Consider the following 72089-nt stretch of genomic DNA (forward strand, 5'->3'; position numbering starts at 1 on the left):
CGGACTCCGTTTTCTTGCATGATACGTATTTTGGTCGGTAAAAATTCATTATATAATCTCCCGAAGGTTTTGACCACCGTATCACACAAATATCCTCTGTTCTTGTTTCGAGCTGTGTCTGCCGCAGATTAGAGCAGGATGTCATCTCAGGACTCTGACGGAGAGAGCTATGTATCACACCTCATTGCTGATCCCAAGACCTATGGAGATCTATCTCCTTGTGGTCAAACTACGGATGAGGAGGAGGATGCTCATCTGATGAAGATCAAATATTCAAGTTCGGAGGAGGAAGATGTCCCTCTACCTCAACCCTGGGATTTGCACGTGAAGTTTAAAAAGTCTAGTCTCCCTAAGAGGGCTAAAAAGTCTAGTCTCCCTAAGAGGGCTAAACTGTCTAACAACCGATCTATTCCTTCTCGTTTTCGGCAGAAAAGCAAAGGAGTTTTATGCGACAAGATTTTGAAGCTGGAATCGGAGATCGATGATTTAAAGGAGGAAATTGCTCTTCTCAATTACAACATGAACCAGTTGAAAGCACAATTGTCATCATCACCATCATCTTCCTCACTTCCGAAGAAGGAGATATAATCATATGGGTATGGGCACTCCCCTTGGCAACTGCCAAGCTTGGGGGAGGTGCCCCGGTATCATATCACCATCACACTCCTATCTTTACCCTTTTTCTTAGTTCGATCCTTTTAGTAGTATCTTGATCTAGTAGAATAAAATTTTAGTATGATTTAGTTTTGAGTTTTGCTTTATGATTCCTCTTTGTAATCGAGTCCGTGAGCTATATAATAAAGATTAGTGTTGAGTCAAGGGCTTGATTATTTTGCTATGATCTTGGGGGAATAAAAGAAAAGAGAAAGAATAAAAATAAACAAAGAGATCATATTGATCTTATGGAGAGTAATGACTTCACATAGAAAGAGTATGATGATTAAAAGTTGTTGAGAGTTGACAAACATAGCTTTGGTCATCGTTGCAATTAATAGGAAGTAATAAAGAAAGAGAGGTTTCACATATAAATATACTATCTTGGACATCTTTTATGATTGTGAGCACTCATTAAAATATGACATGCTAAAGAGTTTATGTTGGACAAGGAAGACAACGTAATGGGTTATGTTCTCTTACATCTGAAATAAAATATATTGTCATGGATCATCCAACATGTTGAGCTTGCCTTTCTCCCTCATGCTAGCCAATTCCTTTCACCAAGTAGAGATACTACTTGTGCTTCCAAATATCCTTAAACCCAGTTTTGCCATAAGAGTCCACCATATCTGCCTATGGATTGAGTAAGATCCTTCAAGTAAGTTGTCATCGGTGCAAGCAATAAAAATTGCTCTCTAAATATGTATGACTTATTAGTGTGGGAGAAAATAATCTTTATACGATCTTGTGATGTGGAAAAAATAAAAGCGACGGACTGCATAATAAAGGTCCACATCACAAGTGGCAATATAAAGTGACGTTCTTTTGCATTAAGATTTCGTGCATCCAACCATGAAAGCGCATGACAGCCTCTGCTTCCCTCTGCGAAGGGCCTATCTTATACTTTTATCTCTCACCCTTATGCAAGAGTCATGGTGATCTTCACCTTTCCTCTTTTTCATTTTATCCTTTGGCAAGCACATTGTGTTGGAAAGATCCTGATATATATATATCCAATTGGATGTAAGCTAGCATGAACTATTATTGTTGACATTACCCTTGAGGTAAAAGGTTGGGAGGCGAAACTATAAGCCCCTATCTTTCTCTGTGTCCGATTAAAACTCCGTAACCATAAGTATCGCGTGAGTGTTAGCAACTGTGAAAGACTAAATGATAGTTGAGTACGTGAACTTGCTGAAAAGCTCTTACATAGACTCTTTCTGATGTTATGATAAATTGCAATTGCCTCAATGACTGAGACTATAGTTTGTTAGTTCTCAATAAAGTTTCTGATTCATACTTGACATTGTGAATAGATTATTACTTGAGCATAAGAAATCATATGACAATATCCATATATGTCGCTGTTATAAGAATGATCATGATGCCCTCATGTCCTTATTTTATTTTATCGACACCTCTATCTCTAAACATGTGGACATATTTATCGTTATCGGCTTCCGCTTGAGGACAAGCGAGGTCTAAGCTTGGGGGAGTTGATACGTCCATTTTGCATCATGCTTTTATATTGATATTTATCGCATTATGGGCTGTTATTACACATATGTCACAATACTTATGCCTATTCTCTCTTATTTTACTTGGTTTACATAAAGAGGGAGAATGCTGGTAGCTGGAATTCTGGGCTGGAAAAGGAGCAAATATTAGAGACCTATTCTGCACAACTCCAAAATTCCTGAAACTTCACGGAAGTTATTTTTGGAAATAATAAAAAATACCGAGCAAAGAAAATACCAGAGGGGACCCACACCCTGGGCACGAGGGTGGGGGCGCGCCCTACCCCCTGGGCGCGCCCCCTGCCTCATGGGCCCCCTGGTGGCCCACCAGTGCCCATCTTCTGCTATATGAAGTCTTTCGTCCGAAGAAAAATCATAAGCAAGCTTTCGGGATGAGACTCCGCCGCCACGAGGCGGAACCTTGGCGGAGCCAATCTAGGGCTCTGGCGGAGCTGTTCTGCCGGGGACACTTCCCTCCGGGAGGGGGAAATCACCGCCATCGTCATCTCCAACGCTCCTCTCATCGGGAGGGGGCCAATCTCCATCAACATCTTCACCAGCACCATCTCCTCTCAAACCCTAGTTCCTCTCTTGTATCCAATTCTTGTCTCTAAGTCTGAGATTGGTACCTGTAGGTTGCTAGTAGTGTTGATTACTCTTTGTAGTTGATGCTAGTTGGTTTATTTGGTGAAAGATCATATGTTCAGATCCATTATGCATATTAATACCCCTCTGATTATGAACATGAATATGCTTTGTGAGTAGTTACGTTTGTTCCTGAGGATATGGGAGAAGTCTTGCTATTAGTAGTCATGTGAATTTGGTATTCGTTCGATATTTTGATGAGATGTATGTTGTCTCTCCTCTAGTGGTGTCATGTGAACGTCGACTACATGACACTTCACCATTATTTGGGCCTAGAGGAAGGCATTAGGAAGTAATAAGTAGATGATGGGTTGCTAGAGTGTCAGAAGCTTAAACCCTAGTTTATGCGTTGCTTCGTAAGGGGCTGATTTGGATCCATATGTTTCATGCTATGGTTAGGTTTACCTTAATACTTCTTTTGTAGTTGCGGATGCTTGCAATAGGAGTTAATCATAAGTGGGATGCTTGTCCAAGTAAGGACATCACCCAAGCACCGGTTCACCCACATATCAAATTATCAAAGTACCGAATGCGAATCATATGAACGTGATGAAAAGTATCTTGACGATAATTCCCATGTGTCCTCGGGAGCGCTTTTCTCTATATAAGAGTTTGTCCAGGCTTGTCCTTTGCTACAAAAAGGATTGGGCCACCTTGCTGCACTTTATTTACTTTTGTTACTAGTTGCTCGTTACAAATTATCTTATCACAAAACTATCTGTTACCTAAAATTTTAGTGCTTGCAGATAATACCTTGCTGAAAACTGCTTATCATTTCCTTCTGCTCCTCGTTGGGTTCGACACTCTTACTTACCGAAAGGACTATGATGGATCCCCTATACTTGTGGGTCATCAGGGTCCGGGGGAGGATGGGGAAGTCCTCGAACCGGCGTAGGGGCGCGGCGGCGGGCGGATCAGGGGACCGGCGATGGCGGATCGGGCCCGCGGAGGACGACGGGGACACCTCGCCGGCCACCTCGCCGGCGTCGGGCAAAAAGGCCGCGATAAACCTCTTTTTGGCCATTGGCTCATCGAGCTCCCCGGCACAAAGGCAGAGGTTGAGGATGGAGGCGGCAGCGATGGCGGCGACCTACCAATGGTTTCGAGGGTTGTGTGTGTCTGTGTGAGCGGAGGTTGTGTTTGAGGAAATACTGCGGAAACTGAAAATTTTACTAGGCGGGAGTAACAAGGCGGGGCTACTGAAATTTTGGATGAAGGGCGAGCAGATATTTTTGAGATTGCGAGGGATGCAGAGGCGGGAGTAAAATGCCGGGGCTACTGAAAATTTGAATCAAGGGACTGAAGCAGAGAGGGATGCAGAGGCGGGAGTTTTGGGGGAGCGAGCTAGTGTGCTTGACACGCCGGCTGTGGACTGTAGCCGACGCACCTTCTCGCGTAAGCCATAGGCGTACTATACACCAACGGTGCTCAAAGATATTTTGTACTACATCTCACACGGTTGGTGAGAATGAACTGTGTGGGATCTACTTGATTTGAATTACAAAATGGGGTCACAACGGCAATGGACGGTGTTTGAATTGCTAGACCTTTTATCTGCAGTGAACATGCAACTGTATGTGTGTCGTAAAAGAATTAGAATTATTCAGGGTTCGTTTGGACATTTCATACATTAAACTGGTTTTCTAGCCATTTCACGTGCACAATTCAAAATTAAACTACATGCACAATCTCCGGTGCATACAAATTGGTTGAAAAATCAAATATGTGTCCTTCAGTGCATGCTTAGGTCCCATGGAAGAAATGAGAATGAATTTTTCGGGGTTCATCTGGCTTTTTTTATACATTAACTGGGTTTTCTAGGCATTTTATGTGCAGAATTCAAATTTGAACTACAAGCACATGCTCCAATGCACTAAAGTTGGTTGAAAAATCACATGTGTGTCCTTGGGTGAATTTCTAGGTCCCATGCAAGAGATGGGAATGAATTTCAAACGCCAGGGCACTATTGATTGCCAGCAACACATTGAGATACCTGGTTTTTAAATTCTAGTAAATCCAAAACTCGTCTGAAATTCATGAAACTTGGCATGCTATCATGGAGCGGCATCAACATGCCGTGGTGAAAATTTTGTCCCATTTGGGGCAGGTTTGGGTATAAGCTTCTCACAAACCATAGCTTCTCACAACAAGCATGATGGTTTCGATAGGGAACGTACCAGCTTTGGGGACGAGACGATATCCGTTGCCTCTTATTGCTTTCAAAAATTTTCTTGTGTCAACATAGAAAAACAGGAGTGTTGTGTTCAATCTTGGAATTTTTCGGGGTTCGTTTGGCCTTTTTATACATTAATTGGGTTTTCTAGGCATTTTATGTGCATAATTCAAATTTGAACTACAAGCAAATGCTCCAATGCACCAAAGTTGGTTGAAAAATCACATGTGTGTCCTTGGGTGAATTTCTAGGTCCCATGCAAGAGATGGGAATGAATTTCAAACACCAGGGCCCTATTGATTGCCGGCAAAACATTGAGATGCATGGTTTTTAAATTCTAGTAAATCCAAAACTCATCTGAAATTCATGAAACTTGGCATGCTATCATGGAGCGGCATCAACATGCCGTGGTGAAAATTTTGTCCCATTTGGGGCTGGTTTGGGTATAAGCTTCTCACAAACCAGAGCTTCTCACAACAAGCGTGATGGTTTCGATAGGGAACGTACCACCTTTGGGGACGAGACGATATCTATTGCCTCTTATTCTTTCAAAAAAATTCTAGTGTCAACATAGAACAACAGGAGTGTTGTGTTCAATCTTGGAATTTTTCGGGGTTCGTTTGGCCTTTTTTATATATTAACTGGGTTTTCTAGGCATTTTATGTGCATAATTCAAATTTGTACTACAAGCACATGCTCCAATGCACCAAAGTTGGTTGATAAATCACATGTGTTTCCTTGGGTGAATTTCTAGGTCCCATGCAAGAGATGGGAATGAAATTCAAACACCATGGCACTGTTGATTGCCGACAAAACTTTGAGATGCCTGGTTTTTAAATTCTAGTAAATCCAAAACTCGCCTGAAATTCATGAAACTTGACATGCTATCATGGAGCGACATCAACATGCTTTGGTGAAAATTTTGTCCCATTTGGGGCAGGTTCGGGTATAAGCTTCTCACAAACCAGAGCTTCTCACAACAAGCATGATGGTTTCGATAGGGAACGTGCCACCTTTGGTGAGGGGACGATATCTGTTGCCTCTTACTGCTTTCAAAAATTTTCTAGTGTCAACATAGAACAACAGGAGTGTTGTGTTCAATCTTGGAATTTTTCGGGGTTCGTTTGTCCTTTTTTATATATTAACTGGGTTTTCTAGGCATTTTATGTGCATAATTCGAATTTGAACTACAAGCACATGCTCCAATGCACCAAAGTTGGTTGATAAATCACATATGTGTCCTTGGGTGAATTTCTAGGTCCCATGCAAGAGATGGGAATGAAATTCAAACATCATGGCACTGTTAATTGCCGGCAAAACGTTGAGATGCCTGGTTTTTAAATTCTAGTAAATCCAAAACTCGTCTGAAATTCATGAAACTTGGCATGCTATCATGGAGCGGCATCAACATGCTTTGGTGAAAAATTTGTCCCATTTGGGGCAGGTTCGGGTATAAGCTTCTTACAAACCAGAGCTTCTCACAACAAGCATGATGGTTTCGATAGGGAACGTACCACCTTTGGTGATGGGACGATATCCGTTGCCTCTTATTGCTTTCAAAAAATTTCTAGTGTCAACATAGAACAACAGGAGTGTTGTGTTCAATCTTGGAATTTTTCGGGGTTCATTTGGCCTTTTTATACATGAACTGGGTTTTCTAGGCATTTTATGTGCATAATTCAAATTTGAACTAGAAGCACATGCTCCAATGCACTAAAGTTGGTTGAAAAATCACATGTGTGTCCTTGGGTGAATTTCTTGGTACCATGCAAGAGATGGGAATGAAATTCAAACACCAGGGCACTGTTGATTGCCGGCAAAATGTTGAGATGCCTGGTTTTTAAATTCTAGCAAATCCAAAACTCGTATGAAATTCATTAAACTTGGCATGCTATCATGGAGCGGCATCAACATGCTTTGGTGAAAATTTTGTCCCATTTGGGGCAGGTTCGGGTATAAGCTTCTCACAAACCAGATCTTCTCACAACAAGCATGATGGTCTCGATAGGGAACATCCCACCTTTGGGGACGAAACGATACGCATTGCCTCTTATTGCTTTCAAATATTTTCTAGTGTCAACATAGAACAACAGGAGTGTTGTGTCAATTTTTGTGATTTTTCGGGGTTCGTTTGGACATTTTTATGCATTAACTGGGTTTTCTAGGCATTTTATGTGCATAATTCAAATTTGAACTACAAGCACATGCTCCAATGCACCAAAGTTGGTTGATAAATCACATATGTGTCCTTGGGTGAATTTCTAGGTCCCATGCAAGAGATGGGAATGAAATTCAAACACCATGGCACTGTTAATTGCCGGCAAAACGTTGAGATGCCTGGTTTTTAAATTCTAGTAAATCCAAAACTCGTCTAAAATTCATGAAACTTGGCATGCTATCATGGAGCGGCATCAACATGCCGTGTTAAAAAAATTGTCCCATTTGGGGCAGGTTCGGGTATATGCTTCTCACAAACCAGAGCTTCTGACAACAAGCATCATCGTTTCGGTAGGGAACGTCCCACCTTTGGGGACGAAATGATATCCATTGCCTCTTATTGCTTTCAAAAAAATTCTCGTGTCAACATAGAACAACATGACTGTTGTGTCAAATTTTGGGATTTTTCGGGGTTCGTTTGGACATTTTTATGCATTAACTGAGTTTTCAATGCATTTATGTGCATAATTAAAATTTGAACTACATGCACATGCTCCAGTGCATATAAATTGGTTGAAAAATCAAATCTGTGTCCTTGGGCGCATGCTTAGGTCCCATGCAAGAAATGGAATGAATTTAAAACACCAGGGCACCGTTGATTGCCGGCAAAACACTGAGATGCCTCGTTTTTAAATTCTAGTAAATCCAAAACTCATCTGAAATTCATGAAACTTGGAATGCTTTCATGGAGCGGCATCAACATGTCGTGGTAAAATTGTTGTCCCGTTTGGGGCAGGTTTGGGTATATGCTTCTCACAAACCAGAGCTTCTCACAACAAGCATCATGGTTTCGGTAGGGAACGTCCCACCTTTGGGGACTAAACTATATCCACTGCCGCTTATTGCTTCCAAAAAAATTCTCGTGTCAACATAGAACAATAGGAGTGTTGTGTCAATTTTTGTGATTTTTCGGGGTTCTTTTGGACATTTTTATGCATTAACTGAGTTTTCAATGCATTTATGTGCATAATTAAAATTTGAACTACATGCATGCTCCAGTGCATATAAATTGGTTGAAAAATCAAATATGTGTCCTTGGGTGCATGCTTAGGTCCCATGCAATAAATGGGAATGAATTTCAAACACCAGGGCACCGTTGATTGCCGACAAAACATTGAGATGCCTGGTTTTTAAATTCTAGTAAATCCAAAACTCGTGTGAAATTCATGAAACTTGGCATGCTATCATGGAATGGCACCCGACATGATGTGGTATTTTTCTGTCCATTTTGAGAGAAGGCGCACTCGAATAATGACAGCCAACAAAGGCATTTTGAAAAAATAGCTGCCACTTTAATATCTCAAACGTTTGTATAATTCAAAACGTGTGTTTTCTTTTAACCATTCACGTGACGCCACGTGTCTTGGTTTTAATGGCTTTAGGAGGTGCCGTGCGGACAGCTGCTTGACCTTGACTAAATGGGAGGCATGCGAGCGCGGTCCGGTGCGCAGGCTGACCGAGAGGCGTGCAAGCTGTCCTCCAATGCGCAGGCTCACCAGGAAGCGTGCGAGCTTTACGTTGCGCAGGCCGGGAAGCGAGCCCTTTGACTTCCATGGCCGCCCGCCTTCCTCTCCATTAATGGCGCCCGAGCCGCTGTTTAATACGGGCGGCCTTACTGTTCGCCTCCCATTCCCCTCCCCCCCGCAGACCTCCACCGCCATGGCGCAAAATGATCATCTGCCACTGGTCTTCAAGTTTGGTGAAGTCGACTCCGAGCCGAAGGAGATAGAAAATAAGGAGAAATGGGGCCTCATGGACATGGCCCAAAACGAGCTGGCCGCGGCGGTTGCTGCCCCCGCTCCTGTCCTAGCTCCCATCCCCGCGCCCGCGCCAGCGACCATCCCCGTAGCATTGACGGGCTGGTCACCGAGCACTATCGCAGAGCTGGAAGCCGCGAGCGTCAGCGAGGTCTCCGCGGACCCGCGCGAGCTCGTGTACATGTCAGCGCCAGCGCCCGTGGCTGTGCCCATGCGCGCCCCTCCACCCACCGTGGCGCCGGCCCCCGTGCGTTTGGCTGCACCCGCCGCGCCCGTGCGCGCCCCTCCACCCACCGCGGCGCCGGTCCCCGTGCGTTTGGCTGCACCCGCCGCGCCCGTGCCCGTGCCCGTGCGCCCCCCCAGCGGCATGGGACGCTGCCGTCGACCGCTACCTCTCAGCGGCACCAGTTGTCGTCCTCCCGCGCCCTGCCCGTCGCCGCGCGACGACATGATGTTTGATTTACAAGTGAAGAACATTGTGTGCTGCCTTGAAGACTTCAACAACGGCATCCCGGAGGACGACAACGACAATGACGGCGCGACACACCGCCTCCGCCGCCGCCGGAAATAGTTTTTTGGGGTTTAATACTGTATCTCAAATTCTCGATCATATGAATATAAATTCGCAGTGTGACTGAATGAAAGATATGGTTTGAACGAACTTGCGTTTTTCTCTCTTAATGTACAGACTTATCAAACAATTTTCTTTTTAAAAAAACGTCAACGGTTTTTAAATATAAAACACTCATCGCAAACGTTTTAGTCAGAACACCCGTATGCAAACCGACAGCTTTCCCAGGAAGCCAAGGGAAAATGTGCCGAGCAGGATTTCTGCATCCCTTCAACGCAAACGGTTGTTTTGCATGACCCGTGTGAAACCACGTACAAACAATTGGGTAAGATTTCCATATCTGTCATTTTGGGTATGTTGCCATTTCTCAAACTGGAAAGATTGACATTTGTTTATCTAGTAACATTGCCATTTGTCAACCTTGTAACACTGCGATTTGTCAAAATATGCAGCTACAAATCACTAGCACTATCTAATTTTTGCAACTAAATTAAATCACTAGCACTGTTCATATGGACACCACTAGCAGGCGTGAGTTCATGGACGCATATGCAAATGTACCATTGATTACATACAACAAGTCATCAACCCATAACGACAACGAGGATACACGTTGGATTATAGATCATTTCCAACAAAACATTCTAGTTAAGTTTTTCTCACACAACAAATAACAAAGCGATGAAATGAACTTCAGCTCGACCACTCGTCGGCGTTGGAAACGCTTGCTTTGAACCATAAGTGATTCTCTGGGAAGGGCTAACTACTGTCAATCTCGAGACCAACGCAGGACTGATCATCCAGGCTGAAGCGGCCTATTTCAATACCCATATTGGGACGGTAGGGAAGCATAGTAATGTCCGAGGTATAGATACAATTGCTTCTCATAAATGGTAGTAACGTTGTGTCAACAGCAGCTGGATCGCCTTCCACCATCATTGGATAGTTTTGTCCAAGGAAGAGCGAGTTTCCTCCAAGACTTTCAATACTGAACCAGGGAGAAGGTGTTGGCGCTAGTACACCAGTATCCATCCCGAGTACCCTACAACGGATGTTGGAATAGGTCCGGAGAGTGCGACCATACGAGACAACACCTGCTTCCTTAGTAACATCAGCAGTGCTGCGTATACTGATACGTCTCCGTCGTATCTATAATTTTTTATTGTTCCATGCCAAGATTATTCAACTTTCATATATTTTTGGCAACTTTTTATACTATTTTTGGGACTAACATATTGATCCAGTGCCCAGTGCCAGTTCCTGTTTGTTGCATATTTTTGTTTCGCAGAAACCACATATCAAACGGAGTACAAACGGGATAAAAACGGACGGAGAATATTTTTGGAATATTTGTGAAATATGGGAAGAAGAATCAACGCGAGAAGGTGCCCGAGGGGGCCACGAGGCAGGGGCGCGCCTGCCCCCCTGGGCGCACCCCTGACCCTCCCACGCCATGGAGACCAATCTGGGCGAAGGTTTCAATCCAATCGGAGTTACGGATCTCCGGATATATAAGAAACGGTGAAAGGTCAGATTCCCAGAACGCAGAAACAGAGAAAGACAGAGAGACAGATACAATCTCGGAGGGACTCTCGCCCCTCCCACGCCATGGAGACCAAGGACCAGAGGGGAAACCCTTCTCCCATCTAGGGAGAAGGTCAAGGAAGAAGAAGAAGAAGGGGGCTCTCTCCCCTCGCTTCCGGTGGCGCCGGAGTGCCACCAGGGGCCATCATCATCACCGCAATCTACACCAACACCTCCGTCATCTTCACCAACATCTCCATCACCTTCCCCCATCTATCTACAGCGGTCCACTCTCCCGCAACCCGCTGTACCCTCTACTTGAACATGGTGCTTTATGCTTCATATTATTATCCAATGATGTCTGAGTAGATCTTCGTTGTCCTATCGGTAATTGGTGAATTGCTATGATTGGTTTAATTTGCTTGTGGTTATGTTGATGTCCTTTGGTGCCCATCATATGAGCGCGCGCGTGGATCACACCATAGGGTTAGTTGTATGTTGATAGGACTATGTATTGGAGGGCAAGAGTGACAAAAGCTTCAACCTAGCATAGAAATTGATGCATACGGGATTGAAGGGGGGCCAATATATCTTAATGCTATGGTTGGGTTTTACCTTAATGAACGTTAGTAGTTGCGGACGCTTGCTAATAGTTCCAATCATAAGTGCATAGAATTCCAAGTCGGGGATGACATGCTAGCAGTGGCCTCTCCCACATAAAACTTGCTATCGGTCTAGTAAAGTAGTCAATTGCTTAGGGACAATTTCGCAACTCCTACCACCACTTTTCCACACTCGCTATACTAACTTTATTGCTTCTTTATCTAAACAGCCCCTACTTTTTATTTATGTGCTCTTTACTATCTTGCAAACCTATCCAAAAACACCTACAAAGTACTTCTAGTTTCATACTTGTTCTAGGTAAAGCGAACGTCAAGCATGGGTAGAGTTGTATCGGCGGTCGATAGAACTTGAGGGAATATTTGTTCTACCTTTAGCTCCTCGTTGGGTTCGACACTCTTACTTATCAAAAGAGGCTACAATTGATCCCCTATACTTGTGGGTTATCAAGACCTTTTTCTGGGGGTGAATATTCTCATGTGTGTTTGTTTGCTTTATCACTAAGTAATTTTTATTTGCTGTTCTAAGTTGTTTTCTATCTTTAGTTATGGGTAGGAAACGCAAAATACCAAAAAAAAATAGTTGTACCTGCTACATCAATGGTTGAAGAACCACTCAAAATCTATCACACTCCTGAAGCTTTTTACCTGGATCATCTTCGATCCCTTTGTGCTCGTACTGAAACTCCAACTAGCTTAGTTGAGGGCAAATCTTTAGATGAGCATGCTTGTTATGTGCAACATCGCTTATCTAAAAAAGGGAAACTTTTACAGCATCAAATTAATACTATGCAATGCTATGTTTGGAATTTATGTGAAATATATGATTTTACTTGTTGTTTTGAAAGCCCTAAGAAACACCTTCCCTACCAATGTGAGTTTAGTGATAATGGAATCGTATCTTTGTATTCTAAGGGTGTTTATAATTACTATGATGTTCAACAAATTGAAGAATTTGTTGCTTTTAAGGGTGCTTATGAAATTGTTTCTTCGATTGAAAAGTATGATGCTACTCTTTACAAATATGAAAATTTTGCCATACTTGAATATTGTTATGATAATTATGCTTATAATGCCTATGTTAAACCTTATATTGAGGACTCCCCTTGTAAGGGCATATTTATCCCTAAGGTGTTTTGGTGATTGATGACAATGCTTTTGCGGACTAATCGTGTGCGTTGAGTGTTTTTCAGAGATTCATTTTTTTGGGCACGAGACGATATCCTCCCCTCGGAACTTAAAGCGAAGACGGTGTAGTCCTTTCGGATTAGTTTGGTGGACTAGTTTCATAGGGATCACCGTACTATCAAGAGGGGGTCCGCTTTGGAAAGGCTAGGGCGGAATCATCACGTACACTTCCTTTGCCCCTCCCTCCGAGCCTTTCCGTTTTGTTGATGGGCTTGGATTCTCCTTTCTTTGTGCCCTCTCTGGTCCCAGCGGTAGTACCGCGGGCCAGAGAGGTAGTACCGCTTGGGTGGTACAAGCGGTAGTACCGCTCCGGAGCGGTAGTACCGCCCAGAGCAGTAGTACCGCTAGTAGCTCCGTGTGTGTGCTATCTCTGGTCCCAGCGGTAGTACCGCGGGACGGAGCGGTAGTACCGCTTGGGTGCCACAAGCGGTAGTACCGCTCTGGGCGCGGTAGTACCGCTCCAGAGCATGAGTACCGCTGGTGGCCCCAAGCCGTAGTACCGCTCTGGTCTCGTGCTAGTACCGCCTCGATTCGAGGGCTCATTTTTCGTGTCGGGTTTTACGGTACTGGCCGCGGCTGTGGGGGGCCGTAGTACCGCTCCTGTGCGGTAGTACCGCCCTCCCTCCGCGGTAGTACCGCTGTGGACCAAGCGGTAGTACCGCGCTTTTGGGCGGTAGTACCGCTTAGTGTTGCAAGCGGTAGTACCGCTGGCACAGCGGTACTACCGCTCTCTTCGGGGCAGAGGGGGGGTAACGGTTGGTTTGTTCCCCCCACTATATAAAGGGGTCTTCTTCCCCAAAGTTGACTTACCTCTTCCCCCAAAAGCTCCATTGTTGCTCCAAGCTCCATTTTCGCCCGATCTCTCTCCCTAGCCAATCAAACTTGTTGATTTGCTCGGGATTGGTTGAGAAGGCCACGATCTACACTTCCACCAAGAGAAATTTGATTCCCCCACTTATCCCTAGCGGATCTTGTTACTCTTGGGTGTTTGAGCACCCTAGACGGTTGAGGTCACCGCGAAGCCATAGTCCATTGTGGTGAAGCTTTGTGGTGTCGTTGGGAGCCTCCAATTAAGTTGTGGAGATTGCCCCAACCTTGTTTGTAAAGGTTCGGTCGCCGCCTTCAAGGGCACCAATAGTGGAATCACGGCATCTCGCATTGTGTGAGGGCGTGAGGAGAATACGGTGGCCCTAGTGGCTTCTTGGGGAGCATTGTGCCTCCACACCGCTCCAACGGAGACGTACTTCCCTTCAAAAGGAAGGAACTTCGGTAACACATCCTCGTCTCCACCGGCTCCACTCTTGGTTATCTTGTTCCTTTACTTTCGCTAGTTTACTTGTGTTGTTTCTCTTACTTACTTGCGTGCTTGTTGTCGTTGCATCATATAGGTTGCTCACTTAGTTGCATATCTAGACAACCTATTTTGATGCAAAGTTTAATTTGGTAAAGAAAAGCTAAAAATTGTTAGTTGCCTATTCACCCCCCCTCTAGTCAACTATATCGATCCTTTCAATTGGTATCAGAGCCTCGTCTCTTTATTAAGGACTTTACCGTCCAAAGAGTATGGTTGACGTCGTAGACGGTGCGGAGGAGCACTCCGGTGAAAATCCTGTCTCGTCTACGGGAGATGGGGGAACCGCGGTCTCTCGTGAGGAATTCAATGTGGCGTTGGACACATTGAAAACCTCCATGACGACCAAGGTCGAAAGCATGTTGAATAAATTCTTAGAAGGGCTTAAACTTACAACCGCACCGTTGAAAGTGGGTGATCCCGCTAACAAGGTGACGGATGCTACCTCCGACAAGGGGGAAGCTTCGAGCGAGAAGGCTCCTTGTTCTAGTGATAAAAATGGCACCGGCATCTTTGCCCATGTGGAACCTCCACCCGTCTATGGTGGACCGCTTCCTTCCACTCATTTGAATCATGCCGGCCCGGCCCCTAAGATTGAGAAGAATGTAGATTTTGATTCTTGGGTCTATCGTTTTAAGCGTCATTTAAATCATGTGAACACTAACCTTTGGAGAATCATTGAAGAAGGCTTTTATCCGCATGACCGAAGCAACTTCACTCCTAGAGAAGTGGTGGATCATCAATTCAATGAGAATGCTCTCTTCATCATCCAAGAAGCAATCCCGCCCGAAGATCTTCCTCATCTCCGGCCTTACACCGTGGCCAAAGATGCTTGGCTCCAAGTTGTTTCCCTCTATCGGGGAAGCGCAAGCATTCAACGCTCCAACTATGAAGTGGTGCAAGATGAAGCCGACGAGTTTGCAATGAAAGAAGATGAAGAACCTCGTGAGCTTTTTCGGAGAGTGACCAAACTTGCGGTCTCTCTCCGAGATCATGGAAGTAAGGACACGGATGACAATTGGATCAAGCGCAAATTCCTCAAGGCAATGATGCCCTACCACAAAGCCATGTCCTCTGTAATTCGTCAAAGGCCGGACTTCCACACTTTGTCATCAAGTGAAGTGTTGGATGAGTTTGTTGCTATGAGCATCTTGGACAAGACCGCCGACAATGCGGTCCTTCGCTCTCAAAGAGTAAAGAAGCCCAACCTTGCTCTAAAGGCCAAGGCTAGTATGGAGGAAGAGGATGAAGAGGAAGAAGAGGAGGGCAACCTCGAAGATACGAAGTATGCCTATCATGAACACATGGCTCTTGCGTCAAGGCAATTTTGGAGCAAGAAGAACACGAGGCCAAACTTCAACAAAAGCAACTCAAGTGGCGCAAAGGGCAAGCAACGGATGAGGACTTGCTTCAATTGTGGCAATGTGAGCCACTTTGTTGCGGAATGCCCTTACGAGAAGAGGGAAGACAATGGTGGCAAGCTCATTAGAAAAGACAAGGCCAAGTCGTTCCCCAACAAGAGCAACTTCACCAAGAAGACTCCCTTCAAGGCGTTGGTGGTTCAAGAAGAGTACAATGAGGATGATGACGATGATGAAGATAGTGAGTCGGTTGCCATGGCCTCCGTTGCCGTTGCCAAGACTCCACGGGTGTCTCTCTTCGACTCACCCAATGAGAACATCACCGCCAAGTGCCTCATGGCTAAAGCCACCAATAAGGTAACCTCCAACATCAAAACTACCATCATTAATCATCCTTCTTCGACGGATAGTATTGATGAACATGAGGGAACAAATGTGGAGGAAAATGAGTTTGAGATCTTTATGAGTAAACTCAAGGGAAAATCCAAGAAGCACTTCGTTGCTCTCTTGGAACAACTTGGTGAAGCCAATGACATGATCGAGGCTCACGAAGATACCATCTCTAAGATGGAGGGGCATAGTCGTGACTATGCCGATGAGATTTCGGATCTTTCCAATGCTCTTGACGAAGAGCGTGGTCTTCGTTTGGCTCTTGAGGAGTCATACAACGATGATCATGCTAAGTTAAAGAAGGATCTTGATCATGCTCTTGTTGTGTCTCGTGTGCTAAACTCCGAGAAGGCTATACTTGGGGTTGATCTTGCTAGACTCAAAGAGGAGTTTGGCATCCTCGACAAGGCTCACAAAGTCTTGAAGGGCGTTCATGCTAGCCTCAAGGAGTCTCATGATCAACTCCAAGTGAAGCTAACAAAGGAGAAAGCCACCTTTCCTCATATGGTGTTAATTGATAATGCAAATGCTACTAACCCGTGTTGTGAGCATGTGCATCTTGTTGAGGAGAATGCTAAGCTAAAGGAGCAACTTGAGAAAGGCCTCATGTCATGCATACAAGGTGAGAAGAACCTCAACGACCTCTTGAGCAATCAAAAGGAAGTTGTGGCCAAGGAGGGGATTGGGTTCGCACCCAATCCCAAGAACAAGAAGAAGAATGACAAGACCAAGCGACCTCCTCCTCTCAAGCAAACTTTTGTGAAGGAGGGAGAGGGTACTTCCAAGGAGAAGAAGAACAATGCGAAGGGTGGAGGTGTCAAGAAGAGCAATGCCACTCCTTCCAACAAAGCCGGCGACTTTAATCCTTCTTATGTGTTATGCCGTGCTAGTGATGGGCATGTTTATGCCAAATTCGTTGGTTCTCCTCATGAGTACATTGAATGGTCTATTTGGGTTCCTAAGACCCTTGTTGCTAACATCAAAGGACCCATTACAAAATGGGTACCTAAAACCAAGCATTGATCTCTTGTAGGTGTTTGCTTCTGGTGGGGGATCATGGTTGCTCGATAGTGGAGCTACAAATCATATGACCGGAAGCAAGGACTTGGTGGTGGACGTGCACAAGAATCCATCTATGCCCACCAATGTCGAGTGGGGTGATGCCTCGTCTTCTAAGGTACTGGGACTCGGCAAAGTTGCCATTTCTCATGATCTCACGATCGAGAAGGTCATGCTAGTTGAGTCCCTTGCATACAATTTACTTTCCGTTCGTCAACTTGCTATCATGGGCTTTGCCACCTTCTTTGATATTGATACCGTGGCCCTCTTGTGGAGCAAGACTCTTAAAGTAGCCTTTGTTGGGCATGTCGAGAACGGTCTCTATGTGATTAACTTTTCGGAGCAACCCACTAAGACCGCGACATGCCTAATGGCTAAAGTTGACGTGGGGTGGCTGTGGCATCGCCGTTTAGCCCATGTCAATATGAGATCTTTGCAAAGTCTTCTCAAGGGGGACCATGTCCGTGGACTAACGAACGTTAGTTTTGCCAAAGATCGTGCTTGCAGTGCTTGTATCGAAGGAAAGCTTCATGAGAAGGTTCACCCTCCCACGACTCTTATTTACTCGAAGAGGCCGTTGGAGCTCCTTCATTTGGATCTCTTTGGGCCTCCATCCTTTGATAGTCTTGGGGGTAGAAAGTACTGCTTGGTAATTGTGGATGACTACTCTAGATACACGTGGGTGTATTTCTTCAAGAGGAAGAGTGAGACCCAACAAACAGTCATTGACTTTGCAAATGAAGCCCAACGTCAACACAATACAAAGATCTTGACAATAAGAAGTGACAACGGCACCGAGTTCAAGAACTACACCTTGGATGAGTTTCTCAGTGATGAGGGGATCAAGCATCAATATTCCGCACCTTACACCCCTCAACAAAATGGTGTTGCGGAGAGGAAGAATCGGACGTTGATGGATGCGGCAAGGACCATGATGGCGGAGTTCAAGTCTCCATACAACTTTTGGGCCGAAGCCATCAACACCGCGTGTCATGCTTCAAATCGGCTCTATCTTCGCAAAGGCTTGAACAAGACTCCATATGAGATCCTCACCGGGAACAAGCCCAACCTCAAGTACTTTCGGGTGTTCGGGTGTAAGTGTTTCATTCTCAAGAAAGGTGTTCGTTTGTCTAAATTTGAGACTAGAGCTCATGAGGGCATATTTGTTGGTTATGCTACAAACTCCCATGCTTACCGTGTTCTCAATAAGTCCACGGGACTTATTGAGGAGACGTGTAACGTGGAGTTTGATGAAAATAACGGCTCCCAAGTGGAGCAAAGTGGTACTTGTGATGTAGGTGATGAAATTCCTCCCCAAGCCATAAGAAGAATGGGTATTGGTTATATCCTACCCGTTGAGGAACCCCTTGTGGCCGAAGGAGAAGGACAATGCTCCAATCAAGTGGAGCCATCACCAACCCAAGACCCACACGCTTCCGAAGAACAAAGTGAAGGCCCTCAACCTCATGAACAAGATCAAGGGCAAGATCAACCTCAAGATGGTGGTGATCCACCAAATGATGCCCAAGGTCAAGTTCTTCCCTCGAGCTAGTTCAAGATCAAGAACAAGCTCAAGACGATGCTCGAGATGATCAAGTTACCCCTCCTCACTTCACTTCCGAGGAGGAATTGGAGCGTCGTGCCGCTAAGATCGCTTCCAAGCTCACCACCAAAGGTCATCTCATGGAGAATGTGGTTGGAAGCCTAAGAAAGGGGGTAAGCACTCGTAGACAATTAGCAAACTATTGTGAACATCATGCGTTTGTTTCTTGTGTCGAACCCCAAAAGGTTTATGAAGCGCTTGAGGACCCGGATTGGCTCAACGCCATGCATGAAGAACTCAACAACTTCGAACATAACCAAGTGTGGAAGTTAGTGCCAAGGCCAACCGGGAATCATAATGTCATTGGAACCAAGTGGATATTCAAGAACAAGCAAGACGCTCATGGAATCATTGTTCGCAACAAGGCTCGTCTAGTGGCACAAGGCTACTCCCAAGTCGAGGGTATCGACTACGGTGAAACCTTTGCCCCCGTTGCTCGTCTTGAATCTATTCGTTTGTTGATTGCTTATGCTTCTCATCATAATTTCACTTTGCAACAAATGGATGTGAAGAGTGCCTTTCTTAATGGTCCCATAAATGAGTTGGTATATGTCAAACAACCCCCCGGGTTCGAAGATCCCTATTTCCCCGATCATGTGTATCAACTCCACAAGGCGCTCTATGGCCTTAAACAAGCCCCACGTGCGTGGTATGAGCATCTTACGGAGTTGTTACAAGATCGTGGATTCGAAATCGGGAAAATCGACCCCACTCTTTTTACTAAGAAGGTCAAAGGGGAGTTGTTTGTGTGCCAACTATATGTTGATGATATTATTTTTGGTTCCCCTAACAAAGCATTCAATGAAGAATTTGCCGCTCTCATGACCTCAAAGTTCAAGATGTCTATGATGGGAGAGTTGAAGTTCTTTCTCGGATTCGAAATCAAACAAAGAAGAGAAGGAACCTTCATCAACCAAGCCAAATACACTCAAGACATGCTAAAGAGATTCAAGCTAAGTGATGTCAAGCCGGCTTCCACTCCAATGCCCACCAAGTGCCAACTTGACATTGATCCCAATGGTAAAGCGGTGGATCAAAAGGTATATCGCTCTATGATTGGATCCTTGCTTTACCTTTGTGCATCTAGACCGGATATCATGTTGAGTGTGGGAATATGTGCACGGTTTCAAGCCGCACCTAAGGAAAGCCACTTTGTGGCGGTCAAGCGAATCTTTCGATATTTGGCTCATACCCCAAACTTTGGCCTATGGTACCCAAGAGGAGCAAACTTCAAGCTTGTAGGTTTTTCGGACTCCGATTGGGCGGGAGACAAAGTGGATAGGAAGTCCACTTCCGGAGGGTGCCAATTTCTTGGTTGCTCTTTGGTAAGTTGGTCTTCCAAAAAGCAAAGTTGTGTGTCTCTCTCGTCCACTGAAGCGGAGTATGTGGCGGCCGGAAGTTGTTGTGCACAACTCTTATGGATGAGGCAAACTTTAAAGGATTACGGTGTCATTTGTGACAAAGTGCCTCTTTGGTGTGACAATGAAAGTGCTATCAAGATTTCTCTCAACCCGGTGCAACACTTCAAGACAAAGCATATTGAGATTCGGTATCACTTCATCCGGGATCATATTAGGCGAGGGGAGATCGAGCTCAACTATGTCAACACTCATGATAATCTTGCAGATATTTTCACGAAGCCATTGGATGAAGCAAGATTTCGCGAGTTAAGGCATGAGCTAAATATCATTGATTCGAGCAATGTGGTTTGAACCTTTGCACACCCCTCACATTCATTGTGCTTTCTTGTCTAGGTGTAGGCATGGACGTAGGGGGAGTGTTGTTCTCTCAATGAACTTTCCCTCCCCCCACAATGCATAAACTAATCTCACTCTTCCACATTAGCCATTTTTGATGGTACTAGTGCTTCATAGACGAGCTTTGGTCATGGGCCCAAGGATAATTCTTCGCGGTGCCATACCAAGTGACTCAAACATAGGTGGCCTCGGCCACCGCCCTCTCGTATAGAGGTGTGTGATTCTTGTTCTCTTGCTAGTGCTCTTGTTGGTCTTCTTGCCATTGTTTCCCGTCTTTCGTTTTGCACCATGTGTGTAGAGTCTAGTTTGTGTTGCGCTGGGCGGTACTACCGTTGTGAAGGAGCGGTACTACCGCTGGAGCGGTACTACCGCTCAACAGGGCGGTACTACCGCCTATTCGGCTAAGCGGTACTACCGCCCCTCACCACGGTACTACCGCTGAGGGGCGGGGCCAGGGGGTTAAGTCGTGGGCAGGGGTGGTTTCCTCCACCCCATACCCATTTGCTTCGTCCCCTGGTTCCTCTTCCTCTCTCCAGCGCCATCTCGCCGCGGGAAGGCTCCGGCGGCCCTCCGTCTCCGGACCATTCCTCTCCATTTCCTTCGGTGGAGTCGATCCCCACCTCGTTCTCTTGCCATGGATGCCGGTATTGCCCCCGTTCCTCTTCTCTTCGTGTCTAGTTTTCAGATCTTGCGTTTTAGGGGCAATAGTAGTTGCATCTCTAGATTTTTGGCCAAATCTAGGCTTGAGTAGGTTGGAGAAGGCAACTAGACTCTTTGGATTGATGTTTGGTAGGTTTATTTTTGAATTTGGCATCCCCGGTAGTGCCGGATCTGACCACGGCAGTAGGGATCCGCCGTGCCCCGTCTCGAGCAGTACTACCGCCCATATGGCCGGTACCGCTGGAGCGTACTACCGCTCCAGGAGCGGTACTACCGCTTATGAGGATAAGCGGTACTACCGCTGAGCAGGCACGGTACTACCGCTGGATGCCCAGTTCCATTGTTTCCTACCACATGTTGATCCATCTTTGTTGTGTTTATTTGGTTTTGATCGTTTCTACTGGTTGTTTCTTGTGTCCGTGTGTTTGGTTCCAGGTGATGAACATCCTGAGCAGCAAGTCCGTCGTGTCAACCCTGGGCGTTCAACGTCGAAGCGGTACCGCTCATCTGAGCCTGCAGGTGGTTCTTCCAGTGCTCCACAGCCGGCAGGGGGTGCTTCCTCAAGTGCTAATCCTCCTCGCACGAAGAAGATTGCCAGCCGACCAAAGCCAAGTGGCAGGAAAGTGACTGAGATGTCTAGCAGGGAATTCTGGGACAAGCGAAGGCGCAACCCCTATGAGGAAGAACAAGAACCCAATCTTGTCAACCGCCCGTTCTGGAACCGGTTTCAGTATTCCACATACTTTGATGTGATCAAAGCCAAGAAGAATCTCTATGTCAATGTTCATTCCATCAACACGGATGCCATGGAGAAGGACCCTGAGTACTTTGGTGATGCTCTACAGATGTGCTCTCAGTTGAACATTCTCAGGATCATGCAGTTCAACAAAGACTTTGATGCAGATTTGCTGGCACAGTTCTTTGCCACTGTTCACCTAGGGACTGACGCAGACAGGACTCTGACTTGGATGACAAATGGAAAGGTGCTAGCTGTCAAGTGGCAGGCCTTCATGGGGCTGCTTGAGGTGGAAGATCAAGGGCTTGAGACTCCAGTTGGTTTTCGTCCTCACCAGAATACCACCTCCACTCACAAGCAAGCCCTCTGGCCCTACTGTACTCGGAAGGTCCACCCTGAGACCAGGAAGGAAACCTATGAGTTGTCTACCTATTTGGACATCCTTCACCGCATCTTCCGCGAGACTCTCTTCCCTCGCATTGGGAATCTGGACATGGTGCACTCTTACCTTGTGGACATGCTTCTCTTCTGCCAGCGTGAGAAGGACGTAAACACCGGCGAGTCTCTGGACATCTCTCATGTCATGTGGTCTGAGCTTTTGGCGGCTGTCTCTGAGCGCAAGTGCCCAATTTATGGTCCGTTCATCATGTTGCTTATTGAGAGGGCCTGGAGACGTACCTATCCTGATGAGCAGCTGGAGACTGGAGAGTTGGTCTCTCATGAGATCAAGCGTCTGAGGAAGAAGGATAACTGGGGTAGATCTGGAGCTCCATCTTCTGCTGCTGCCATGGAGACCGAGGACGAGGCTGGTACCGGGGATGATGATGAGGAGTATGTGCCACCTGGGACAGAGCCTTCTGTAGCAGAGCCCTCTTGGGCAAAGAAGCTGAAACACAAGATGAAGAAGCTGTTCTGCATGGAGTCTCATGGTCAGTACATGACTCATGTGGCTGAGAAGAAGGCAAGAGGACGACACAAGGAACTGATGCGTCAGATGGGTGCGACAGTCACTAGCGGCTCAGAGGGTCAGATTACTGAGGAGGAGGAGTGGATCCAGCAGCACTGTCCGTGGACCGACTCCGATGCCGAGCAGTTTCCGGGCGCGGACGGCAGTGCAGATGATCACGCAGAGTCCTGATGCTCTCACCTGGAGCCGTAGGTTAGCTCTTTGCCCCTTTTGGTGTCTCGATGCCAAAGGGGGAGAGAGTTTAGGGATTTGCGTCTGCGAGTGTGTCTTTGCCTTTGTGCTTTCGTTATGTGATACCTTGTGTTTTGCTTGGAACTTGCGTTTGCTTGGTTTTGTGTTCCGTAAGACTTTAGTTCGCGTCATATGGTGTGAGACATATGCTACCCTATCATTATTATATCTTTATCTTTGTCTCTAGTCATTTGATATCTCTTGAGTTATATGCTTAATTATGTTATATATCCTGCTATCTTGTTTCTCGCTTAGGTTGTTGGTCTCTAAAATACAGGGGGAGTGTTGATCCTAGTATGTGTGTCGTGCAGCTCAAAGCACCTATCTTGATGGCACACATCTAGGGGGAGCCCGTCTATATTTTAGAGACTTGGGGTTTGCTTATGCCATTTGATTTTTCCCAGTTGTGCAAATCCCGTATTGTCATCAATCCACCAAAAAGGGGGAGATTGTAAGGGCATATTTATCCCTAAGGTGTTTTGGTGATTGATGACAATGCTTTTGCGGACTAATCGTGTGCGTTGAGTGTTTTTCAGAGATTCATTCTTTTGGGCACGAGACGATATCCTCCCCTCGGAACTTAAAGCGAAGACGGTGTAGTCCTTTCGGATTAGTTTGGTGGACTAGTTTCATAGGGATCACCGTACTATCAAGAGGGGGTCCGCTTTGGAAAGGCTAGGGCGGAATCATCACGTACACTTCCTTTGCCCCTCCCTCCGAGCCTTTCCGTTTCGTTGATGGGCTTGGATTCTCCTTTCTTTGTGCCCTCTCTGGTCCCAGCGGTAGTACCGCGGGCCAGAGCGGTAGTACTGCTTGGGTGGTACAAGCGGTAGTACCGCTCCGGAGCGGTAGTACCGCCCAGAGCAGTAGTACCGCTAGTAGCTCCGTGTGTGTGCTATCTCTGGTCCCAGCGGTAGTACCGCGGGACGGAGCGGTAGTACCGCTTGGGTGCCACAAGCGGTAGTACCGCTCCAGAGCATGAGTACCGCTGGTGGCCCCAAGCCGTAGTACCGCTCTGGTCTCGTGCTAGTACCGCCTCGATTCGAGGGCTCATTTTTGTGTCGGGTTTTACGGTACTGGCCGCGGCTGTGGGGGGCCGTAGTACCGCTCCTGTGCGGTAGTACCGCCCTCCCTCCGCGGTAGTACCGCTGTGGACCAAGCGGTAGTACCGCGCTTTTGGGCGGTAGTACCGCTTAGTGTTGCAAGCGGTAGTACCGCTGGCACAGCGGTACTACCGCTCTCTTCGGGCAGAGGGGGGGTAACGGTTGGTTTGTTCCCCCCACTATATAAAGGGGTCTTCTTCCCCAAAGTTGACTTACCTCTTCCCCCAAAAGCTCCATTGTTGCTCCAAGCTCCATTTTCGCCCGATCTCTCTCCCTAGCCAATCAAACTTGTTGATTTGCTCGGGATTGGTTGAGAAGGCCACGATCTACACTTCCACCAAGAGAAATTTGATTCCCCCACTTATCCCTAGCGGATCTTGTTACTCTTGGGTGTTTGAGCACCCTAGACGGTTGAGGTCACCGCGAAGCCATAGTCCATTGTGGTGAAGCTTTGTGGTGTCGTTGGGAGCCTCCAATTAAGTTGTGGAGATTGCCCCAACCTTGTTTGTAAAGGTTCGGTCGCCGCCTTCAAGGGCACCAATAGTGGAATCACGGCATCTCGCATTGTGTGAGGGCGTGAGGAGAATACGGTGGCCCTAGTGGCTTCTTGGGGAGCATTGTGCCTCCACACCGCTCCAACGGAGACGTACTTCCCTTCAAAAGGAAGGAACTTCGGTAACACATCCTCGTCTCCACCGGCTCCACTCTTGGTTATCTTGTTCCTTTACTTTCGCTAGTTTACTTGTGTTGTTTCTCTTACTTACTTGCGTGCTTGTTGTCGTTGCATCATATAGGTTGCTCACTTAGTTGCATATCTAGACAACCTATTTTGATGCAAAGTTTAATTTGGTAAAGAAAAGCTAAAAATTGTTAGTTGCCTATTCACCCCCCCCTCTAGTCAACTATATCGATCCTTTCACCCCTGCTGTCCAAGAAGAGACTAATATTTTGCAGGAGCCTATGGAAGAAGAAATCAATGACATTGTGAGCTCATTGGATGAAAAAGATGAGGAGGAGAGCGAAGAACAAAAGGAGGAAGAGAGGATTGATCACCCGTGCCCACCTTCTAATGAGAGTAACTCTTCAACTCATACATTGTTTAAATTCCCTTCGTGCTTACCGAAGGATGATTGCTATGATGATTGTTATGATCCTATTGATTCTTTTGAAATATCCCTTTTTGATGATGCTTGCTATGCTTGTGGCCAGGATGCCAATATGAATTATGCTTATGGAGATGAACTTGCTATAGTTCCTTATGTTAAACATGAAATTGTTGCTATTGCACCCACGCATGATAGTCCTATTATCTTTTTGAATTCTCCAAACTACACTATATCGGAGAAGTTTGCCCTTATTAAGGATTATATTGATGGGTTGCAATTTACCGTTGCACATGATGATTTTGATGAATATAATGTGCATGTGCTTGCTGCTCCTACTTGCAATCATTATGAGAGAGGAATTATATCTCCGCCTCTCCATGTTTCCAATGTGTAAAATTGCAAGAAACTGTTTATACTATGCATTGGCCTTTACTAGGTGTGCATGAATTGTTCTTTTATGACATGCCGATGCATAGGAAGAGAGTTAGACTTCATTGTTGCATGATATATGTTAGTTTGTACTCACTACTAAATTACAAATCATTGCTAATTAAAATTGGCTTTGATATACCTTGGAATCCGGGTGGATTCATTACTTGAGCACTATACGCCTAGCTTAATGGCTTTAAAGAAAGCGCTGCCAGGGGGACAACCTGGAAGTTTTAGAGAGTCATTTATTTCTGTTGAGGGCTTTCATATAGTTTAAAAACAAAAAATAAAGAGGGGAACCTAAAACTTTTTCAAAAAGAAAAGCGAAAGTGAGAAAGACGAGCATTGTTAAAGTGGGAGCTAGCCTTGAACTTTGTTCATGCTCACGGAACTTTGTCAATCTTGATTACAGAAACTTTTCAACAAAAATAATTATCCCCTTGTACAATTCCATTGTATTATAAAAATAATGTGCCAAGGTTTGCCTTTAGGATGTTTACAATGCTTGTTGGTTTGTGCGGTGCAGGACAGAAACTTTGGCTGTAGTGCACGATTTTAATTTTTTTACTGGAACGTCAAATGGTTCTGAAACTTTTTGCACTGTTTTTCTTTACAAATTTTTTATTTTTCATAATTTTGTTAGAAGTTTTGGAGTACCAGAGGTATGGTGAATGTTCAGATTATTACAGACTGTTCTGTTTTAGACAGATTCTGTTTTTGATGCATAGTTTGCTTGTTTTGATGAAACTATCAATTTCTATCAGTGGATTAAGCCACGGAAAAGTTATATTACATTAGCTATAATGTAAAAGCAAAATATGAATTGGTTTGCAACAGTACTTAGAGTAGTGATTTGCTTTATTATACTAACAGATCTTACCGAGCTTTCTGTTGAGTTTTGTGTGGATGAAGTGTTCGAAGATCGAGGATGTCTCGATGTGAGGAGAAGAAGGAGAGGCAAGAGCTCAAACTTGGGGATACCCAAGGCACCCCAAGTAAATATTCAAGGAGACTCAAGCGTCTAAGCTTGGGGATGCCCCGGAAGGCATCCCATCTTTCTTCAACAAGTACGGTATGTTTTCGGATTCGTTTCGTTCATGCGATATGTGCAAATCTTGGAGCGTCTTTTGCATTTAGTTTTCACTTTTATTTTATGCACCATGATGGTATGAGATAGTCCTTGGTTGATTTATAGAATGCTCATTGCACTTCACTTAAATCTTTTGAGTATGGCTTTATAGAATGCTTCATGTGCTTCGCTTATATCATTTGAAGTTTGGATTGCCTGTTTCTCTTCACATAGAAAACCGCCATTTATAGAATGCTCTTTTGCTTCACTTATATTTATTAGAGCATGGGCATATCTTTTGTAGAAAGAATTAAACTCTCTTGCTTCACTTATATCTATTTAGAGAGATGACAGGAATTGGTCATTCACATGGTTAGTCATAAAATCCTACATAAAACTTGTGTTTGATTCCTTGCAATAGTTTTGCGATATAAAGGTGGTGATATTAGAGTCGTGCTAGTGGGTAGTTGTGGATTGTAGAAATACTTGTGTTTAGGATTGTGATTCCCGTAGCATGCACGTATGGTGAACCGTTATGTAACGAAGTTGGAGCATGAGGTATTTATTGATTGTCTTCCTTATGAGTGGCGTTCGGGGACGAGCGATGGTCTTTTCCTACCAATCTATCCCCCTACGGGCATGCATAGTAGTACTTTGCTTCGAGGGCTAATAAACTTTTGCAATAAGTATATGAGTTCTTTATGACTAATGTGAGTCCATGGATTATACGCACTCTCACCCTTCCATCATTGCTAGCCTCTTCGGTACCATGCATTGCCATTTCTCACCTTGAGAGTTGGTGCAAACTTTGCCGGTGCATCCAAACCCCGTGATACGATACGCTCTATCACACATAAGCCTCATTATATCTTCCTCAAAACAGCCACCATACCTACCTATCATGGCATTTCCATAGCCATTCCGAGATATATTGCCATGCAACTTCCATCATCATCATATACATGACTTGAGCATTTATTGTCATATTGCTTTGCATGATCGTAAGATAGCTAGCATGATGTTTTCATGGCTTGTCCGTTTTTTGATGTCATTGCTACGCTAGATCATTGCACATCTCGGTACACCGCCGGAGGCATTCATATAGAGTCATATCTTTGTTCTAGTATCGAGTTGTAATATCAAGTTGTAAGTAAATAAAAGTGTGATGATCATCATTATTAGAGCATTGCCCCAAAAAAAGAGGCCAAAAAAGCCTAAATAAAAAAGGGGGCCAAAGAAGCCCGCCAAAAAAATAAAAAAATAAAAAAAATAAAAAAATAAAAAGGGGCAATGTTACTATCCTATACCACACTTGTGCTTCAAAGTAGCACCATGTTCTTCATATAGAGAGTCTCTTGAGTTATCACTTTCATATACTAGTGGGAATTTTCAATATAGAACTTGGCTTGTATATTCTGATGATGGGCTTCCTCAAATGCCCGAGGTCTTCATGAGCAAGCAAGTTGGATGCACACCCACTTAGTTTCCAGTTTGAGCTTTCATACACTTATAGCTCTTATTGCATCCGTTGCATGGCAATCCCTACTCCTCACATTGACATCAATTGATGGGCATCTCCATAGCCCGTTGATTAGCCGCGTCAATGTGAGACTTTCTCCTTTTTGTCTTCTCCACACAACCTCCATCATCATATTCTATTCCACCCATAGCGCTATATCCATGGCTTGCGCTCATGTATTGCGTGAGGGTTGAAAAGGCTGAAGTGCGTTAAAAAGTATGAACCAATTGCTCGGCTTCTCATCGGGGTTGTGCATGATTTGAATATTTTGTGTGGTGAATATGGAGCATAGTCAGACTATATGATTTTGTAGGGATAACTTTCTTTGTCCATGTTATTTTGAAAAGACATGATTGCTTTATTAGTATGCTTGAAGTATTATTGTCTTAATGTCAAATGATAGACTATTGCTTTGAATCACTCGTGTCTTAATATTCATGCCATGATTAGATTATGTGATCAAGATTATGCTAGGTAGCATTCCACATCAAAAATTATCTTTTTTATCATTTACCTACTCGAGGACGAGCAGGAATTAAGCTTAGGGATGCTGATACATCTCCGTCGTATCTATAATTTTTGATTGTTCCATGCCAAGATTATTCAACTTTCATATACTTTTGGAAACTTTTTATACTATTTTTGGGACTAACATATTGATCCAGTGCCATATCCTGTTTGTTGCATATTTTTGTTTCGCAGAAACCCCATATCAAACGGAGTCCAAACGGGATAAAAACGGACGGAGAATATTTTTGGAATACTTGTGAAATATGGGAAGAAGAATCAACGCGAGAAGGTGCCCGAGGGGCCACGAGGCAGGGGGCGCGCCCCTGACCCACGTGGCGCCCCCGTAAGGCGGTTACTGCTCTTCTTTGCCGCAAGAAAGCTAATTTTCGGAGAAAAATCTGGGCGAAGGTTTCAATCCAATCGGAGTTACGGATCTCCGGATATATAAGAAACGGTGAAAGGGCAGAATCCCAGAACGTAGAAACAGAGAGAGACAGAGAGACAGATACAATCTCGGAGGGGCTCTCGCCCCTCCCACGCCATGGAGACCAAGGACCAGAGGGGAAACCCTTATCCCATCTACGGAGAAGGTCAAGGAAGAAGAAGAAGGGGGGCTCTCTCCCCCTCGCTTCCGGTGGCGCCGGAGTGCCACCGGGGGCCATCATCATCACCGCAATCTACACCAACACCTCCGTCATCTTCACCAACATCTCCATCACCTTCCCCCATCTATCTACAACGGTTCACTCTCCCGCAACCCGCTGTACCCTCTACTTGAACATGGTGCTTTATGCTTCATATTATTATCCAATGATGTCTGAGTAGATCTTCGTTGTCCTATCGGTAATTGGTGAATTGCTATGATTGGTTTAATTTGCTTGTGGTTATGTTGTTGTCCTTTGGTGCCCATCATATGAGCGCGCGCGTGGATCACACCATAGGGTTAGTTGTATGTTGATAGGACTATGTATTGGAGGGCAAGAGTGACAGAAGCTTCAACCTAGCATAGAAATTGATGCATACGGGATTGAAGGGGGACCAATATATCTTAATGCTATGGTTTGGTTTTACCTTAATGAACGTTAGTAGTTGCGGACGCTTGCTAATAGTTCCAATCATAAGTGCATAGAATTCCAAGTCAGGGATGACATGCTAGCAGTGGCCTCTCCCACATAAAACTTGCTATCGGTCTGGTAAAGTAGTCAATTGCTTAGGGACAATTTCGCAACTCCTACCACCACTTTTCCACGTTCGCTATACTAACTTTATTGCTTCTTTATCTAAACCGCCCCTACTTTTTATTTATGTGCTCTTTATTATCTTGCAAACCTATCCAAAAACACCTACAAAGTACTTCTAGTTTCATACTTGTTCTAGGTAAAGCGAACGTCAAGCATGCGTAGAGTTGTATCGGTGGTCGATAGGACTTGAGGGAATATTTGTTCTACCTTTAGCTCCTCGTTGGGTTCGACACTCTTACTTATCGAAAGAGGCTACAATTGATCCCCTATACTTGTGGGTTATCATATACAGACAAGAAGAGGTGATCCATTGGAATAAGTTGCCAGGCACCACTGGGTATATGGGTCATGCTCGTCCTCATGCTCGTGAATAAAATTTTCAAGTATAGGTGGTGGAATGTTCACAGGACCTTGGAAACACAAGAAGGTTAATTAGTAAAGGGAAACTAGCTAACCCGCATGCATGTGGATGAAACAATTATAATTACGGTGGAAGACAAACGTACCAAAATCATGAGGATTCCATGCAAAAACAGTGCCACGAGTGGTGGCAGCAAACACAAGACCGTCGTATTGAATTGCATCATAGTACTCATACGTGTATAGAAACTGATTTTTGAGCAATATCCATCGAGTCGAACCATGAAGGACGGCAACAAGCTTGTCGAAGATAGCGACAACATAAGCATTCCTATAACCCCAAGAGCGGTTGGTAACTCGACAAATTGCTATCTTCCGTAGACGACAGTCAACATGATCGTATTTGAACTCACGCAGAATACCGGTGTACTCAACCTCTGGGCAATCGTCTGAGATTTTTCGAAGTGGAACCCGGTGACGAGTGTACACATTCACAAGTTCCCACTCGCAGTTGTACCCAATATAAACAACCCAATCTCCATTTGCGCCTGCCCAAGCCTTGCCCTCAAGCGATGGCATCTTAACATCATATGTATCATTATCAAGCGGCATCAACTTACACAAGGCGAGGCTTCCCTTGTCCCCGCGCCAGTCAGCAGGGTCACGACAAAGAAGATAGGGGAGATCAAACCGCTCCTGAACCCTTGGGTTCCTTGTAATGATGTCATTAGTTGAGTCGAGAATGGTCTTGAACGAACCTGCCATGCTAGCCGAGGTGATGACGTCGCACCGATCAATGAGTTCCTCCACCGTGTCATCATTCAGATCGGGGCAAGAATAACTGGGTCGTTTCCGGCTTGTTCCCTCCATGGAGTAGGCGATCAAACAATGGAAGAAGGAAGGGTGAAGGCAAATGGAGGAGGGAGGAAGAGCTAGCGTGCGACAACAGTTCCAAATCGAGAGGGAAAGGCAAAGAGTCGGTGGACGGTTGCCACTGTACACGAAGAGGTGCCTGGGGAGCGAACGGTTGCCACAAAGGTCACACACTGACGACAAGGGCCGAGTGAACCGCATGCAATACCATCGCACAACACACACGTCTTGTTAAGTTGAACCGTTTTTGTTCTCTTGTGTCAACGCAAACAGTTCATCCGAGTGAACCGCATGCCGTATATCCCACACACCTTGATCTGGCTGACTGTTTCTTTTGTGTTGCCTAATCACAAACAGTTCATCCGAGTGAACCGTATGCTGTATATCGCACACACCTTCATCTGGCTGCCCATTTCTTTTGTGTTGCCTAATCACAAACAGTTCATCCGAGTGAACCGTATGTTGTGTATCGCACACGCCTTCATCTGGCTGCCCGTTTCTTTTGTTCCTCCTCATCGCAAACAGTTAATTGAACTGAACCGCATGCCCTTCATCGCACACGCAACTAAAACCTGAACCGTGTCTGATGCATCCGTCATCGCAAACGTTTTATACATTTCTGACGGTTTTCATACAGCACCGTTTGCGATTATGGCATCGCACACGGTTTCTCGAAGGGTCTCTGATTGTAGTGTCGCGTTAGCAGCATCCTGCAGTAGTGATCGCATTGCAGAATTGAACCAAACAGTTAACTAAACACCACAACAAATGAACCAAACGTTAAATGAGCACCACATTGCACAATGTATAACGTACTAGAAGATCAGACAGTTAACCACACCAAGCATGCTTGACAACTTGGAAATATAGAATTGTATTCGTTTCTCATGTATTTTGTAAAGATAAATTCGATTTATTTCTCACATGGAAGACAATACAAAATTGCAGCCTGAAGAATTGAACATCACATTTGCAGAATTGAACCAAACAGTTAACTGAAGACGACAACTAATTAACCACACAGTTAATAAGTGATCACCACATAGCACGACATATAGAACATAGACACTAGAGCAACAGATTGCATGGTAAAATTAGATAGCACAATTCACTAGAATTTGTTAAGAAAAGGCAGGAGCAGCACACGCAATGGGTAAACCGAGCATGCTTAACCGACGTAGCTAGCAAATGGCAAGGTGCTCCTCCAAGATCTGGGGGTCGGCACGAATGGTAGCCATCGCGACCTCATCTGCGCGTGCGGCTGCGATTTGCTTCTCCGCTGCCAAATGCTCCTTGAGCTCTTGCCTATACTGTGTTCACCATGGCTTAGGGCAGTGCTTATTTGGTGGAGGGGTCGGTGATTTGGGTGGAAGGTGTCGCGCCGGCGGTCGGGGCATGTGGTATGTGGAAGGATGAGGAGGATGGGGGTCGGGTGTGGATTACCTGCCTGGATAGACGAGGCCGGGCAGCGTGAAGGAGGGACGCCGGCGAGGAGGCGGCGCTGCAAGCAAGGAGTGAAGGTTTCAACTTGGAAAGGAAGGCGGAAACAGGGGAAATATGGATTTTGGTAAGGGGAATGGGTGGGGAGGTAGATATTTCTGCGGAAGCCGAAAATTTTGAATCGGTTCAGCGAAAAAATTGGCACGCAAAGTGTCATCAGACACGGTCCCTTATTCAGAAATGTGTACGATATGTGAACATCACAAATGATTCAGATAGCTTAACCCATGTGTGATGAGTTTGACGTGAAAATTTTGGTTCGAATTTCCCTGGTTACAGTGGTCATCCACGTCATTGCATAATTTGGGTACACAAAGGAGACTACAGCACACCCACACTTCTTAATCGAGCAAGTTTAGCAATTAAACGGAGCTAGCTGACCTAAACATTACTCTAACAAATTAACGACTGGCGCTCTTAATTAAACAAAACAAAGTGTACTACTACGGCTGGTGCTCGTCGATCTCCGCCGCCTCCTCCATGTCCAGCTCACGCCCAACGGTCTCCTGGGGAAGGGGCTCCATGGCATCCATCACACCATACTCGGCAAGCATCTCGCCATCCGTGTCCTCCACCTCTTTGGAAAAGGCCGCCACGAGCTGGGCGTGGGCAGACACGATCTGGGCTTGGACGGGATCCGTCGTGGCAAGGTATACGGTGGAGGAACGGATGGCTGCTCAAACCCTCTCGGCGATTGCCAACTCTTCGGCCGTGGGTTGCCGACCGTTGTCGGAGAAGCTTCGTTCGATTTGTGCAGTGACCTCCACGAGCTGGGCATGGGCGGCCTCGACATGGTCGTGGGCGGCCTCCACCAGGGCTAAGGCCGCCGCTGCGGAATGGACAGCTGTTGTGCCGCTCTCGCCAGTTGCTATCCCTGAGGCAGATGTTGCTGCCGCCACCTGAGAAGCAACAACGGGTTAGTAGGAGCCTTTCCTAGTGTCTAACCTTCAAAAAAACCGGCCGTTTGGGCTGCCTTGGCCGCCCAGTCACAAATTGCGGCCGCGCTCATCACCTTGTTAGCACGCGCATGGCGGCTGCGGCCGCGCTCTCGCCAGAGTGGGCCGCCGAAGTTGCCCTCACAACGCGGGTCCATGTCCCCATCTTTCACCGGTGACGATTAAACAGTGTGCGATCTACTTGATTTTTCATCTTGATTTGAATTACATAATGGGGTCACAGCGGCAATGGAGGGTGTTTGAATTGCTAAAAAAATTATCTGCAGTGAACATGCAACTATATGTGTGTCGTAAAAAAATTGGAATTATTCCGGGTTCGTTTGGACATTTTATACATTAAATTGGTTTTCTAGCTATTTCAGGTGCACAATTCAAAATTAAACTACATGCTGTTGGGGAAAGGAGCATGCAATTTAAAAAAATTCCTACGCTCACACAAGATCTATCTAGGAGATGCATAGCAACGAGAGGGGGAGAGTGTGTCCACGTACCCTTGTAGACCGAAAGCGGAAGCGTCAGCTTAACGCGGTTGATGTAGTCGAACGTCTTCTCGATTTAACCGATCAAGCACCGAATGTACGACACCTCCGAGTTCTGCACATGTTCAGCTCAATGACGTCCCTCGAACTCTTGATCCAGCAAAGTGTCGAGGGAGAGTTTCGTCGGCACGATGGCATGGTGACGGTGATGGTGTAGTGATCCGCGCAGGGCTTCGCCTAAGCACTACGACAATATGACTGGACGAGTAAACGGTGGAGGGGGGCGCCGCACACGGCTAAGAACAATTGGTGTGTATTAGAGGTGTCCCCCTCCCCCCGTATATAAAGGAGGGAGAGAGGAGGAGGCCGGCCTAGGGGCACCCCAAGTGGGAGGAGTCCCACTTGGGCTCCTAGTCCAATTCGCCCCCCTTCCTTTTATTGAAGGGTGAAAGGGGGAAGGAGAGGCAGAAGGAGAAGGAAAGGGGGGCGCCCCCTCCCCTAGTCCAATTCGGACTCCTCCCTGGGGGGGGGGGCGCCACCCTTGTGGGATGCCTTGCCTCCTTCGTATGGCCCATACGGCCCATATCTTCCCCCCGGGGGTTCCGGTAACCCCCCGGTACTCCGATACGTACCCGATACATTCCGAAACACTTCTGGTGTCCGAATACTATCATCCAATATATCAATCTTTACCTCTCGACCATTTTGAGACTCCTCGTCATCTCTGTGATCTCATCCGGGACTCCAAACAATCTTCGGTCAACAAAACACATAACTCATAATACAAATCGGCATCGAACGTTAAGCGTGCGGACCCTACGGGTTCGAGAACTATGTAGACATGACCGAGACACATCTCTGGTCAATAACCAACAGCGGAACCTGGATGCTCATATTGGTTCCTACATATTCTACGAAGATCTTTATAGGTCAAAACGCAATGACAACATACATCATTCCCTTTGTCATCGGTTTGTTACTTGCCCGAGATTCGATCGTTGGTATCTTCATACCTAGTTCAATCTCGTTACCGGCAAGTCTCTTTACTTGTTCCGTAATACATCATTCCGCAACTAACTCATTATTCTTCGGTCAACATGCAAGGCTTATCATGATGTGTATTACCGAGAGGGCCCAGAGATACCTCTTCGATACTCGGAGTGACAAATCCTAATCTTGATCTATGCCAACCCAACAAACACCTTCGGAGATACCTGTAGAGCATCTTTATGATCACCCAGTTACGTTGTGATGTTTGATAGCACACAAGGTATTCCTTCGGTATTCGGGAGTTGCATAATCTCATAGTCAAAGGAATATGTATAAGTCATGAAGAAAGCAATAGCAATAAAACTTAACGATCATTATGCTAAGCTAACAGATGGGTCTTGTACATCACATCATTCTCCTAATGATGTGATCCCATTGATCAAATGACAACACATGTCTGTGGTTAGGAAACTTAACCATCTTTGATTAACGAGCTAGTCTAGTAGAGGCATACTAGGGACACTGTGTTTTGTCTATGTATTCACACATGTATCAATTTCCGGTTAATACAATTCTAGCATGAATAATAAACATTTATCATGATATAAGGAAATATAAATAAAAACTTTATTATTGCCTCTAGGGCATATTTCCTTCAGTCTCCCACTTGCACTAGAGTCAATAATCTAAATTACATTGTAATGATTCTAACTCCCATGGAGTATTTGTGTTAATCATGTTTTGCTCGTGAAAGAGGCTTAGTCAACGGGTCTGCAACATTCAGATCCGTATGTATTTTGCAAATCTCTATGTATCCCTCCTTGACTTGATCACGGATGGAGTTGAAACGTCTCTTGATGTGTTTGGTTCTCTTGTGAAATCTAGATTCCTTCGCCAAGGCAATTGCTCCAGTATTGTCACAAAAGATTTTCATTGGACCCAATGCACTAGGTATTACACATAGATCATATCTGAACTCCTTCATCCAGACTCCTTCATTTGCTGCTTCTGAAGCAGCTATATACTCCGCTTCACACGTAGATCCCACCACGACGCTTTGCTTGGAACTGGACCAACTGACAGCTCCACCATTCAATATAAATATGTATCCGGTTTGTGACTTAGAGTCATCCGGATTAGTGTCAAAGCTAGCATCAACGTAACCATTTACGACGAGCTCTTTGTCAACTCCATAAACGAGAAACATATCCTTAGTCGTTTTCAGGTACTTCAGGATGTTCTTAAGCGCTGTCCAGTGATCCACTCCTGGATTACTTTGGTACCTCCCTGCTAGACTTATAGCAAGGCACACATCAGGTCTGGTACACAGCATTGCATACATGATAGATCCTATGGCTGAGGCATAGGGAATGACTTTCATTTTCTCTCTATCTTCTGGAGTGGTCAGGCATTGAGTCTGACTCAACTTCACACCTTGTAACACAGGCAAGAACCCTTTCTTTGACTGATCCATTTTGAACTTCTTCAAAACTTTGTCAAGGTATGTGCTTTGTGAAAGTCCAATTAAGCGTCTTGATCTATCTCTATAGATCTTGATGCCCAATATATAAGCAGATTCACCGAGGTCTTTCATTGAAAAACTCTTATTCAAGTATCCTTTTATGCCATCCAGAAATTCTATATCATTTCCAATCAACAACATGTCATCCACATATAATATTAGAAATGCTACAGAGCTCCCACCCACTTTCTTGTAACTACAGGCTTCTCCAAAAGTCTGTATAAAACCATATGCTTTGATCACTTCATCAAAGCGTATATTCCAACTCCGAGATGCTTGCACCAGTCCATAAATGGATCGTTGGAGCTTGCACACTCTGTTAGCACCTTTAGGATCGACAAAACCTTCTGGTTGCATCATATACAACTCTTCTTTAAGAAATCCATTAAGGAATGCAGTTTTGACGTCCATCTGCCAGATTTCATAATCATAAAATGCGGCAATTGCTAACATGATTTGGACAGACTTAAGCATCGCTAGGGGTGAGAAGGTCTCATCATAGTCAACTCCTTGAACTTTTCGGAAACCTTTTGCAACAAGTCGAGCTTTGTAGACAGTAACATTTCCATCAGCGTCAGTGTTCTTCTTGAAGATCCATTTATTCTCTATGGCTTGCCGATCATCGGGCAAGTCAACCAAAGTCCACACTTTGTTCTCATACATGGATCCCATCTCAGATTTCATGGCCTCAAGCCATTTCGCAGAATCTGGGCTCATCATCGCTTCCTCATAGTTCGTAGGTTCGTCGTGGTCCAGTAACATGACTTCTAGAACAGTATTACCGTACCACTCTGGTGCGGAACGTACTCTGGTTGACCGACGAGGTTCGGTAGTAACTTGATCTAAAGTTTCATGATCATCATCATTAGCTTCCTCACTAATTGGTATAGGCATCACAGGAACGGTTTTATGTGATGAGCTACTTTCCAATTCGAGAGAAGGTACAATTACCTCATCAAGTTCTACTTTCCTCCCACTCACTGGTTTCGAGAGAAACTCCTTCTCTAGAAAGAATCCATTCTTAGCAACAAATATCTTGCCTTCTATCGGTGTACAAAAGTAGGGGCACACCTTTGTACCCCTTTACTTGTGCACGGGCAGTCGGAGCAGCGTGCCACGGCCACACTAAGCAGGGCAGGGGAGGGGAGCCGGAGAGAAGCCAAAGCCCAAGACGACGCCAAGGCCAAGAACACAAAGAAGCAGAGGGACGGAGCAGGTTCCCCCGTCAAGACCCTTGCCAGGGCAGCTCACCCACACCAGCGGAGCGCGTCACCCTTGAGCCCACGGTTTCCAACACCATCAACCACGTTGGGCCAGGGCTCGGGAGGCACCTCCATGGTGACATGCAGATCTTTGTGAAGACAAGGAATATTCAAGATCAGATGAGGATTGGAAGACAAGGATCCTCGGCAAGATCCTTGCCGAGGAAAGCCACAAGACCCCCGGCAAGATCCTTGCCGGGGACGACTGCGCGCCACGGAAAGACCCTTGACGGGCCCCCGGCAAGACCCTTGCCGAGGACACCAGCAGGGCCACTGCCAGGCCCGCGTCGACCAAGACTCCATCGCCGTCCCCAAGCAGCTGCTAGCTCAACCAGCTGGGCAGGCACCTGCGTGGCGACGGGCGGCCTCTACGCCAACTCAGCAAGCATATGTGTGGTGGCATGTAGATCTTCGTGAAGACCCTACCACCGCGCCACCTGAGCTGCCTGCCTGCCTACATGGCACCGCATGCACCGCTGGCCTGGGCGCGTGTCGAAGCAACGTGAGGCGGCAACGGACAGGACGGGCCTCGTTGCCGTCCCCAATAAAGCTAAGGGACACCTAAGCTACGCATTAAATGCGTCTTGTCCTGTAACACGAGCGATAAGCTCGCAGCACTGTAGGCCTTTCCACCTCCTGTGTGCCACTGTGGCAGCCCCTTTCGACTATAAAAGAAGGCCCTTGGCATACTGGAGAGGGATTCGGCTCTTTTGAACTACGCAACCACGATAGCTAGTTCGAGAGCTCAAGAACTCTCTCAAATACACACCAAAGCAGGACTAGGGTATTACGCATCCTCGCGGCCCGAACCTGGGTAAACGATCCTTGTGTTGACTGCTAATCCTGCTCTTCTCACAACCCCGCGCCCCGGCAACCGTAGTAGGGATTCTTGTGATCCCATAGGTGTCGTTTCCCACCGACATCTTTGGCGCGCCAGGTAGGGGGAGGGATTGTGAGAATCTGGTCTAGTAGTTAGCCTAGCATGTTCTGCATCACCATGGCTTCTAAAGAAGAAGACGGCCAGCAGAAAACGGCGCCGCCTGCAAGCGCGAAGGACGCTAGCGCGGCAACAACAAAAAAGCTAAGTCATTCAGAGCCTTGGGATATTTCCTTTTATATATAGGGTTATCGTCCTCAGAGATCCTGCCTATGTATGGGAAACCTGCATGCGAAGGGGCCCTCCGGCAATTGGCAACGCCCTTGTTCTGTTTCGAGTCCGCTCGACAGCTCAAGCGGCCGCGTCGAGAGTGGCAGGGTAGCCTTCCGCAACTTGGCAACGCTCTCTATTCTCACTCGAGTCAAGCTCGACAGTTCGAGCGGCTGCGTCGAGGGCGGTGAGGTGGTTTGCCCGGCAGCAAGCACACCCGGCAGGCCAATGGGGATCCGTCCTCAAGACGCCGCCCTGGGTTTACGCGCCGGCGAGCCTACCTAGTTAAACGTAGGGTGGACATACAAGGGGAAACCAAACAGGGAAATAACATGCATAATATCAAAAGTCCTGCAGAGTTATATTACATCAAATTGTTGCTGCGGTTCTAACTAAAGATAGAAATTGTCTTGGTCATGAACCTGCAGCGGCGATAAGAAACGGGGTGCCTAATCCCGGCGCTGGCCCTCCACCCTTTGAATTCCGTCGATGAGGCTGATGATGGGCTCGATACGCTCCTTGAGCGGCGCGAGGTCAGTACCCTCCGGCAAGCTCTCCAGCGCGGCGTCGAAGTTAAGGGTGGGGTTCCAGTATGCCACCTTGGTGAGGACCTTGGTCATGGCACCCCGGCAGAGCCTTCGGTTCTCGTCGGCCAGTGAAGCCGCCCTGTTGGAGTGGAACTGCTCCAGGGCCCCGAGAACACCCTCGAAGGATAGGGTCAGCTTAGCATTGGTAGTCCCGCTGTGCTCTGGGGCGTACCTCACATTTGGCATCCCCATGGTAGCCAGCTACGTGGTGATCTTGCCGGCGACGTCCTCGAGGCGGCTGATCCAGCGATTCTCGCCCTCCACGAAATCCTTGTGGCTGGCGGCTTCGTTCCTCCGCTGCAGCTTCTCGGCCTCCAGATCCTTGGCCAGGGTCTCCTCCCGAGCCTTGGTCTCTGAGAGCATTTCCTCAAGGCCCTCCAGCTTCAGCTTGAGGTCTTTGATGGAGTTGTTGGCCTCGGAGAGCTCCCCGGCCCTGTTGACGGCCGCGCCTTGCTGACGGCCCTGCTGACGGCCGCTCCCCGGCCTTGTCCAGTGCTACCTCTTGAGCACTGCTGACGGCCGCTCCCCGGCCCTGCTGACGGCCCTGCGGACAGCCGCTCCCCGGCCTTGTCCAGTGCTACCTCTTGAGCACTGCGTTGGTTTTCCCTTGAAGAGGAAAGGGTGATGCAGCAAAGTAGCGTAAGTATTTCCCTCAGTTTTTGAGAACCAAAGTATCAATCCAGTAGGAGGCCACGCACAAGTCCCTCGCACCTACACAAACAAATAAATCCTCGCAACCAACGCAATAAAGGGGTTGTCAATCCCTTCACGGTCACTTACGAGAGTGGGATCTGATAGATATGATAAGATAATATTTTTGGTATTTTTATGATAAAGATGCAAAGTAAAGAAAACAAAATAAAAACGGTGCCAGAAATAGCTTGTTGACGGGAGATTAATATGATGGAAAATAGACCTGGTGGCCATAGGTTTCACTAGTGGCTTCTCTCAAGAGCATAAGTATTACGGTGGGTGAACAAATTACTGTTGAGCAATTGATAGAATTGAGCATAGTTATGAGAATATCTAGGTATGATCATGTATATAGGCATCACGTCCGAGACAAGTAGACCGACTCCTGCATGCATCTACTACTATTACTCCACACATCGACCGCTATCCAGCATGCATCTAGAGTATTAAGTTCGTAAGAACAGAGTAACGCTTTAAGCAAGATGACATGATGTAGAGGGATAAATTCATGCAATATGATATAAACCCCATCTTGTTATCCTCGACGGCAACAATACAATACGTGCCTTGCTGCCCCTACTGTCACTGGGAAAGGACACCGCAAGATTGAACCCAAAGCTAAGCACTTCTCCCATTGCAAGAAAGACCAATCTAGTAGGCCAAACCAAACTGATAATTCGAAGAGACTTGCAAAGATAACCAATCATACATAAAAGAATTCAGAGAAGATTCAAATATTGTTCATAGATAAACTTGATCATAAACCCACAATTCATCGGTCTCAACAAACACACCACAAAAGAAGATTACATCGAATAGATCTCCACAAGAGAGGGGGAGAACATTGTATTGAGATCCAAAAAGAGACAAGAAGCCATCTAGCTAATAACTATGGACCCGAAGGTCTGAGGTAAACTACTCACACATCATCGGAGAGGCTATGGTGTTGATGTAGAAGCCCTCCGTGATCGATCCCCCCTCCGGCGGAGCTCCGGAAAAGGCCCCAAGATGGGATCTCATAGGTACAGAAGGTTGCGGTGGTGGAATTAGGTTTTTGGCTCCGTATCTGGTAGTTTGGGGGTACGCAGGTATATATAGGAGGAAGAAGTACGTCAGTGGAGCAACGTGGGGCCCACAAGGGTGGAGGGCGCGCCCAGGGGGTAGGCGCGCCCCCCTACCTCGTGCCTTCCTGGTTGATGTCTTGACGTAGGGTCCAAGTCCTCTGGATCACGTTCGTTCCGAAAATCATGTTCCCGAAGGTTTATTCCGTTTGGACTCAGTTTGATATTCTTTTTCTGCGAAACTCTGAAATAGGCAAAAAACAGCAATTCTGGGCTGGGCCTCCGGTTAATAGGTTAGTCCCAAAAATAATATAAAAGTGTATAATAAAGCCCAATAATGTCCAAAACAGAATATAATATAGCATGGAACAATCAAAAATTATAGATACGTTGGAGACGTATCAAGCATCCCCAAGCTTAATTCCTGCTCGTCCTCGAGTAGGTAAATGATAAAAATAGAATTGTTGATGTGGAATGCTACTTGGCATAATTTCAATGTAATTCTCTTTAATTGTGGTATGAATATTCAGATCCGAAAGATTCAAGACAAAAGTTTAATATTGACATAAAAATAATAATACTTCAAGCATACTAACTAAGCAATTATGTCTTCTCAAAATAACATGGCCAAAGAAAGTTATCCCTACAAAATCATATAGTCTGGCTATGCTCTATCTTCACCACACAAAGTATTTAAATCATGCACAACCCCGATGACAAGCCAAGCAATTGTTTCATACTTTTAGTGTTCTCAAACTTTTTCAATCTTCACGCAATACATGAGCGTGAGCCATGGACATAGCACTATATGTGGAATAGAATTTTGGTTGTGGAGAAGACAAAAAGGGAGAAGATAGTCTCACATTAACTAGGCGTATCAACGGGCTATGGAGATGCCCATCAATAGATATCAATGTGAGTGAGTAGGGATTGCCATGCAACGGATGCACTAGAGCTAAGTATATGAAATCTCAACAAAAGGAACTAAGTGGGTGTGCATCCAACTCGCTTGCTCACGAAGACCTAGGGCATTTTGAGGAAGCCCATCATAGGAATATACAAGCCAAGTTCTATAATGAAAAATTTGCCACTAGTATATGAAAGTGATATCATAGTAGACTCTCTATCATGAAGATCATGGTGCTACTTTGAAGCACAAGTGTGTTAAAAGGATAGTAACATTGTCCCTTCTCTCTTTTTCTCTCATTTTTTTATTTGGGCCTTTTTTATGGCCTCTTTTTTTTCATCCGGAGTCTCATCCCGACTTATGGGGGAATCATAGTCTCCATCATCCTTTCCTCACTTGGGACAATGCTCTAAAAAATGATGATCATCACACTTTTATTTACTTACAACTCAACAATTACAACTCAATACTTAGAACAAAATATGACTCTATGTGAATGCCTCCGGCGGTGTACCGGGATATGCAATGAATCAAGAGTGACATGTATGAAATAATTATGAACGGTGGCTTTGCCACAAATACAATGTCAACTACATGATCATGCAAAGCAATATGACAATGATGGAGCGTATCATAATAATGGAACGGTGGTAAGTTGCATGGCAATATATCTCAGAATGGCTATGGAAATGCCATGATAGGTAGGTATGGTGGCTGTTTTGAGGAAGGTATATGGTGGGTGTATGATACCGGCGAAAAGTGCACGGTATTAGAGAGGCTAGCAATGGTGGAAGGAAGAAAAGTGTGTATAATCCATGGGCTCAACATTAGTCATAAAGAACTCATATACTTATTGCAAAAATCTACAAGTTATCAAAGCAAAGCATTACGCGCATGCTCCTAGGGGGATAGATTGGTAGGAAAAGACCATCGCTCGCCCCCGACCGCCACTCATAAAGAAGACAATCAATAAATAAATCATGCTCCGACTTCATCACATAACGGTTCACCATACGTGCATGCTACGGGAATCACAAACTTTAACACAAGTATTTCTCAAATTCAAAACTACTCAACTAGCATGACTCTAATATCACCATCTTCATATCTCAAAACAATTATCAAGCATCAAACTTCTCATAATATTCAACACACTTATATTTTTTTTACTAATCTTGAATGCCTATCATTGTTAAAGCAAACTACCATGCTGTTTTGTAGGACTCTCAAAATAATCTAAGCGAAGCATTAGAGAACAATAGTTTCTATAAAACAAATCCACCACCGTGCTCCAAAAGATATAAGTGAAGTACTAGAGCAAAAACTATATAACTCAAAAGATATAAGTGAAGCACATAGAGTATTCTAATAATTTCCGAATCAAGTGTGTCTCTCTCAAAAGGTGTGTCCAGGAAAGATGATTGTGGTAAACTAAAAAGCAAAGACTCAAATCATACAAGACGCTCCAAGCAAAACACATATCATGTGGTGAATAAAAGTATAGCTCCAAGTAAGTTACCGATGGAAGTAGACAAAAGAGGGGATGCCTTCCGGGGCATCCCCAAGCTTTGGCTTTTTGGTGTTCTTAGTTATCTTGGGGTGCCATGGGCATCCCAAATCTTAGGCTCTTTCCACTCTTGTTCCATAATCCATCAAATCTTTTACCCAAAACTTGAAAACTTCACAACACAAAACTTAACAGAAAATCTCGTGAGCTCCGTCAGCGAAAGAAAACAAAACACCACTTCAAGGTACTGTAATGAACTCATTATTTATTTATATTGGTGTTAAACCTACTGTATTCCAACTTCTCTATGGTTTATAAACTATTTTATTAGCCATAGATTCATCAAAATAAGCAAACAACACACAAAAAACAGAATCTGTCAAAAACAGAACAGTCTGTAGAAATCTGTAACTAACGCAAACTTCTGGAACTCCAAAAATTCAGCCAAAATAGGAAGACCTATACAATTTGTTTATTGATCAGCATCAATTGGAATCAATATTTTATCACGTTCTGGTGATTTTTAACAATTATTTTCGTGAACAGAAATTTCTGGAATTTTCAGCAAGATCAAATAACTATCATCCAAGAAGATCCTATAGGTTTAACTTGGCACAAACACTAATAAAAAAATAAAAAAAATCTAACCAGAGGCTATATCAAATATTTATTCCTAAACAGAAGCAAAAAGCAAAAACTAAAAATAAAATTGGGTTGCCTCCCAACAAGCGCTATCGTTTAACGCCCCTAGCTAGGCATAGATAATTTTAATGATGCTCGCATGAGAGACAAGAATTGAAGCACAAAGAGAGCATCAAATAGCATGTGACAAACACATCTAAGTATAACATACTTCCTATGCATAGGAATTTTATAAGCAAACAAATTATCAAGGCAAGCAAAAATTAGCATATGGAAGGAAGAAGAAAGAGACGATAGCAATCTCAACATGACGAGAGGTAATTTAGTAACATGAAAATTTCTACAACCATATTTTCCTCTCTCATAATAATTACATGTAGGATCATAAGAAAATTCAACAATATAGCTATCATATAAAATATTTTCAACACGATCCACATGCATGCAAAGTTGACACTCTTCCGAAATAGTGGGATTAACATTAACTAAAGTCATGACCTCTCCAAACCTACTTTTATCAAAAAAATCATAAGATTGAATATTCTCCAAATATGTGGGATCTAAAGTTGACACTCTTCCAAACCCACTTTCAATATTATTGCAAACAATATTATCAATCTCATATTCATCATGGGCATTAAATAAATTCTCAAGATCATAAGAAAAATCACCCCAATCATGATCATTGCAACAAATACTGGACATAGCAAAACTAGCATCCCCAAGCTTAGGGTTTTGCATATTATTAGCACAATTGACATCAAGAGAATTTATAGTAAAATCATTGCAATCATGCTTTTCATCGAAGGAGCTATCAAGCATGGGTGCAATAGCAACGATCTCATTTTTAACATAAGGAACTGTCGAAAATTCGTCTTCATAAATATTGGCATCATGGCCACAAGAATAGCAAGCATCATGTTCATCAAGGGATATTTCAATCAAATCATCGGAATCACAATTGTCTATAGATTCATGCATATCATTATTTTCTTCTGAAGCAACGGTCATTCTTTCAATAAATTCTTGGACATAGACATTATGAGCAAAGTTTTCATTGCAATATTTAAGTATGACGGAATTTTCAGATTTGTTGAGAGTAAAATCATACTTTTCAATCAAAGAAGCAACTTCATGAGCACCCTTAAAAACGACAAATTCTTCAATTTGTTCGATGTCATAGTAACTATAAACACCCTTTGCATAAGAAGATAAGATTTCATTATCATTGAACTCACATAGGTAGGGAAGGTGTTTTTTAGGGTTCTTAGAGCAACAAGTAAAATCACAAATTTCACAAAGATTCCAAGCATAGCATAGCAAACTATTTATATGATACCATAAGAGCTTCCCTTTTTCAGACAAACGATGACGCACAAAATGAGCATGCTCATCTAAAGATTTCCCATCAACTAGGCTAGTTGGGGTTTCAGCACGAGCGCATAAGGATCGAAGATGATCCAAGTAGAACACTTTAAGTGGATCCATAACAATAGATTTTTAGCAAGAAAAGATGCAAGCAAATAGAACGCACATGGTAACACGAGCGAACAAAAGGACGAACGGAAAAGAGAGGGCAAATAAAATGGCAAGGGTGAAGTGGGGGAGAGGAAAACGAGAGGCAAATGGCAAATAATGTAATGCAGGAGATAAGGGTTTGTGATGGGTACTTGGTATGTTGACTTTTGCGTAGACTCCCCGGCAATGGCGCCAGAAATCCTTCTTGCTACCTCTTGAGCACTGCGTTGGTTTTCCCTTGAAGAGGAAAGGGTGATGCAGCAAAGTAGCGTAAGTATTTCCCTCAGTTTTTGAGAACCAAGGTATCAATCCAGTAGGAGGCCACGCACAAGTCCCTCGCACCTACACAAACAAATAAATCCTCGCAACCAACGCAATAAAGGGGTTGTCAATTCCTTCACGGTCACTTACGAGAGTGAGATCTGATAGATATGATAAGATAATATTTTTGGTATTTTTATGATAAAGATGCAAAGTAAAGAAAACAAAATAAAAACGGCGCCAAAAATAGCTTGTTGACGGGAGATTAATATGATGGAAAATAGACCTGGGGGGCATAGGTTTCACTAGTGGCTTCTCTCAAGAGCATAAGTATTATGGTGGGTGAACAAATTACTGTTGAGCAATTGATAGAATTGAGCATAGTTATGAGAGTATCTAGGTATGATCATGTATATAGGCATCACGTCCGAGACAAGTAGACCGACTCCTGCATGCATCTACTACTATTACTCCACACATTGACCGCTATCCAGCATGCATCTAGAGTATTAAGTTCATAAGAACAGAGTAACGCTTTAAGCAAGATGACATGATGTAGAGGGATAAATTCATGCAATATGATATAAACCCCATCTTGTTATCCTCGATGGCAACAATACGATACGTGCCTTGCTGCCCCTACTATCACTGGGAAAGGACACCGCAAGATTGAACCCAAAGCTACGCACTTCTCCCATTGCAAGAAAGACCAACCTAGTAGGCCAAACCAAACTGATAATTCAAAGAGACTTGCAAAGATAACCAATCATACATAAAAGAATTCAGAGAAGATTCAAATATTGTTCATAGATAAACTTGATCATAAACCCACAATTCATCGGTCTCAACAAACACACCACAAAAGAAGATTACATCGAATAGATCTCCACAAGAGAGGGGGAGAACATCGTATTGAGATCCAAAAAGAGAGAAGAAGCCATCTAGCTAATAACTATGGACCCGAAGGTCTGAGGTAAACTACTCACACATCATCAGAGAGGCTATGGTGTTGATGTAGAAGCCCTCCGTGATCGATGCCCCCTCCGGCGGAGCTCTGGAAAAGGCCCCAAGATGGGATCTCACGGGTACAGAAGGTTGCGGCGGTGGAATTAGGTTTTTGCCTCCGTATCTGGTAGTTTGGGGGTATGTAGGTATATATAGGAGGAAGAAGTATGTCGGTGGAGCAACGTGTGGCCCACGAGGGTGGAGGGTGCGCCCCCTACCTCGTGCCTTCCTGGTTGATGTCTTGACGTAGGGTCCGAGTCCTCTGGATCACGTTCGTTTCGAAAATCACATTCCCGAAGGTTTCATTCCGTTTGGACTCCGTTTGATATTCTTTTTCTGCGAAACTCTGAAATAGGCAAAAAACAGCAATTCTGGGCTGGGCCTCCGGTTAATAGGTTAGTCCCAAAAATAATATAAAAGTGTATAATAAATCCCAATAATGTCCAAAACAGAATATAATATAGCATGGAACAATCAAAAATTATAGATACGTTGGAGACGTATCATCTAGGCGGGCGCGGTGGAGCGCCTGGAGCTTCCGAAAATTGGCGCCCATGGCCTGGAGAAGCCGCTCCTCCTGAGAGCCGTCGCCACCAGCGCTCGGCTCGTCGAAGACCTCGAGCCCGGCGGCGGCAAGCACCTCTTTGTCGAACACCTCTCCCTCGACGGGCGCCCTGGAGCTGGACGCCCTGGGAGGTGGACGAAGAGGTCGTCGGTCACCCTCAGATACTTGCCGGAGCCAGAGGCAGCAGAGGAGGAAGGCTGGTCATCGACCTCCTCCTCCTCGGTGGCGGCTTTGCCGGCCCCTCCGGCAGGCCCCTTGGCGGCGTCCTCCGCAGCGCCCTGGCGGTTTCCTCGGCGGCGATCTTCTCGGCCTCCGCCGCGGCGTCCTTGGCAACGTCCTCGATGACGGTGTCCAGGTCCTCCCGGTCCGCCGAGAGAGGATCTGGATATCAAGAAGAGGGTGAGGTGAAGCCAAGACCAAGATTCAAAAAGAAGAGAAAGAACAGGGGCGGAAGGCCAGAAACTTACCAGCGCCGGAAGCAGAAGCCCCCTCCCCGCCAACATTCGGCGCCGAGGCGAAGCCACTGGCGCCCAAGTTCTCCTCCTCCTCCTCCATGTGCATGGGCTCGGTGCTTGGCGCCCTTGCCGGGGACGCCTCTCGGGGAGGCGTGGTTGATGGGGGCGGCGTGTTGAGAGTAGCCCTCTGTGGCTCCTCCTGCTGCTGCTCTCCTCCTGCATACACGTCAAGGTCAGCGCCAAATAATCATACCCCTGACACATGTTGACGAGGGGTGAGTGATGAACTTATGCTGGGGGCTGCGCCGAGGGCTGCTGTCTGGGCTGCTCAGCACCACCAGTGGCGCCCTTGAAGTACCAGCCGGGGACTGGCCGCCCGCCGAGGCCTTGGCCCTCTTCACCCTCTGTGCCAGCATCTCCGCGTCCCTGCAAAGATGAAAACAAGTCAAGACATGCGGCACAGATTGAGGAAACAAAGATGGTGAAAAAGGAGCAAGATGCTTACTCGGCATCCACCTCCTCCTCTATTGCCTTCCTCTTCCTCCTTGGGCTGAGGGACACGTAGTCGAAGTCAACCTCTGTGCCGACGTCTGCCGGAGGGGGGGAAGAAGGTGGCGTCAAGCTATGCCTGGACGAAGAGGAGGTGGTTGCCTTCTTCTTCGCCACTGCGGCCTTCGCCAACTTCCTCGCCGTCGCGCCCCATGTTTGGCGCGCGGACCCCTCCTAGGCCCGCTGTGGTGGGACAGCCTTGTTGTTGGAAATATGCCCTAGAGGCAATAATAAATGGTTATTATTATATTTCTTTGTTCATGATAATTGTCTATTGTTCATGCTATAATTGTGTTATCCGGAAATCGTAATACATGTGTGAATACATAGACCACAACGTGTCCCTAGTAAGCCTCTAGTTGACTAGCTCGTTGATCAACAGATAGTCATGGTTTCCTGACTATGGACATTGGATGTCATTGATAATGGGATCACATCATTAGGAGAATGATGTGATGGACAAGACCCAATCCTAAGCATAGCTCAAAGATCGTGTAGTTCGTTTGCTAGAGCTTTTCCAATGTCAAGTATCTTTTCCTTAGACCATGAGATCGTGTAACTCCCGGATGCCGTAGGAGTGCTTTGGGTGTGCCAAACGTCACAACGTAACTGGGTGACTATAAAGGTACACTACGGGTATCTCTGAAAGTGTCTGTTGGGTTGACACGGATCGAGACTGGGATTTGTCACTCCGTATGACGGGGAGGTATCTCTGGGCCCACTCGGTAATGCATCATCATAATGAGCTCAATATGACTAAGGAGTTAGTCACGGGATCATGCATTGCGGTACGAGTAAAGAGACTTGCCGGTAACGAGATTGAACAAGGTATTGGGATACCGACGATTGAATCTCGGGCAAGTAACATACCGATTGACAAAGGGAATTGTATACGGGATTGATTGAATCCTCGACATCGTGGTTCATCCGATGAGATCATCGTGGAACATGTGGGAGCCAACATGGGTATCCAGATCCCGCTGTTGGTTATTGACCGGAGAGGCGTCTCGGTCATGTCTGCATGTCTCCCGAACCCGTAGGGTCTACACACTTAAGGTTCGGTGACGCTAGGGTTGTAGAGATATGAGTATGCGGAAACCCGAAAGTTGTTCGGAGTCCCGGATGAGATCCCGAATATCATGAGGAGTTCCGGAATGGTCCGGAGGTGAAGAATTATATATAGGAAGTCCAGTTTCGGCCACCGGGAAAGTTTCGGGGGTTATCGGTATTGTACCGGGACCACCGGAAGGGTCCCGGGGGTCCACCGGGTGGGGCCACCTATCCCGGAGGGCCCCATGGGCTGAAGAGGTAAGGGAACCAGCCCCTAGTGGGATGGGGCGCCCCCCCTTGGGCCTCCCCTACGCCTAGGGTTGGAAACCCTAGGGGTGGGGGGCGCCCCACTTGACTTGGGGGGGAAGTTTATCCCCCTTGGCCGCCGCCCCCCCATAGATGGGTTTCCAGGGTCGGCGCCCCCCTCCAGGGGGGCTATATAAAGGGGGGAGAGGGAGGGCAGCAACACCACAGCCCTTGGCGCCTCCCTCCTCCCCTGCAACACCTCTCCCTCTCGCAGAAGCTTGGCGAAGCCCTGCCGAGATCCCGCTACATCCACCACCACGCCGTCGTGCTGCTGGATCTCCATCAACCTCTCCTTCCCCCTTGCTAGATCAAGAAGGAGGAGACGTCGCTGCTCCGTACGTGTGTTGAACGCGGAGGTGCCGTCCGTTCGGCACTCGGTCATCGGTGATTTGGATCACGACGAGTACGACTCCATCAACCCCGTTCATTGGAACGCTTCCGCTCGCGATCTACAAGGGTACGTAGATGCACTCCTTTCCCCTCGTTGCTAGTATACTCCATAGATGGATCTTGGTGATGCGTAGGAAATTTTAAAATTCTGCTACGATCCCCAACACTTGTCGGGCCGGACTGGCTCGCCGGAGATGGCCCGCCGCAGGACTCGCCCGCTCCCCGTGGCCGGAGGGTCGACGGCCACGACCTCCTCCTCCGACGATGACGACTCGTCGGCCGCATCTTCAACAAGAGGAGCCCCGGTGCCGGCGCTGCTGGCCTCCCCAGCGGCCTCTGCCCACCGGGCGAGCTCCTCCTCCTCCGCGACCGTCGCGACCTTGTCCTTCACACCACCGGTGCTGCCGGCCTCCTCGGCAAGCTTCGCCTCTATCACCCTGGCGGCGATGTAGTCCAGCTCCGCCTGGGTGGTGTCCTGGGCGAGTCGCGGCTCGGTGGTGACGTACCCCTCGTACAAGGTGTCGAAGAACTCCTGCACTTGGATGTCCTCCGGCTCGATCCAGCCCGGGTCAAGGCCATGCGCGTTGAAGTCCCGCATCATGGCGATGATGTCGGTCCGGCGAGAGTTGTTGCACAGCGGGACCACTCCTGCCGGCAACTTGAACAAGGGCCCCTTGGCGACCTTGCCGGCCTTCGCGGCGGCCCTTGCAACCTTGCCGGTCCGCTTGACCTTGCCGTCGCGGCCCACGTCAAGCTGGAAGAGCCGCTGGCAGAAGTGGGCGTGCCCCATCACTGTGAAGTTGTGGTCGAGGCTGGGGCGAAGCCTCATGATGTCGGCGGCGTTTGTGAAGAGCCAGGCCGGCCTCCCCTTGTTGTGCAGCGGAGCGATTCGGTGGCGAATGAAATCCGCCCCGATCATCTCAAGGGTGAGCCCGGCCTCGGTGAGGCGGAGAATCCTGGTGGTGGCGACCATAAGCTTCGCGTCGTCAGCATCGACATCGCTCCAATCACTTCTGTGGACCGGCGGCGCCTTGCGGACCTGGCAAAAGTCCGGCGGGTCCTTCTCCTCAATCCAGCACCACCGGCCCCGCCATTCTTCCCACCTCTCATTCATGGCGCCCTCCGGGTACGCCCCCTTGGACCTTGGGATCCAGGTGACGCAACCGGAAATGGCGCCCCCCGGTTGGATCCAAGGGGAGAAGTAGTGGCGGAAGAGCGCCGTGTTGGGATGCACCCCGGCGAAGCCCGCGTAGAGGTGCGCGAAAAGAGCCATGCACGCCACGACATTTGGAGTAAAATCCAAAAGGTGGAAGCCGTAGGTGTGCATGACGTCGCTGAAGAAATCAGAGAAGGGGGATAGAGCCCTCAGGAGAAGTAGTCGACAAAGAAAGGGTACCGGTTTGGGGCGGCCTCGGTGCAATTGGCAGGGATGACGCGCGTGGCTGGATGCCCCGTCGTCTCTCCCCCCGTCTTCACCCCCCACAGGGGTTTGTAGGCCTCCCGGAGCTCGAGCACGTCGACCGTCGAGGGGAAGTAGGCGAGATGCATCCGTTGCGCCGCCAGCGCGCTCTTCGGCGGCTCCGTCGCTCCGGCATCCTTGGCCACTCCCTTGCCCTTTGTGGATTTGGGTGCCATGGCGGCTGGGGGAGCAAGAGACAGAAGACGGTGGGAACACAGCGGCAACGAGCAAAGGCAAAAGCTTAGGGAGGAAGGAGAAGGGGGCGGCGGCTCTGAGATTGAAGAAGGCACACGGGGTAGAGCGAGCAGCGCGCCTGCAGTTATTCCTTTTTACAGGGAAGGCGCGGGCCGCCTCCTTTCCCATTAACTGCGACGTGACGCATGCGTGCGGGAACCGCCCCACGCATGCCCCCCACGTCACGCACGACCCCCCACGTTGAGCGTTCGACGTGGGTCATGGGGAAGCGCAGCGGACGAAGAGTTACCGCGGTAAAATCCGCCCCGCCTGCCCGCGCACCGTTCTGGGCCTGGCCCAACAACGTGTCGCGCTTATGTGTGGCCCAGGCCCGGGGGCTCTTGTCGGTGTCCAAAAGTAGGGGCACACCTTTGTACCCCTTTACTTGTGCACGGGCAGTCGGAGCCGTGCGCCATGGCCACACTAAGCAGGGCAGAGGAGGGGAGCCGGAGAGAAGCCGAAGCCCAAGACGACGCCAAGGCCAAGAACACAAAGAAGCAGAGGGACGGAGCAGGTTCCCCCGGCAAGACCCTTGCTGGGGCAGCTCGCCCACACCAGCGGAGCGCGTCACCCTTGAGCCCACGGTTTCCAACACCATCAACCACGTTGGGCCAGGGCTCGGGAGGCACCTCCATGGTGACATGCAGATCTTTGTGAAGACAAGGAATATTCAAGATCAAATGAGGATTGGAAGACAACGATGCTCGGCAAGATCCTTGCCGAGGAAAGCCACAAGACCCCTGGCAAGATCCTTGCCGGGGACGACTGCGCGCCATGGCAAGACCCTTGTCGGGCCCCCCGGCAAGACCCTTGCCGAGGACGCCGGCAGGGCCACTGCCAGGCCCGCATCGACCAAGAGTCCACCGCCGTCCGCAAGCTGCTGTTAGCTCAACCAGCTGGGCAGGCAAGTGCGTGGCGACAGGCGGCCTCTACGCCAACTCGGCAAGCACCTGTGTGGTATGCAGATCTTCGTGAAGACCCTACCACCGCGCCACCTCAGCTGCCTGCCTGCCTACATGGCGCCGCATGCACCGCTGGCCTAGGCGCGTGTCGAAGCAAGGCGAGGCGGCAACGGATGGGACGGGCCTCGTTCCCGTCCCCAATAAAGCTAAGGGACACCTAAGCTATGCACTAAATGCGTCTTGTCCTGTAACACGAGCGATAAGCTCGCAGCACTGTAGGCCTTTCCACCCCCTGTGTGCCGCTGTGGCAGCCCCTTTCGACTATAAAAGGAGGCCCTTGGCATACTGGAGAGGGATTCGGCTCTGTTCTTCAATTGGAGAAGCCTCCCCCAAGCTTGTGGGAGACTCTCTTCTTCAATTTGCACAAAATTATATATTTCCCTTAAAGCAGCATGTTTCTTATGAGCAGGGAAATATTTAGCAGAGAAGTAATAAATCATATCCTGGGGACTACGCACACAACCAGGATCAAGAGAATTAAACCATATCTTAGCATCACCCTTTAATGAGAACGGAAATATTTTAAGGATATAAAAGTAGCGAGTTCTCTCATCATTATTGAACAGGGTGGCTATATCATTTAATTTAGTAAGATGTGCCACAACAGTTTCAGATTCATAGCCATAAAAAGGATCAGATTCAACCAAAGTAATTATATCAGGATCAACAAAGAATTCATAATCCTTATCAGTAACACAGATAGGTGAAGTAGCAAAAGCAGGGTCAGGTTTCATTCTAGCATTAAGAGATTGCTGCTTCCATTTAGCTAATAACTTCTTAAGATAATATCTATCATTGCAAGCTAAAATAGCTCTCGCAGCTTCTTCATCCATAACATAACCCTCAAGAACAACAGGTAATTCATATTTATTAGGGGGAGAGTCTTCATCATCACTTTCATCAATATTATCATTTTCAATAATTTCATTCTCTCTAGCCCTAGCAAGTTGTTCATCAAGAAATTCACCAAGTGGCACAGTAGTATCAAGCATAGAAGTAGTTTCATCATAAGTATCATGCATAGCAGAAGTGGCATCATCAATAACATGCGACATATCAGAATGAATAGCAGAAGCAGGTTTAGGTGTCGCAAGCTTACTCAAAACAGAAGGTGGATCAAGTGCAGAGCTAGATGGCAGTTCCTTACCTCCCCTCGTAGTTGAGGGATAAATTGTTGTTTTTGCATCTTTCAAGTTCTTCATAGTGACCAACAGATATAAATCCCAAGTGACTCAAAGAATAGAGCTATGCTCCCCGGCAACGGCGCCAGAAAATAGTCTTGATAACCCACAAGTATAGGGGATCGCAACAGTTTTTGAGGGTAGAGTATTCAACCCAAATTTATTGATTCGACGCAAGGGGAGCCAAAGAATATTCTCAAGTATTAGCAGTTGAGTTGTCAATTCAACCACACTTGGATAACTTAGTATCTGCAGCAAAGTATTTAGTAGCAAAGTAATATGGAAGTAACGGTAACGATAGCAAAAGTAATATTTTTGGGTTTTGTAGTGATTGTAACAGTAGCAACGGAAAAGTAAATAAGCGAAGAACAATATGTGAAAGGCTCGTAGGCATTGGATTGGTGATGGAGAATTATGCCGGATGCGGTTCATCATGTAACAGTCATAACATAGGGTGACACAGAACTAGCTCCAATTCATAAATGTAATGTAGGCATGTATTCTGAATATAGTCATACGTGCTTATGGAAAAGAACTTGCATGACATCTTTTGTCCTAACCTCCCGTGGCAGCGGGGTCCTAGCAGAAACTAAGGGATATTAAGGCCTCCTTTTAATAGAGTACCGGATCAAAGCATTAACACATAGTGAATACATGAACTTCTTAAACTATGGTCATCACCGGGAGTGGTCCCGATTATTGTCACTTCGGGGTTGCCGGATCATAACACATAGTAGGTGACTATAGACTTGCAAGATAGGATCAAGAACTCACATATATTCATGAAAACATAATAGGTTCAGATCTGAAATCATGGCACTCGGGCCCTAGTGACAAGCATTAAGCCTAGCAAAGTCATAGCAACATCAATCTCAGAACATAGTGGATACTAGGGATCAAACCCTAACAAAGCTAACTCGATTACATGATAAATCTCATCCAACCCATCACCGTCCAGCAAGCCTACGATGGAATTACTCACGCACGGAGGTGAGCATCATGAAATTGGTGATGGAGGATGGTTGATGATGACGACGGCGACGGATTCCCCTCTCCGGAGCCCCGAACGGACTCCAGATCAGCCCTTCCGAGAGGTTTTAGGGCTTGGCGGCGGCTCCGTATCGTAAAACGCGATGAATCCTTCTCCTTGATTTTTTCTCCCCGAACACGAATATATGGAGTTGGAGTTGAGGTCGCTGGAGCGCCAGGGGGCCCACGAGGCAGGGGGGTGCCCAGGTGGGGCAGGCGCGCCCCCACCCTCGTGGACAGGTGGAGGCCCCCCTGACGTGGATTCTTCTTCTAGTATTTTTAATATTTTCCAAAAATAAGTTCCATGGAGTTTCAGGTCATTCCAAGAACTTTTGTTTCTGCACATAAATAACACCATGGAAAGTCTGCTGAAAACAACGTCAGTCCGGGTTAGTTCCATTCAAATCATGCAAGTTAGAGTCCAAAACAAGGGCAAAAGTGTTTGGAAAAGTAGATACGACGGAGACGTATCAACTCCCCCAAGCTTAAACCTTTGCTTGTCCTAAAAAAATTCAGTTGATAAACTGAAAGTGATAAAGAAAAACTTTTACGAACTCTATTTGCTCTTGTTGTTGTAAATATGTAAAGCCAGCATTCAAGTATTCAGCAAAGATTATAACTAACCACATTCACAATAACATTTAGGTCTATTGTTTACTCATGTCAATGGCATAATCAACTAGCGAGCAATAATAATAAATCTCGGATGACAACACTTTCTCAAAACAATCATGATATGATATAACAAGATGGTATCTCGCTAGCCCTTTCTGAGACCGCAAAACGTAAATGCAGAGCACCTTTAAAGATCAAGGACTGACTAAACATTGTAATTCATGGTAAAAGAGATGCAGTCATAGTCATACCCAATATAAATTAATAGTAATGGATGCAAATGACAGCAGTGCTCTCCACCTGGTGCTTTTTAATAAGAGGGTGATGACTCAACATGAAATTAAATAGATAGGCCCTTCGCAGAGGGAAGAAGGGATTTGTAGAGGTGCCAAAGCTCGATTTTGAAAGCAGAGATAAATAATATTTTGAGCGGCATACTTTCATTGTCAACATAACAACCAAGAGATGGCGATATCTTCCATGCTACACACATTATAGGCGGTTCCCAAACAGAATGGTAAAGTTTATACTCCCCCTCCACCAACAAGCATCAATCCATGGCTTGCTCGAAACAACGAGTGCCTCTAGCTAACAACAGTCCCAGGGGGAGTTTTGTTTCCAATTATTTTGATTTAGTTTGCATAAAGCATGGGACTGGGCATCCCGGTGACCAGCCATTTTCTCGTGAGTGAGGAGCGGAGTCCACTCCTCTTGAGAATAACCCGCCTAGCATGGAAGATATGGACAGCCCTAGTTGATACATGAGCTATTCGAGCATACAAAACAGAATTTCATTTGAAGGTTTAGAGTTTGGCACATACAAATTTACTTGGAACGGCAGGTAGATACCGCATATAGGAAGGTATAGTGGACTCATATGGCATAACTTTGGGGTTTAAGGGACTGGGTGCACAAGCAGTATTCCCGCTTAGTACAAGTGAAGGCTAGCAAAAGACTGGGAAGCGACCAACTAGAGAGCGACAACAGTCATGAACATGCATTAAAATTAATAAATATTGAGTACAAGCATGAGTAGGATATAATCCACCATGAACATAAATATCGTGAAGGCTATGTTGATTTGTTTCAACTACATGTGTGAACATGTGACAAGTCAAGTCACTTAAATCATTCAAAGGTTATAACTCATAGCTAATCAAGCATGGCATGAGCAACTATAATCTCTAACTGTCATTGCAAACATGTTTATTCATAATAGGCTGAATCAGGAACGATGAACTAATCATATTTACAAAAACAAGAGAGGTCGAGTTCATACCAGCTTCTCTCATCTCAATCAGTCCATCATATATCGTCATAATTGCCTTTCACTTGCACGACCAAACGATGTGAATAATAATAATAGTGCACGTGCATTGGACTAAGCTAGAATCTGCAAGCATTCAATAAACAGGAGAAGACAAGGCAATATGGGCACTTGGGTAATTCAACAATAATGCATATAAGAGCCATTTCAACAATTTAATCATGGTCTTCTCCTATCGACCCCCAAAGAAAAGAAAAGAAATAAAACTATTTACACGGGAAAGCTCCCAACAAGCAAAAGAAGAACAGGAAATCTTTTCGGGTTTTCTTTTTAATTATTACTATTACAGCAAGAAAAGTAAACTAACTAAAAGCTACTACTCTTTTTTTTGGTTTTCCTTAAGGTTTATCAAACACACAAGAAGAAAGCAAAAAAAAGAAAATAAACTAGCATGGATATTACAGTGAAAAAGTATGATCACCGACATCTAGCAATGAGTGTGTGAACATAAATGTAATGTCGGTGGGAAATACGTACTCCCCCAAGCTTAGGCTTTTGGCCTAAGTTGGTTTAGTGCCACGGATGGCCTGGTGGATATCCAAAGTTATATCTGGGGTCGTACTGAGATGACGAAGACTCTGATTGCCACTGGTTGGCAATCATCTCCGGATCCCACTGGTAATTAGACTGTCGTGGAGGTTCAAATTGTGGTTCCGGCTCTGGCTTTGCAGCCGATGTAGGGTTCTGTAGGCGTGGATGGCCACCAACCGAACGAGATACGGGCCTGCAGATAAATCAAACAAGGAAGGAGCAGGCAAGGTAATAGTCTCAGGGTGATGTTTATCAAAGAACAGTTTGTATTTAAGCGCCCTTCCCTATTCTTAACAATAAAGTCATGCGCTACCATACTCTTATAATCTAAATAAACAGTGGGCAACAATTTTTCTTCCTTTTCATAGTGCCTAATAGATATGTTATAACATGCAGCAAGGCATGAAGCGTAAATACCTCCAAAGATGGGGCCCTTTGTACAGTTCAGACTTAACCGTTTAGCAATAATACCGCCCATACTAACAGAGTCATCACAAAATAAACCATGGAACAAAATAATAATATCAGGAACACTAAGGTTTCCACAGTTTCCGCGACCAATTAAGCAATGACTAGCAAATATGGCAAAGTAGCGTAAAACAGGAAAATGTATGCCAGTGATTCTTGCATCGGAAACCTTCCTAGTCTCCCCTACAGTAATAGTGTCAATAAACCCGTCCACATCTTTACGATGTGGTTCCTCTAAACTACGCTCGAAAGGTATTTTGCAAACCTTGCAAAATTCATCTAGTGGCATCTTCTTGACCACATCATATAAATGAAACTCTACTGAAGGAGGTGATTCCTTAGGATAATAGTAGAAGTTTTGCACAAAAGTATTGGTGAGTAAGATATACTGTTCGCGTTGGTCGCGGAGGAAGTCGGTGAGGCCTGCATTCTCAGCCAATTCATAAAAATCATCATAAAACCCGGCCGCTCTCAAGAAATCATTGGAAGGTCATTCGCACGGCCGAACCTCCGCGATGCGAGGCAAATTATATTTAGGCCTCTCCGCTTCTTCTCCTTGCTTTTCCTTCGAGCTTCGGCTCGATGAGCCCCTCAAAAATCTCTTCATTATTTTCTGAAAAATTCTGAAATTTTTAGTAACTTCAAATAAAAGTGAACCAAGCTCAACAAAATTGATAGCAACTATTCCTACAAGTGCCTAGAGCCTATATCATGCATTAGAACTACTTGGAACCATATAAATTTGACATGCAAGCTCAAGAACATGGTCACCTAGGCAGCACAAATTTGCAATGAATAAAGCACTAGAACAAAAACTAATTGGACCAATGGAGGAGTCACATACCAAGGAACAATCCCCCCAAGCAGTTTTGTGAGAGGTGCTTTGAGCAAGGAGATCGAAAATCGCAGCAAAATGAGCTAGAACTCGTGCTTGAGCTGGATGGTGATTTTTTTGGGAGGAAGAAGAAGTGTGTGGGTGCAGGAATAAGTAGAGAGGGGCCACCATGGGCCCATGAGGCAGGGGCGCGCCCTTTAGGGGTGGGCGCGCCCTGGACCCTCGTGGCTAGGTGCTTGCTCCTCCTGCTGTGTTTTCAGTGCCAGATATTCTCAAATATTCCAGAAAAAATCATATTTCATTTTCGGGGCATTTGGAGAACTTTTATTTTCGGGGTATTTTTATATTGCACGGATAAATCAGAAAACAGATAGAAAAATACTATTCTTACTTTATCTCAACTAAATAACAGAAAGTAGAGAGAGGGTACAGAAGGTTGTGCTTTCTAGTTTCATCCATCTCATGCTCATCAAAAGGAATCTACTAACAAGGTTGATCAGGTCTTGTTAACAAACTCATTCCGAATAACATGGAACCGGAGAAATTTCTAATAACACTATGTTACCTCAACGGGGATATGCACATCCCCAATAATAAGAATATTATATCTCTTTTTGACAGTAGGAAGAGGAAATTCAAAACCTCCAAAAATAATTTATGGAATTTTTCCAATAGAGCTCATACTATGAACTTGTGGTTGTTTCCTCGGGAAGTGTACCGTATGCTCATTACCATTAACATGAAAAGTGACATTGCCTTTGTTGCAATCAATAACAGCCCCTGCAGTATTCAAAAAGGGTCTTCCAAGAATAATAGACATACTATCATCCTCGGGAATATCAAGAATAACAAAGTCCGTTAAAATAGTAACGTTTGCAACCACAACAGGCACATCCTCACAAATGCCGACAGGTATAGCAGTTGATTTATCAGCCATTTGCAAAGATATTTCAGTAGGTGTCAACTTATTCAAATCAAGTCTACGATATAAAGAGAGAGGCATAACACTAACACCGGCTACAAGATCACATAAAGCAGTTCTAACATACTTTCTTTTAATGGAGCATGGTATAGTTGGTACTCCTGGATCTCCTAGTTTCTTAGGTATTCCACCCTTAAAAGTGTAATTAGCAAGCATGGTGGAAATTTCAGCTTCCGATATCTTTCTTTTATTAGTAACAATTTCTTTCATATACTTAGCATAAGGATTCATTTTGAGCATATCAGTTAATCGCATACGTAAAAAGATAGGTCTAATCATTTCAGCAAAACGCTCAAAATCCTCATCATCCTTTTTCTTGGATGGTTTGGGAGGAAAAGGCATGGGTTTCTGAACCCATGGTTCTCTTTCTTTACCATGTTTCCTAGCAACAAAGTCTCTCTTATCATAACGTTGATTCTTTGATTGTGGGTTATCAAGATCAACAGCAGGTTCAATTTCTACATCATTATCATTACTAGGTTGAGCATCATCATGAACATCATCATTAACATTATTACTAGGTTCATGTTCATTACCAGATTGTGTTTTAGTATCAGGAATAGAAATATCATTTGGATTCTCAGGTGGTTCAGCAATAGGTTCACTAGAAGCATGCAAAGTCCTATTATTTTTCTTTTTCTTCTTTTTAGAAGGACTAGGTGCATCAATATTATTTCTCTGAGAATCTTTTCAATTCTCTTAGGATGGCCTTCAGGATACAAAGGTTCCTGAGTCATTTTACCAATTCCAGTAGCCACTCTAACATCATAGTCATTATTCTTACTATTCAATTCATTGAGCAAATCATTTTGACCTTTAAGTACTTGTTCTACTTGAGTGGTAACCATAGAGGCATGTTTGCTAATGAGTTTAAGTTCACCCTTAACATTAGCCATGTAATTACTCAAGTGTTCCATCATATAAGCATTTTGTTTTAATTGTCTACCAAAATAAGCATTAAAATCTTCTTGCTTAACCATAAAGTCATCAAACTCATCCAAACATTGGCTAGCAAACTTAGTAGGAGGCATTTCAGCTTTATCATATCTATAGAGAGAATTTACCTTTACTACCTGTGTCGGGTTATCAAGACCATGTGTTTCTTCAATAGGTGAGGGATTACGATCATATGTTTCTTCAACAGGCGGTAAATTAAGACCATGTATTTCTTCAATAGGAGGTAAATTCTTAACATCTTCAGCTTTAATACCCTTTTCTTTCATAGATTTCTTTGCCTCTTGCATATCTCCAGGACTGAGAAACAGAACACCCCTCTTCTTCGGAGTTGGTTTAGGAATAGGCTCAGGAAGTGTCCAATTATTTTCATTTGTCAACATATTATTCAATAGAATTTCAGCTTCATCCGGTGTTCTTTCCCTAAAAACAGAACCAGCACAACTATCCAGGTAATCTCTAGAAGCATCGGTTAGTCCATTATAAAAGATATCAAGTATTTCATTTTCTTGAGATGATGATCAGGCAAAGCATTAAGCAATTGGAGAAGTATCCCCCAAGCTTGTGGGGGACTCTCTTCTTCAATTTGCACAAAATTATATATTTCCCTTAAAGCAGCTTGTTTCTTATGAGCAGGGAAATATTTAGCAGAGAAGTAATAAATCATATCCTGGGGACTACGCACACAACCAGGATCAAGAGAATTAAACCATATCTTAGCATCACCCTTTAATGAGAACGGAAATATTTTAAGGATATAAAAGTAGCGAGTTCTCTCATCATTAGTGAACAGGGTGGCTATATCATTTAATTTAGTAAGATGTGCCACAACAGTTTCAGATTCATTGCCATAAAAAGGATCAGATTCAACCAAAGTAATTATATCAGGATCAACAGAGAATTCATACTCCTTATCAGTAACATGGATAGGTGAAGTAGCAAAAGCAGGGTCAGGTTTCATTCTAGCATTAAGAGATTGCTGCTTCCATTTAGCTAATAACTTCTTAAGATAATATCTATCATTGCAAGCTAAAATAGCTCTAGCAGCTTCTTCATCCATAACATAACCCTCAGGAACAACAGGTAATTCATATCCATTAGGGGGAGAGTCTTCATCATCACTTTCATCAATATTATCATTTTCAATAATTTCATTCTCTCTAGCCCTAGCAAGTTGTTCATCAAGAAATTCACCAAGTGGCACAGTAGTATCAAGCATAGAAGTAGTTTCATCATAAGTATCATGCATAGAAGAAGTGGCATCATCTATAACATGCGACATATCAGAATGAATAGCAGAAGCAGGTTTAGGTGTCGCAAGCTTACTCAAAACAGAAGGTGAATCAAGTGCAGAGCTAGATGGCAGTTCCTTACCTCCCCTCGCAGTTGAGGGATAAATTGTTGTTTTTGTGTCTTTCAAGTTCTTCATAGTGACCAGCAGATATAAATCCCAAGTGACTCAAAGAATAGAGCTATGCTCCCCGGCAACGGCGCCAGAAAATAGTCTTGATAACCCACAAGTATAGGGGATCGCAACAGTTTTTTAGGGTAGAGTATTCAACCCAAATTTATTGATTCAACACAAGGGGAGCCAAAGAATATTCTCAAGTATTAGCAGTTGAGTTTTCAATTCAACCACACCTGGATAACTTAGTATCTGTAGCAAAGTATTTAGTAGCAAAGTAATATGGAAGTAACGGTAACGACAGCAAAAGTAATATTTTTGGGTTTTGTAGTGATTGTAACAGTAGCAACGGAAAAGTAAATAAGCGAAGAACAATATGTGAAAAGCTCGTAGGCATTGGATTGGTGATGGAGAATTATGCCGGATGCGGTTCATCATGTAACAGTCATAACATAGGGTGACACAGAACTAGCTCCAATTCATAAATGTAATGTAGGGATGTATTCCGAATATAGTCATACATGCTTATGGAAAAGAACTTGCATGACATCTTTTGTCCTACCCTCCCTTGGCAGCGGGGTCCTAGCGGAAACTAAGGGATATTAAGGCCTCCTTTTAATAGAGTACCGGATCAAAGCATTAACACATAGTGAATACATGAACTTCTTAAACTATGGTCATCACCGGGAGTGGTCCCGATTATTGTCACTTCGGGGTTGCCGGATCATAACACATAGTAGGTGACTATAGACTTGCAAGATAGGATCAAGAACTCACATATATTCATGAAAACATAATAGGTTCAGATCTGAAATCATGGCACTCGGGCCCTAGTGACAAGCATTAAGCCTAGCAAAGTCATAGATACATCAATCTCCGAACATAGTGGATACTAGGGATCAAACCCTAACAAAACTAACTCGATTACATGATAAATCTCATCCAACCCATCACCGTCCAGCAAGCCTACGATGGAATTACTCACGCACGGAGGTGAGCATCATGAAATTGGAGATGGAGGATGGTTGATGACGACGACGGCGACGGATTCCCCTCTCCGGAGCCCCGAACGGACTCCAGATCAGCCCTTCCGAGAGGTTTTAGGGCTTGGCGGCGGCTCCATATCGTAAAACGCGATGAATCCTTCTCCTTGATTTTTTCTCCCCGAACACGAATATATGGAGTTGGAGTTGAGGTCGGTGGAGCGCCAGGGGGCCCACGAGGCAGGGGGGAGCCCAGGTGGGGCAGGCGCGCCCCCACCCTCATGGACAGGTGGAGGCCTCCCTGACGTGGATTCTTCTTCCAATATTTTTAATATTTTCCAAAAATAAGTTCCGTGGAGTTTCAGGTAATTCTGAGAACTTTTTTTCTGCACATAAATAACACCATGGAAAGTCTGCCGAAAACAGCGTCAGTCCGGGTTAGTTCCATTCAAATCATGCAAGTTAGAGTCCAAAACAAGGGCAAAAGTGTTTGGAAAAGTAGATACGACGGAGACGTATCAGTGTCATCTCAACGGATTTAGATGGTGCCCTATTTAACGTGAATGCAGCTGTCTCTAATGCATAACCCCAAAACGATAGTGGTAAATCGGTGAGAGACATCATAGATCGCACCATATCTAATAAAGTACGGTTATGACGTTCAGACACACCATTACACTGTGGTGTTCTAGGTGGCGTGAGTTGTGAAACTATTCCACATTGTTTTAAATGAAGGCTAAACTTGCAACTCAAATATTCGCCTCCGCGATCAGATCATAGAAACTTTATTTTCTTGTTACGATGATTTTCTACTTCACTCTGAAATTCTTTGAACTTTTCAAATGTTTCAGACTTGTGTTTCATTAAGTAGATATACCCATATCTGCTCAAATCATCTATGAAGCTAAGAAAATAACGATACCTGCCGCGAGCCTCAACACTCATTGGACCGCATACATCCGTATGTATTATTTACAATAAGTCAGTGGCTCGCTCCATTGTTTCGGAGAACGGAGTCTTAGTAATCTTGCCCATGAGGCATGGTTCACAAGCATCAAATGAGTCATAATCAAGTGATTCCAAAAGTCCATCTGCATGGAGTTTCTTCATGCGCTTTACACCAATATGACCAAAACACCAGTGCCAAAAATATGTTGCACCATCATTATCAACTTTGCATATTTTGGCCTCAATATTATGAATATGTGTATCACCACGATCGAGATTCAACAAAAATAGACCACTCTTCAGGGGTACATGACCATAAAAGATATTACTCATATAAATAGAACAACCATTATTCTCTGATTTAAATGAATAACCGTCTCGCATCAAACGAGATCCAGATATAATGTTCATGCTCAACGCTGGCACCAAATAACAATTATTCAGGTCTAAAACTAATCCCGAAGGTAGATGTAGAGGTAGCGTACTGACGGCGATCACATCGACCTTGGAACCATTCCCGACGCGCATCATCACCTCGTCCTTAGCCAATCTTCTTTTAATCTGTAGCCCCTGTTTCGAGTTGCAAATATGGGCAACAGAACTAGTATCAAATACCCAGGCGCTACTACGAGCATTAGTAAGGTACACATCAATAACATGTATATCAAATATACCTTTGTTCACTTTGTCATCCTTCTTATCCGACAAATACTTGGGGCGGTTCCGCTTCCAGTGACCAGTCCCTTTGCAGTAGAAGCACTCAGTTTCAGGCTTGGGTCCAGACTTGGGCTTCTTTCCGGGAGTGACAACTTGCTTGCCATTCTTCTTGAAGTTCCCCTTCTTTCCCTTGACCTTTTTCTTGAAACTAGTGGTCTTGTTAACCATCAACACTTGATGCTCTTTCTTGATTTCTACCTCCGCAGCTTTGAGCATAGCGAAGAGCTCAGGAATTGTCTTATCCATCCCTTGCATATTATAGTTCATCACGAAACCTTTGTAGCTTGGTTGCAGTGATTGAAGAACTGTGTCAATAAAACTATCATCCGGAAGATTAACTCCCAGCTGAGTCAAGTGGTTATGGTACCCAGACATTCTGAGTATGTGTTCACTGACGGAACTGTTCTCCTCCATCTTGCAGCTATAGAACTTGTTGGAGACTTCATATCTCTCAACTGGGCATTTGCTTGAAATATTAACTTCAACTCCTGGAACATCTCATATGGTCCATGACATTCAAAACGTCTTTGAAGTCCCGATTCTAAGCCGTAGAGCATGGCACACTGAACTGTAGAGTAGTCATCAGACCGCGTCTGCCAGACGTTCAAAGCGTCTACATTAGCGGGAGGGGGCTTTTCACCTAGCGGTGCATCAAGGTCATAATTCTTCTGTGCAGCAATGATGATAATCCTCAAATTACGGACCCAGCCTGTGTAGTTGCTACCATCATCTTTCAACTTAGCTTTCTCTAGGAACGCATTAAAATTCAAGGGAACAGTAGCACGGGCCATTGATCTACAACATAGATATGCAAAAACTATTAGGACTAAGTTCATGATAAATTAAGTTCAATTAATCATATTACTTAAGAACTCCCACTTAGATAGACATGTCTCGGGTCATCTAAATGATCACATGATCCATATCAACTAAACCATGTCCGATCATCACGTGAGATGGAGTAGTTTTCAATGGTGAACATCTTTATGTTGATGATATCTACTATATGATTCACATTCGACCTTTCGGTCACCAGTGTTCTGAGGCCATGTCTGTACATGCTAGGCTCGTCAAGTTTAACCCGAGTATTTTGCACGTGCAAAACTGTCTTGCACCCGTTGTATGTGAACGAAGAGCTTATCACACCCGGTCATCACGTGGTGTCTCGGCATGATGAACTGTCACAACGGTGCATACTCAGGGAGAACACTTGTACCTTGAAATTTTAGTGAGGGATCATCTTATAATGCTACCGCCGTACTAAGCAAAATAAGATGCATAAAAGATAAACATCACATGCAATCAAAATATGTGACATGATATGGCCATCATTATCTTGTGCCTTTGATCTCCATCTCCAAAGCACCATCGTGATCTCCATCGTCACCGGCTTGAGACCTTGATCTCTATCGTAGCGTCATTGTCGTCTCACCAACTATTGCTTCTACAACTATCACTAACGCATAGTGATAAAGTAAAGCAATTACATGGCGATTTCATTTCATACAATAAAGCGACAACCATAATGCTCCTGCCAGTTGCCGATAACTTTTACAAAATATGATCATCGCATACAATAACGTATATCACATCATGTCTTGACCATATCACATCACAACATGCCCTGCAAAAACAAGTTAGACGTCCTCTACTTTGTTGTCGCAAGTTTTACGTGGCTGCTATGGGCTTCTAGTAAGAACCGTTCTTACCTACGCATCAAAACCACAACGATGTTTCATCAAGTTTGCTATTTTAACCTTCAACAATGACTGGCCGTAGTCAAATTTGATTCAACTAAAGTTGGAGAAACAGACACCCGCCAGCCACCTTTGTGCAAAACAAGTTGCATGTATGTCGGTGGAACCGGTCTCATGAACGTGGTCATGTAAGGTTGGTCCGGGCCGCTTCATCCAACAATACCGCCGAATCAAAATAAGATGTTGGTGGTAAGCAGTTTGACTATTATCACCCACAACTCTTTGTGTTCTACTCGTGCATATCATCTACGCATAGACTTGGCTCGGATACCACTGTTGGGGAACGCAACATGCAATTTCAAAATTTTCCTACGCTCACACAAGATCTATCTAGGAGATGCATAGCAACGAGAGGGGGAGAGTGTGTCCACGTACCCTCGTAGACCGAAAGCGGAAGCGTTAGCTTAACGTGGTTGATGTAGTCGAACGTATTCTCGATTCAACCGATCAAGCACCAAACGTACGGCACCTCCGAGTTCTGCACACGTTCAGCTCGATGACGTCCCTCGAACTCTTGATCCAGCAAAGTGTCGAGGGAGAGTTTCATCAGCACGACGGCGTGGTGTAGGTGATGGTGTAGTGATCTGTGCAGGGCTTCGCCTAAGCACTACGACAATATGACCGGAGGAGTAAATGGTGGAGGGGGGCGCCGCACATGGCTAAGAACAATTGGTGTGTCTTACATGCGCCCCTTGATGACCCACAAGTATAGGGGATCAATTGTTGCCTCTTTCGATAAGTAAGAGTGTCGAACCCAACGAGGAGCTAAAGGTAGAACAAATATTCCCTCAAGTTCTATCAAACCACTGATACAACTCTACGCACGCTTAACGTTCGCTTTACCTAGAACAAGTATGAAACTAGAAGTACTTTGTAGGTGTTTCTGGATAGGTCTGCAAGAAGATAAAGAGCGCGTAAATAAAAAGTAGGGGCTGTTTAGGTAAAGAAGCAATAAAGTTAGTATAGCGAGTGTGGAAAAGTGGTGGTAGGAGTTGCGAAATTGTCCCTAAGCAATTGACTATGTTACTAGACCGATAACAAGTTTTATGTGGGAGAGGCCACTGCTAGCATGTCATCCCTGACTTGGAATTCTATGCACTTATGATTGGAACTATTAGCAAGCATCCGCAACTACTAATGTTCATGAAGGTAAAACCCAACCATAGCATTAAGATATATTGGTCCCCCTTCAATCCCGTATGCATCAATTTCTATGCTAGGTTGAAGCTTCTGTCACTCTTGCCCTCCAATACATAGTCCTATCAACATACAACTAACCCTATGGTGTGATCCACGCGCGCGCTCATATGATGGGCACCAAAGGACAGCAACATAACCACAAGCAAATTAAACCAATCATAGCATTTCACCAATTACCGATAGGACAACGAAAATCTACTCAGACATCATAGGATGGAAACACATCATTGGATAATAATATGAAGCATAAAGCACCATGTTCAAGTAGAGGGTACAGCGGGTTGCGGGAGAGTGGACCAATGTAGATAGATGGGGGAAGGTGATGAAGATGTTGGTGAAGATGACAGAGGTGTTGGTGTAGATTTTGGTGACGATGATGGCCCCGGCGGCGTTCCGGTGCCACCGGGAGAGAGGGGGAGAGAGCCCCCCTTCTTCTTATTCTTCCTTGACCTTCTCCCTAGATGGGAGAAGGGTTTCCCCTCTAGTCCATTGCCTCCATGGCAGCGGAGGGGCGACAGCCCCTCCGAGATTGGATCTGTCTCTCTGTCTCTCTCGGTTTCTGCGTTCCAGATTCTGCCCTTTCATCGTTTCTTTTATAACCGGAGATCCGTAACTCCAATTGGGCTGAATTTTGGACATGATCTCTATCCGGATATTACCTTTCTTGCGGCGAAAGAAGGGCACCAACCGGCTTACGGGGTGTCCAAGAGGTCCCAGGGCGCGCCTGACCCCCTGGGGTGCGCCCCCTGCCTCGTGCCCCCCTCGGGCATCGTCTCGCGTTGATTCTTCTTCCCAAAAATCACATATATTCCAAAAAAAATCTTTGTCAGTTTTTATCCCGTTTGGACTCCGTTTGATATGGATTTTCTGCGAAACAAAAAACATGCAACAAACAGGAACTGGCATTGGGCACTGGATCAATATGTTAGTCCCAAAAATAGTATAAAAAGTTGCCAAAAGTATATGAAAGTTATAGAATATTGGCATGGAACAATAAAAAATTATAGATATGACGGAGACGTATCACCCCTCCCCCTGTATATAAAGGATGGAGAGAGGAGGAGGCCATCCTAGGGGCGCCCCAAGTGGGAGGAGTCCCGCTTGGGCTCCTAATCCAATTCGGCCCCTTCCTTTTATCAGAGGGGGAAAGGGGGAAGGAGAGAGAGAAGGAGAAGGAAAGGGGGCGCCGCCCCCTCCCCTGGTCCAATTCAGACTCCTCTCTTGGGGGGCACCCTTGTGGGCTGCCTTGCCTCCCTCCTATGGCCCATATGGCCCATATCTTCCCCCGGGGGTTCCGGTAACCCCCGGTACTCTGATACGTACCCGATACATTCCGAAACACTTCCGGTGTCCGAATACTATCATCCAATATATCAATATTTACCACTCAACCATTTCGAGACTCCTCGTCATGTCCGTGATCTCATCCGGGGCTCTGAACAATCTTCGGTCACCAAAACAAGTAACTCATAATACAAATCGTCATCGAACATTAAGCGTGCGGACCCTACGGGTTCGAGAACTATGTAGACATGACCGAGACACATCTCTGGTCAATAACCAACAGCGGAACCTGGATGCTCGTATTGGTTCCTACATATTCTACGAAGATCTTTATCAGTCAAACCGCAATGACAACATACGTCATTCCCTTTGTCATCGGTATGTTACTTGCCTGAGATTCGATCGTTGGTATCTTCATACCTAGTTCAATCTCGTTACCGGCAAGTCTCTTTACTCGTTCCACAATACATCATCCCGGAAATAACTCATTAGTCACATTTCTTGCAAGGCTTATCATGATGTGTATTACCGAGAGGGCCCAGAGATACCTCTCCGATACTCGGAGTGACAAATCCTAATCTCGATCTATGCCAACCCAACAAACACCTTCGGAGATACCTATAGAGCATCTTTATGATCACCCAATTACATTGTGACGTTTGATAGCACACAAGGTATTCCTCCGGTATTCGGGAGTTGCATAATCTCATAGTCAAAGGAATATGTATAAGTCATGAAGAAAGCAATAGCAATAAAACTTAACGATCATTATGCTAAGCTAACAGACGGGTCTTGTCCATCACATCATTCTCCTAATGATGTGATCCCGTTGATCAAATGACAACACATGTCTATGGTTAGGAAACTTAACCGTCTTTGATTAGCGAGCTAGTCTAGTAGAGGCATACTAGGGACACTGTGTTTTTTCTATGTATTCACACATTGTATCAAGTTTCCGGTTAATACAATTCTAGCATGAATAATAAACTTTATCATGATATAAGGAAATATAAATAACAACTTTATTATTGCCTCTAGGGCATATTTCCTTCACATGCACATGCTCCGGTGCACCAACATGGGTTGTAAAATCATATATGTGTCCATGGGTTTATGCTTATGTCCCATGCAAGAAATGGGGATGAATTTGGAACACCACGGCACTGTGGTTCTCCGGCAAACGTTGAGGTACTTGCTTTTGTAATTCTAGTAAATCCAAAACCCGTCTGAAATTCATGAACCTTGGCATGCTATCATGGAATGGCATCAACATGCTGGGGTAAAAAGTATTGTCCCATTTGGGGTAGGTTATGGTATAAGCTTCTCACAAAGCAGAGCTTCTCACAAGAAGCCTCATGGTTCCGTTAGGGAAACGTGTCACCTTTGTGGACAAGACAATATTCGTCGCCTCTTCTTGCTTTCAATTTTTTCCTGGTGTCAACATAGAACAACAGGAGTGTCATGTTAAATTTTGAAAATTTTCGGGGATCGTTTGGACATTTTTATACGTTAACTAAGTTTTCTAGGCATTTTATGTGCATAATTCAAAATTGAACTACATGCACATGCTACAATCCATAAAAATGGGTTGGAACATCAAATGTGTGTCCTTAGTTGCAAGCTTAGGTCACATGCAAGAAATGAGAATGAATGTCAAACACCTTGACACTGTCGCTCGGCCGCTAACATTGACATACATGGTTTTAAAATTCTAGTAAATCAAAAACTCGTGTGAAATTCATGAAATTTGATATGATATCATGGAACGGCATCGACATGCCATGGTAAAAATATTAACCATTTGGGGCAGGTTTGGGTATAAGCTTCTCACAAACCAGAGCTTCTCTCACAACAAGCCTGATGGTTTCGGTAGGGAACGTGCCACCTTGGGGGACGAAACGATATCTGTTGCCTCTTCTTACTTCCAAATTTTTTCTCGTTTCAACATAGAACAACAGGAGTGTTGTGTCAATTTTTGGGATTTTTCAGGGTTCGCTTGGACATTTTTATACATTAACTGAGTTTTCTATGCATTTATGTGCATAATTCAACTTTGAACTACATGCACAGGCTCTGGTGCATAAAAATGGGTTCAAAATTGAAATGTGTGTCCTTGGTTGCATGCTTAAGTCCCATGCAAGAAATGAGAATGAATGTCAAACACCTTGCCACCGTCGCTCGGTCGCTAACATTGAGATACATGGTTTTTAAATTCTAGTAAATTGAAAACGCGTCTGAAATTTATGAAACTTGACATGCTAGCATGGAACGGCATCAACATGCCGTGGTAAAAATATTGTCCCATTTGGAGCAGGTTGGGGTATATAAGCTTCTCACAACAAGCCTCATGGTTACGGTAGGGAACGTTTCACCTTTCTGGACAAAAACGATATCCGTTGCCTCTTCTTGATTTCAATTTTTTTCTAGTGTTAACATAGAACAACATGAGTGTTGTGTTAATTTTAGGATTTTTTTCGGGGTTTGTTTGGACATTTTTATACATTAATTGAGTTTTCAATGCATTTATGTGCATAATTCAAATTTGAACTACAGGCACATGCTCTAATGCACATAAATTGGTTGAAAATTCAAATATGTGTCCTTGGTTTCATGCTTAGGTCCCATGCGAGAAATGGGGATGAATGTCAAACACCCTGCCACCGTCACTCGGC

Source organism: Triticum aestivum, chromosome 3D (assembly GCF_018294505.1).
Source record: "Triticum aestivum cultivar Chinese Spring chromosome 3D, IWGSC CS RefSeq v2.1, whole genome shotgun sequence".
NCBI lineage: Eukaryota > Viridiplantae > Streptophyta > Magnoliopsida > Poales > Poaceae > Triticum > Triticum aestivum.